At 37.4% G+C, this 72,089-nt stretch overlaps 2 protein-coding genes across 2 annotated transcripts; both read left to right on the forward strand.

The window, feature by feature from the left end:
* The first annotated feature begins 25,547 nt into the window (after positions 1-25,547).
* LOC141601078 (protein FAR1-RELATED SEQUENCE 5-like) lies at positions 25,548-27,520 on the forward strand. Its single transcript, XM_074421342.1, has 3 exons — positions 25,548-25,554; positions 26,156-26,173; positions 26,277-27,520. Exons 1-3 carry the CDS (start codon positions 25,548-25,550, stop codon positions 27,518-27,520), a joined length of 1,269 nt encoding a protein of 422 aa, XP_074277443.1.
* A 77-nt stretch (positions 27,521-27,597) lies between these two features.
* On the forward strand, positions 27,598-28,587 carry LOC141601079 (protein FAR1-RELATED SEQUENCE 9-like). Its single transcript, XM_074421343.1, has one exon. It carries the CDS (start codon positions 27,598-27,600, stop codon positions 28,585-28,587), a length of 990 nt encoding a protein of 329 aa, XP_074277444.1.
* The last annotated feature ends 43,502 nt before the right edge of the window (positions 28,588-72,089 follow it).

Genomic DNA, 72,089 nt, shown 5'->3' on the forward strand with positions numbered 1-72,089 from the left:
TAGAAAACCTCATTTTAAATATTTCAATATGTGGAGGTTGGATCCCAACTTTAAACAGGTGGTTAGTGAGGGTTGGCATAAAGAGTTTAGGGGGACCCATATGTTTCAACATGTCTGTAAGTTGAAACATTTGAAGCATGGTCTTAAGAGGCTGAACAAAGGTGCTCTGGGGATATTGAAAACAAGGTGAAAGTTGCTAAATTGGCTCTCCACAAAATGCAGGAAGATCTTATCTCTAACCCCATGGATTCTGGTATGGTGGGTGCTGCTAAAATTCTGGCTGATGAACTCTTGCACTTGAAAGCTGCATGGTATATGTTTCTGGAACAGAAGGCTAAAGTGGACTGGACTGCTATGGGGGATGATAATACTCATTATTTTCATTCCTAGTTGAAACATAGAAGGGCTCAGAATAAAGCTATTCAAATTAAAGAACAAGGTGGGAAGCTGTGCACTGAAAGTTCTGATATACAGCAAGCCTTCATTGAGTACTATAATGGCTTGTTAGTCAGCAATAATTCTGTGGATGCTGTGTGTGAATCTGTCATTGCTGCTAGCCCTATTTTGAATGCTGCACATCATGAAATTTTAAATGCTGAGGTTTCTACTGATGAGATCAGAAAGGCTATGTTTGACATTGGTGGTAACAAAGCTCCTGGTCCTGATGGATTTAATAGCCAATTCTACAAGGACACTTAGGAAATTACTGGGGAGAGTGTCATTAAGGCTGTGACGGATTTCTTTACCTCAGGTAAGCTACTCAAACAAGTCAATGCTACTCTTATTACCTTCATACCTAAGATTGAGCTTCCTCAAGATGTGACCCAGTTCAGACCCATTGCATGTTGCAATTCTATCTACAAATGTATTAGTAAGGTTCTTTGCAACAGACTGAGCATGATATTACCAGACATAATTAGCCCCTCTCAGAGTGCTTTTGTTAAGGGAAGAGAAATTGTAGAGAACATACTTATATGTCAACACCTGGTGAAATTATACAACAGGAGTGCTGTGTCTCCAAGGGTAATTATGAAAATAGACCTCCAAAAAGCTTATGACTCCATTGAATGGAGCTTTGTGAGTAATATGCTGAGCTCTCTAAACTTTCCTCCTATAATTACTAAGTTGATCCTTGAGTGTGTGACTACTCCCTCCTATACTTTGGCACTTAATGGGGAAACTTTTGGGTTTTTCCATGGGAAGAGGGGTTTGAGGCAAGGGGATCCCCTCTCTCCACTCATTTTTGTTATTTGCATGGAGTATTTGAGCAGGATTCTTGGCAAAATTCAAGAGTATACTAAGTTTAAGTACCATCCTCTTTGTGGCAGAATCAAGCTCAATCATTTGGCTTTTGCTGATGATTTGCTATTGTTTTGTAGAGAGGATAGAACCTCCATTATTGGGTTGCTAAGGGCCTTTCAATCTTTCTCTAGAGCCTCTGGGTTGCAAATGAACAAAGGCAAGTCTAGCATTTATAGTAATGGGGTTGACCATTTGGTACTGACTGATATTATCAAGTTTTCAGGCATGACACATGGGTCTCTTCCATTCAAGTATTTGGGTATACCAATTGCCTCTAAGAAATTGTCTGTGTTAGAGTGTAACTGTCTGGTTGAAAGGGTAGTCAGCAGAATTAGAAGTATTGGCAGCAGGAAGTTGAGCTATGCTGGTGTGACACCCCTCGATAGGGCATCAAAAATAAAGCGGAAAATACGAGGTTTTTAAAACCTTTTTAAAAGCTTAAAGTGCGAAATCCACCATAAGCGGTCAAACAAAAGTGAAAAGAAAGATAATTAAGTTTTACAATTTAAAGCAAGTGCGTTGGGGAAAAGATATCCCACGAATAAACACAAGTCTAACGATAGGTGAGTCTAAGCAACCTATAACTAAGGTCCAAGGGTCAACGTTCTCGCTAGCTCACACGTCTTCCCCATAATCTGCATCACGAACCTGTCATTCATGTAAACATGAACGCCACAATCAGTGGGGAGTAACTCAGGGTTCTCCCAGCCACAATATGTCAAAATGCACATAAGCAAGAACTTAATTAAACATATTAATCATGCATCATACTTGAATGATATGAACAAGGGAATATAATGATAATCATAACGATATAGGCATGTTGCATTCTTAATGAGATAGGCATCGAATCATATGAAGAAGGTAAACAACGGATCAATTTAATAGAAAATACATGGATGGAAACCAATAGCCATTCCTTTGAAAACCTCTTAACAACCATAGCACGGGACGTGGCTACTAATGTCACATTCATACTTATGGCTTACATCTCACCATAAGAACGGATGGGAACATCAATCCCGGCGATCATATCGCAACTAGGGGCTTGCATCTCACCACTAGTATCCGATAGGACCAAGACTCTCACAAATAGTTATAGAAGACGTGCACTCTCGTATATGAGAACACACCAATGACCGTAACAAGCAAGACATTTACAAAGGATTGACTCAAAACAAGACAAACCCCTAGACTCCAACCTCCTGGTAGGACGACGATCATAATACGGTCCTAGTCTAAATCTGGCCAGACTCTCGGGATGGACGACACCCGATTCGACATACAATCCCAAATCGTATCCAAGACTCGATCCATGACACCTAGCCGTGCCCCAAGGTCGAGTAACCCCAAATCGGAACAATGGTACCTAGCCGTACCCCAAGGTCCGAAGAGGCGGAAGGAAGATAGCCCAACTCGGAAACAATGGCACCTAATCGTGACCCAATGTCCGAGGGCAAATAAATGAGGAATGTCGAGTAGTCACACAATGTAAACCGTCACACTCCGGTCACAAATACGTAAGTAACAACGATTTGCATGATTATAACGTCAATAAGTCTTAAATTAACCAATTACCGATAAGGAAGAAGATACATGCATAAACCATTGATCATTAGAGGTTACAAGTGAAAAGGAACACACAGGGGACTCCCGGTAGGAGAGGGTACCGGCCGCCAGGGCCACCGGTGGGACAACATGCCAAGATCGAAATTTAATAAAACTTACAAGATGCGCTCCCAAATGGCCAAGAGATGCCACGCCGTCATCCTACTGGGACTACTGACCAAATTTCGAGAAACTCATAAAACCTTTAGTGCACTCCCAGTAGGTCACCCATTGCCTGTCATCACCCACCCTACTGGGAATACGACCAAACTTCCAAAAACTCATAAGACCTTTAGTGCACTCCCAGTAGGTCACCCATTGCCGGTCATCCACTGGGAATACTGACCAAACTCAAAATCACCTAAAATCCTCGGTGTACTCCCGGTCAGAGATGGGCCGCCGGTCACCCTAGTGGGACTACTGAGCTTTCTAAAAAGTGTTCAAAACTTACAGAAACTCCCACCGGTCCAAGAGACTGCCACGGAATCACCCTACTGGGACTACAAACACGCGGATTCAATGCAAAACACTTCCAAACCATTTGAAACCAACAAAAATCGTTTCCCATCAATTGTTTACGTATCCTAGCATGATTCTAACTCGCAAAAACACATATTTGAGCATGTGAAAGGGTAATTTCGGATTCAAGAGATGTAGCATGAGATTTTCATCCAAACATGTGAGAATTGCAAACAAACATGATATTCAACAACCAAATTAGCACCAATCATGAAAGATACAACTTTTAACATTCATATGAGATTATAACTACATAAAACCACACAATTTTAACATAAAAGTCGAGTAACCCATCACCGTTACCTTTTTGCTCTTAATCTCTAATGTAATCGTCTCACAAGCAAGAATCCACTTCCGGGCCAACTAACCTTTCTCCTAGAAAGAAGGAGGGCGATGAGAGGAAGAGATAGGCGCGAAAATCACTTAGTTTGGATAAGAATTGAGCAAGTTATGGTGATTTTAGGGTTGAGAGAAAAGGGTTAACAATGGTGGAGAGGTTGTTGGGGGAAATTTCAGAAATTAGAATGAGGGAGATGAAGTTGTGAGGTGTTAGGTGAGGGTTTTATGAAAAGAAAAGAGAAGGAGAAAAGGCCCATAAGTTGTAACAAGCCCAACAACTCAAATTGAGTCGGTTTCTACTAGAAATGACGTCTCAAGCCCACTACAACTCAAGACGGGAAATATTATTATTATTATTATTATTGTCCGACCAAAATATTTATTTTGTATAACTTAAGCTTTAAAAATATAATATTTATAAAAATCATGTTTAATAATGAAATTAATTAAATTAAATAATTAAAATATAAATAAGACAATAGAACGGTTAATTAAATTATATTTGCCAAAATGGAAAATTCGCGGGTGTTACAATCACCCCAACTTTTAAAAAGTTTCGTCCTCGAAACTTGAAAATAGAAAGGGAAAGTGATACAAAAATAAAACTGAAATTTTGAAATCGGTAAACAAAACATCAAAAAGGTTACTTATCGTAAGAATCGAAATCCTTTCAAAGATCCCAAATAAAATTTTCCGACATAACCAAATTCTCATCAAAGGAACGAAAATGCTCTCGTTGCGCATTCAAGAACATCACATTCCAAATCGAAGATATGGTCAAAAGCAAATCATTTGTATAAATCGAAAATCAAAATACTTTCAAAAACATTAACAAAGAATTTTCAAAAGTATAAGTCTCATTCATGGAACGAAATTGCTCTTGTCGTGCACACAAGAACGCTAACTTTCCAAGTCTAAGACAAATTTAAAGCAAAAATCATTCGCCGACGAGCGCAGAACAAGTTATTAAACGTTTCAAATAACGTGTTCTAACATCCGATCAACGTCAAAATCAAAAGAAAAGGCAATTCACTCAAATTTTCTTTCGCAAGGGTCAAAATAGAAATAAAGGTTTCATTTCTAAATTCAAAAGGAAGTCAAATTCCTGAAAATATATTATTAAACTCTTGACAACGAAATCATAAGTAGGTCAAAGCTAGTTAGAAATTGAGCACAGTTAAAAGTAGCTCGGGTTTAGCAATTAAAAATCAATAAAATGAAGTTATACTCGTAGGACAAAAGGATAACTAAATCAAATTTTCATTTTTGAACTCTTAAAATAGGTAGGGTTTAGTAAAAGTAACATAAACTTTTAACGACGAACCAAAAATGGTAGTTTGAAACGTTTAGAAATTTTATGAATTGAAAAGTAACTTAGATATCATGAAAACAAGATACGCTATGAGGGTTCAAACTTAACCAACAAAGAGATATGATGAACTTCCTAGGAGAAGAGTTGAAATCGAATCTACCAGGCTATCAAAGATTGAATTTCATAGGTTAACATCAAATTCTAAAGGAGGAGCAAGCATAAACGAGGAAGAGAGGTATGAACGGAAACACTTATGGTCAAGGAGGACGGGAAGTTAGGCAACAAGGAAACACTAGATACTTAAATCTCGAACAACCAAGTCACCCTGAACGGTTCCGAAAACTTCCTAACCACTAAACTCATAACCACATAACTCCCAAATATTTCCTCAAAATACTCACAATTTACTCCTATGCTACCCCGTGGGTCAAGTCACTCCATCATAATTGTGATTCCAAAACTCTCAAATATAAATCATCTATAAACGATTTCCATGAAATATCAAAACTACTAAAAGAGTTACACACATAACCAACTATCGACTACTAGGAGTTCTCACTATGGTAAAATCCTAAATCAAAGGTCAAAATCTCCAGGTCTTTATACCTTCTAACACTCCAAACCAAAATCTTATTCACACCCGAATTCACAAGCCTAAATGATCACATTCCCCAAATCTTAAAGACCACCAACCAAAAGTAAATAGATTGTCATACAATTTTTCCTACCCAACTCAACTCAAGTGCCACTAATCCAATTTTGACGAAATCAAGGTTTGCAAAGAATCCTCAAGGGCATCTCACTCACTCTACAACGTAGCCAACAATGCCATCACTCCACTAAAGAAACAAGGGCAATAACTAGGTCAAGAAATGATAGAAAATTTCAATGGGATACATGAACATGTCAAGGTGTGAGATTAAAAGAGTCGAATAATGACGGTAACTAGATAACAATAGTAAGAGGTATAAGAATCAGGGAGCTATTCAAGGCAAGGAAAAGACAAGTAACCTTTACACTTGAGGAATAAATCTAATCAAGGTATGAATGAAGGGAAGGAAGATGCTTAAAGGTACGAGGGGGATTTTAGGGCTTACACCATACGCTTTCTAAGACTTAATGTTCTCTCTAACAAGGTCACGCCTATTAGGGTATTGTACCATCATAACAAAACAACCAATTTCCAAAACATGGGTTAAGGCAATTCATCTCATTCCTTATATGAGAGTCTCTCTTAAAGGATTACACCTCTATGTCTGATCAAGGTAAAAATAAATGCTCGCTTAAGGGTTGATAAATTGGTTAGATTCATTGTTCACCTATCCTATCACATAATAGAATTTCCTAAGGTAAACCTACCACTCAAGTATAATAGCATCTCTTTATCTCAAGTACTTGACACAACCTCAAAGTATAAAACCATAGGGGTAACAAATACTTCTCAATGCTAAGTCTCTCTCAACTCAAGAACTCTCATGAGCCAACTACTATCGAATCACATTACCAATCCGTTACGGTCATCAGCATCCCAAAGTATTTTCTTTCAAATCCAGTATCATAGAACAAAACCTACCATCGAGTTCTCAAGAAACAAGGTCTTAGTTGTAACAACACTTTACCACCCTATGTTCCCACATTCTAACTCCATAAATTAAAACTATGTTCCTCAACTTAACATTTGGCATCAACCATACTATTATCCTTTCTAGCTACTAAAACAAGCGCTAAGACTCCCCAATAATGTAGCTTAGTCTCACTCTCATACCAACCTCAAGTAGTAATCAAGATCACTCACTTAGACAAACCAATAATCCCACAATTAGCATTTCTCATGGTCCCGTGTACATTATCAAACCCTCATATCCAAGTGATTACGAAAGCCTATCCTAACTCGACCTACTCATTCAATCTTACCTCTCCAATTCCACCACTCAATTTCAGCCATTCTAAGTCAAGTACTAGGCACTAGTATCCCAAGACATGTCTCACTACACTTCCCAAGCCTTTCAAATCTCAACCATAAACAACAAAGCCAAGTTCTATAACCTTAGTAACACATGTAACTCACACTTTACGACCCAAATAATTCAACTAATCGACCACACTCAGTTCATGACAAGCAACTAGGTCTAAGAAACCTCAAGGTATGTCTTACCACATTGGCAAAGCCTCTCTAACAAAACAAACTTCAAGGCGAGGGTTAGGAATCCATCACAAACTAACTCCACAAAGCCAAAATTCTCAACCAAGGTTAACATTCCATAAGACAAAGATGAAGGTGTCCATGAGGGGTATTATAAGAAGAAAAGGTACAAAGACAACTCTCAAGATATATGAGAAGAGTTACGATAGGTATATAGCACAAAGACAAGGGAATATGACAAGGCATTCTAAGGGAGGAAGGAATCTCAGAGAAGGTAGAGATACTCTTCAAGAGAAAGAGATCTATATGCGAGATGTTATGGAAGGAGAAACAAAAACGAAAGATAGGTCGGGTGAGTACTAACTAGCTTCCAAGGTAAAGCAAAAGAAAGAGTACTATCAAAAGGGCGTTAAGGGAGGATAAGCAAGGAACAAAGGACAAGTTAGGAGGGTACAAGAGTAGCTTCCAAGGAAAAGAGAAAAGAAAGTTTAGAAGAGGAAATAAGCATCAAGAAATGAAAGAACAAGGCAAGGTACACACGAATGAGGAATATCTTCAAGGAAGAAGAAGCATTCTTCAAAAGTCCAACAATTCTTCAATTCTCGGCAAAAAGGCGTCAAGTCTTGATCTCCACGTAGGTAAGCTCACGGTCATTGATCCAAGGGCACAAAAATTATTAAAGGACAATCAACAAACATGTTAGAACCTAACAAAGAGCAACCACACTACAGACTACCAACTTAGGTCCTTAAGTCTACCCATCTCTCATTCATTATTCAAGGTCAAGTTTAATTTAAATTCGGGGTACACGTGTGTGCGTCGGGAGCAACTTATGCTCTGATACCAACTGTGACACCCCTCGATAGGGCATCAAAAATAAAGCGGAAAATACGAGGTTTTTAAAACCTTTTTAAAAGCTTAAAGTGCGAAATCCACCATAAGCGGTCAAACAAAAGTGAAAAGAAAGATAATTAAGTTTTACAATTTAAAGCAAGTGCGTTGGGGAAAAGATATCCCACGAATAAACACAAGTCTAACGATAGGTGAGTCTAAGCAACCTATAACTAAGGTCCAAGGGTCAACGTTCTCGCTAGCTCACACGTCTTCCCCATAATCTGCATCACGAACCTGTCATTCATGTAAACATGAACGCCACAATCAGTGGGGAGTAACTCAGGGTTCTCCCAGCCACAATATGTCAAAATGCACATAAGCAAGAACTTAATTAAACATATTAATCATGCATCATACTTGAATGATATGAACAAGGGAATATAATGATAATCATAACGATATAGGCATGTTGCATTCTTAATGAGATAGGCATCGAATCATATGAAGAAGGTAAACAACGGATCAATTTAATAGAAAATACATGGATGGAAACCAATAGCCATTCCTTTGAAAACCTCTTAACAACCATAGCACGGGACGTGGCTACTAATGTCACATTCATACTTATGGCTTACATCTCACCATAAGAACGGATGGGAACATCAATCCCGGCGATCATATCGCAACTAGGGGCTTGCATCTCACCACTAGTATCCGATAGGACCAAGACTCTCACAAATAGTTATAGAAGACGTGCACTCTCGTATATGAGAACACACCAATGACCGTAACAAGCAAGACATTTACAAAGGATTGACTCAAAACAAGACAAACCCCTAGACTCCAACCTCCTGGTAGGACGACGATCATAATACGGTCCTAGTCTAAATCTGGCCAGACTCTCGGGATGGACGACACCCGAGTCGACATACAATCCCAAATCGTATCCAAGACTCGATCCATGACACCTAGCCGTGCCCCAAGGTCGAGTAACCCCAAATCGGAACAATGGTACCTAGCCGTACCCCAAGGTCCGAAGAGGCGGAAGGAAGATAGCCCAACTCGGAAACAATGGCACCTAATCGTGACCCAATGTCCGAGGGCAAATAAATGAGGAATGTCGAGTAGTCACACAATGTAAACCGTCACACTCCGGTCACAAATACGTAAGTAACAACGATTTGCATGATTATAACGTCAATAAGTCTTAAATTAACCAATTACCGATAAGGAAGAAGATACATGCATAAACCATTGATCATTAGAGGTTACAAGTGAAAAGGAACACACAGGGGACTCCCAGTAGGGGGTACTGGCCAGGCCACCGGGCTGGGACAACATGCCAAGATCGAAATTTAATAAAACTTACAAAGTGCGCTCCCAGCCGGTCAAGAGACCGGCCATGATCACCCTACTGGGACTACGACCAAATTTTAAACTCATAAAACCTTTAGTGCACTCCCAGTAGGTCACCCATTGCCGGTCACCCTACTGGGAATACGACCAAACTTCCAAAAACTCATAAGACCTTTAGTGCACTCCCAGTAGGTCACCCATTGGTCACCACCCTACTGGGAATACACCAAACTCAAAATCACCTAAAATCCTCGGTGTACTCCCAGGTCGGTCAAGAGACCGGCCGCCGATCACCCTGGGACTACTGAGCTTTCTAAAAAGTGTTCAAAACTTACAGAAACTCCCCGGTAGGTCCAAGACTGGCCACAATCACCCTACTGGGACTACAAACACGCGGATTCAATGCAAAACACTTCCAAACCATTTGAAACCAACAAAAATCGTTTCCCATCAATTGTTTACGTATCCTAGCATGATTCTAACTCGCAAAAACACATATTTGAGCATGTGAAAGGGTAATTTCGGATTCAAGAGATGTAGCATGAGATTTTCATCCAAACATGTGAGAATTGCAAACAAACATGATATTCAACAACCAAATTAGCACCAATCATGAAAGATACAACTTTTAACATTCATATGAGATTATAACTACATAAAACCACACAATTTTAACATAAAAGTCGAGTAACCCATCACCGTTACCTTTTTGCTCTTAATCTCTAATGTAATCGTCTCACAAGCAAGAATCCACTTCCGGGCCAACTAACCTTTCTCCTAGAAAGAAGGAGGGCGATGAGAGGAAGAGATAGGCGCGATAATCACTTAGTTTGGATAAGAATTGAGCAAGTTATGGTGATTTTAGGGTTGAGAGAAAAGGGTTAACAATGGTGGAGAGGTTGTTGGGGGAAATTTCAGAAATTAGAATGAGGGAGATGAAGTTGTGAGGTGTTAGGTGAGGGTTTTATGAAAAGAAAAGAGAAGGAGAAAAGGCCCATAAGTTGTAACAAGCCCAACAACTCAAATTGAGTCGGTTTCTACTAGAAATGACGTCTCAAGCCCACTACAACTCAAGACGGGAAATATTATTATTATTATTATTATTGTCCGACCAAAATATTTATTTTGTATAACTTAAGCTTTAAAAATATAATATTTATAAAAATCATGTTTAATAATGAAATTAATTAAATTAAATAATTAAAATATAAATAAGACAATAGAACGGTTAATTAAATTATATTTGCCAAAATGGAAAATTCGCGGGTGTTACAGCTGGGAGATTAGTACTCATCAAATCTGTACTGGCCACTTTGCACAATTACTGGGCACACATTTTTATCTTACCCAGCTCCATTCTGAAGAAAATAACTCAGATTTGCAGGAATTGTTTATGGACTGGGCTTGATAATGATAAGGGTAGCACTTTGGTTTCATGGGATCAAATTTGCCAGGCTAAGAAACATGGTGGCTTGGGGGTAACTGATATTATTCGTTGGAACAAGGCTGCCTTAGGTAAATACATCTGGTGGCTAGCTCAGAAAAAAGATCACCTTTGGGTAAAATGGGTTCATTCTATTTATATCAAGAGTGGTGACTGGCATAGCTATCAACCTAAAAACAATGGCAGCTGGGCTTAGAGGAAGCTTTGTAGGATCAGAGATCTTATTAAAGCAGGGTATGTGGGAGAGTGGTGGCTACAGAATCAGCAGGTTTCCACCATTCGAAGTGGCTATGACTGGCTTGGCTCCTCTTGTATGGATGTACCTTGGGCAAAATTTGTTTGGGATTCAGGTGCCCTTCCCAAGATCAGCTTTATCGGGTGGTTGGTGATGCAGGGCAGATTACTAACCAGAGAGCGGCTGAAAAGAATGGGAATTGTCTTGGATGATTCCTGCGTTTTATGTGCTAATGCTCCTGAGACACACGCTCATCTGTTTTTTGCGTGTTAATATAGTAAGAGATTCCTTCAAATCTTGTCCTCTAGACTGGGGTGCCATCTACCTAGTCAGGACTGGTTTGCTTGGTGGAACAGCTAGAGTTTCCCTTCACAGAAGATCCAACATCAAGCTGCAATGCTGCTGCTAGCTCTCATATATTCCATCTGGTGGAGCAGAAATCATTGCAGAACAGAGAATGTCCTCTTGCGTCCAGAGTTCCTTATTGCTAGATTTGATAAAAATAGCTTCTTTGTAATGTAATGTGTGTGATTCTCCTTATAGTGTGGGAGTTAACAAATGTTGAACAGTGAGATAGCTTTGTTAGCTAGTTGATCTAAGAACGCTTGTATCTTGGTTATCTTATTAATATAAGCTTACCTTTTTACCAAAAAAAACTCAAGAGATTTTTAATGATCAAGTAGACGAAGTTTGCGGTCTTTGGGACGATGAATTTGAAGGGATTTTCAATGCCTACATTGGCAATGCTATCGATCAAGACCATCATGAAGGACAACAAGTGCAAAGATCTATTGAGGATCTTTATCATGACAATGAACAAGCTTTCGACTACTTCTTCAAGGTGTTGAGTAACATCAACAACACCTTGAACATGCCCCCATGACATCTCACTAAGGATGAGAGTTTGGTGGAGTCCTCTCCAAACCACCATTTGTAAATATTCTAACTCCCTAACTTGCATTTTAAATTTTTACATTGTATTTTTGTCATTTTTGGATTTATATTCTTGTGCCTTGATCAAGATATTCATCATTTTTTAGAGAAGTGAGGGAGGGACTAATGATTTTATTGATGTGTAGAAACTTAGTGTGGGGATAACAATTGCTTAGGCTATTCATGCCTTTGTAGTGCCCCTACAATGAAGGACACGAGATTTGAAGAATGGAAATGAAACGGGTTATACAGTGCACGGATAGACCTGAATCCGTGTTGTCCAAGAAGAATCCGAGCGGCTTAATCCGCAATCCGCTCGTCTTGCAGGAATCCGAGCGTCTGAGGAGGAATCCGTCCGTCTTGTTGAGCTGCAAAAATAAAAAATTTGGTCTGTAACAGAATCCGAGCGTCCCACATGAGTAGACGCTCGTCTGATTCTGGACGTCCATCTTAAGGAGAATCCGCTCGTCTTTTTGTTGCAACACTTTAAGAAAAGTTCCTGTAACAGAATCCACTCGTCTTTAAGAAAAGACGCTCGTCCCACATGGAGAATCCGCTCGTCTTCCCCGAAAGACGCTCGTCTTGTGGCGAGTTTTCCTGAAGCTTATTTATGCAGAATCCGAGCATCACATGCCCCCAGCCGCTCGTCTTCCCCTGCTGCTTTGCAAATTACGGGTATTTTAAACCCCCTTCCCTCATTCATTTCATTCTTTCAACATTCAAACACTACCCATAAATCCCAAAACCCCAAAGCCCTCATCCTTTCCATCACTAAAAACAAGATTTCCTCAACCAAATTCAACAAAATCAAATCAAAACTTCCTCACAACAAAAATTAATCACTCCTTTTACAAAATCAATTGATTCAAACACCAAAATATTCAACTTTTGAATCGATTTTTGAGATACAAAGCAACATCCTTTCACCTTGAATCGATTTGGGCATAACTAGAAATTGGAGATTTCAATCTTTCTTTGGTATAATCAACAATGACAAGAACTAAAGGAGCAACAAAGGCACTCAAGGCAAAGACATTCTAAAAAAGGCAACAACTTCTTCAAGCAAAGAAAGCTTCAAAGGCTTTGGTGGTTTCTAATGCAAATTTGGAAATTCAACAACAAGATCCCCCTATGGAAGCAACAACATCAACAACTCCGGTCATTTAGCAATTATCTAATTATCCGGAGGTAATTTTCACTTCTGATTCTCATAGGGATAAATTTGTCCATTTTGCTAAGAAGACCATTATGCCTACAAAATTTATTTGTGAAAATGCCTTGACAAAGTTGGGTGTTCTTGAACAAACCAAAGTCTTCTTTGAGGCCATGGGATTGGGTAAATTGTTTACCATGAGAGAATTGACATATCCCTCCCTCACCTTGGAATTCATAAGTTCATTGAAAGTTACTAAGGTGGAGACTAGAGAATACATCGAGTTTCGTCTTGCAAATGTGAATAGACGCATCACCTTTGATGTTTTGGGTAAGATATTAGGCCTTAGTGATGCCCCGTACTATCATAAGATCCCCGAAAAGTATAACCCCGCTCCTCTTTGGGAGGCAATTTCCGGAAAGAAATTTGTGAGCTATCATGCTTGTCGTGCTCTATTAGTCCACCATCCGGGCATTAGAGTGTGGCACAAGGTCATTGGAAATACTTTGATAGCAAGGAATGGCACTAATCATGTTACCAAGCTTGATTTTGTTCTTCTTGAGTCGGCCTTGAACATAGGAAGGAAACATACTAAGTCATATAATGCTCTAAGGCTTTTGGTTGAAAGATGGCTTAATGTCGATTGTGGTAAAGAGGGCACCGCTTTTATTGTGAATGGAGGACTAGTTACCTTTTTGGCCAAGCACTTTGACCCAAATTTCAACAAAGACAAAACTTATGTGGCGCTCAAAGGAGGTCATCTCATTGATATGGACGCCATGATTAACAAGTTTAAGTAGGTCAAGCATGATTCTCTTGACACCAACTATGGGTGGCTAACCAATGAAGCTAGATCCTTCACCTTGCCTTCAAAGATTTGCTGATTGAGTGTTCACCGAACAAACTACCTTCTTCCACTCTCCAAGGAAGCCGAGTATATCATTCATCAACAAAGAAGCGAGATTGAAGAGCCATCCTCCTCCATTGTCACACCACCCTACCCATTCAAATATCAAGAGTTCAAACCCAAGGATGTTGAAGTAGGAAATGATTACTTGACCCTACTCATGAGAGAAATGCACCAAGAAGCCTATAATGATCGAGTAGATGCCTAAAAGGCCCAATATCCGCCCCTCTTTCATTTAGCTAGGCAAGGACTACTTGATCTATCATGTCCTTTGCCTAGTTGGGCGGATAGGGAGGTTTTCTTTCCAAGCACATCTAGTGGTGAAAGACCGGGTGGAGAGGACAATGTTAATGATGAAGTTGTCGATGATGAGGGTGGTGATGAAGAGGTAGGTGAAGATCAAGAGGTTCAAGAGAATGTTGAAGAAGAAGCTCAAGATGAGGAAGGAGAAGAAAGTGAGGAAGATCAAGGAAGTGAAAGCGGAAGTGGAGATGATTCCACTTCTATGGAGGAAAATGATGATAATGATGATATGATGGAGGATTAGCAAACCTTGGAGGTTCCTACACTCTTATGGTTTGTCTACTTCTTTTATTTTCTTTATTTTATCTTGATCATAGTCTTGAGAGTCCTAGTAACATGGAGGACTAACACCTTGGCTCCATTAAGGTGTTCTTTTTATTGTTCCCACATGAAAAATCCAAAATGACAATTTGTAGTTTCATGCATTACATTCTGTGTGCATGAACTACCCGAAATTTAAGACATTAGAAATAATGTCTATTTTGGTTTGAGGAGTACATGCATATGCATCGGGAAGTAATCTAAATTACGCTCTCCGCCATAACAAAAACTAATGCATCATGTAGTGTAGCTTAGTATAGCTTGCATTTAGTTTAGAAATCATGCATCATGGTTGCATAATTTCCTATCGTATTGGCCATTGAGGACAATGACCATACTAGTGTGGGGATGGGAAATTCTAACGACTTTTATTCAAAAATCCAAAAAAAATCAAAAAAATTCGAAAAATCAAATAAAATTGAAAAATTGAAAAATCCAAAAACATGTTCATTTCCTTTGTAGTGTAGTCTAGTATATATTGTTTGTATATATTATGTTTGTCTATCCTTGTTCATATTTATCGACTAGGCCATATCCGAGACATGGGGATATTGAAGACCGCATGGTATGATCTTGCCGATCTCCTTTTTCTTCTTTATGTTAATGACTATGTGGCTTTATTTTGATGGATGCGGTATAAACAATGTGAATTTAGGACTTGCATTTAGATTATTTGGCATATTAGTTGGTAGAATCATATGCATTAGGTTGTATATATGTTAGTTGCATCATGGCATGTAGTTTGCATGTTAGAAAAATTTTGTGAAACCGTCTACTTGGGAAGCTTGACAAGTGTATATAGACCCTAGTAGATGCTTTTTCTTCTTAAGACTTTGCTTGTTAGAATACTTGTAAAACACCCTAGGATGTGTCATCCTAGTATCCTTTGACCCATGGATTAATGCCTAGTCAAGAGTACCTTGTGTTGTGATAACTCCTTGGCTACCGTTTTTTCCAAGGTGACCCTTGAAACCATGCAACCATCATTCATCATGTTATATCATGTTATATCATACATTTTTGTGCATAGTAGAGAGGGGACGACCCTTCTTCTTGTCTAGGCAAGAAGGGGAATTCCGAGATCCTCCAGTGTTTCTAACACCATAGGGAGTCTATTCTTGACAAAATCATTTAACGATTGAGGACAAAGGTACCCTAGCTTGACACAACTTGGAGGTGATTTATTGGTATCCTTCTAGGCTTAGTAGTTTGAAGAAATTGCATCTATGAAGGAGAGTGTACCCTTGAATTGCTTCCCTTGTAGATAATTTCCGCCACTTAGATGAGGAAAGTGGCTATTCTTTTGTAGATGCATCCATTACTTGATTTTGTGTGCTTAATGTTTGGATGTGTCGCCATTTTGGCAAGACCCACCTTGCCTTGCAAGAAGGCATCCAACCTCATGGTTGTCTTGTTGTGAGTTGAAGGGGTGGAGTGAGACCCGCTAATTGTCTCATATCGGCTATGCTATTAGGTTAGTTTAAATAACGGTCCTAGTTTTTGTCACCTCTTTACTCGGGACGAGCAAAGGTTCGGTTTGGGGATATTTGATGTGACCATTATTTGAGCGTATTTAGTCCCCGAATTAGCCTTGTTCCCATGCTTTTTAGTGCATATTTAGGTCATTTATTATCTTTAGTCCTTTGTTTTGCATATTCTTTGAGGTTTTGTTCCCTTGGTAGGAAAGGAGTGCAAACCTTGCATTTTCATGGCAAAATAGAGCTAAATTGATTGAATTCAATGACCAAGCATCAAATAGAAGACAAGACTAGAAGGCCTTTGTACATATTATAGTAGATGGGCAATAATGAGGAAAGATCCTTGCATCCCTGACAAGATACCCGAGGATTGTTGGAAGAAGGAGGAAGAAAAGAAGAAAACTGACCCAGAATCCGAGCGGCTTGACCCTCGGGACGCTCGTCCAAGACGGCCAGAATCCGAGCGTCCGGCCAAGGAATCCGTTCGTCCAGCAGCCAGGCAATCCGCTCGTCCCGTTGCCTTAGATGCTCGGATTGTGTTACAGCAACTTTCGTTTTCTTCTTGTTCCATGAAGGATGCGCATATTTCGGAAAGACCGGCAAAAAGGAGACTGCATCTCTTTTGAGAGGAGCGATTCCTCAAGGACTTCATCGTCATTTAAGCCCTTAGTAAACCCTAATTTGTGTACCTAATCCCCACTATAAATACCCCATTAGTCTAATTAGATAATCATGTTCTTCTTATCAATCTCTAGTGTAGTTTATATCATTCTAATCTCTTCTTAATCTTGTAATCAACTTTTAATCAAGTCTTAATACAAATATCATTTTCTTAATCTCTCTTTTATTCATCTTTTATTTTGGGTAATTGAAGATTATTTGGGTTATTATTGGGAGATTGACAACCTTCCAATCATTCAAGTACTTCTATTATTCTTTGCTTTTTTATTGGAATCATTAGTAGGTATAATTCTCTTAATCCCTTTTTAATTATTGTTAATCATCTTCATTTGTTCATCATGTTTTGCTTTGTTGGTATGATTGACAACCTTGCTAGCATGTTTACCATGATGATGAGTGAGTAGTTTCTTTAACTAGGGTTAATGGGTAATTAGAGAAAACCAACATGGGGGATGATTCATGCTTAATTTAATATGTTTTCATAATTTATTTGCTTGCTTGTTGTGATCTCAACTTATGCACATGTTATGTTTGATGAAATGCGAGCCTATGAATCCTTGCATTTTTTATCCATCACTTACCTTTTCAATGAGACTTGTCAGATATAAACCAACTCGAGTCTCATTAGACCATGCATATAGTTAAGTAGTGAGGATTAAGTCGACTTGTAGGTGTTGTACAATCTAATCGATTCGGCCCCGGGACCCAAACCTTCCTAGGATTGTAAGATATAAACTAACTTTGATCCATCACAACAATAATTGCTTGCTTATAATATGAGAATATGTTTGTATGATCAATTCCCATGAATCCCCTATGAACCCATGACACCCTAGTGCCTTTTATCAATTGTTTACATCCCTTTTTAATCATCTTGCTTGTTTACTTTTATTGCTATTTAGTTTAGTGATCTTCTACTTCAAACCCCAAATTGTGACACCCCTAGACACCGCTACTTGCAATCGAAAATCTTACTTCAATACCCGTCCCTTGGGATCCGACCTTTACTTACCTCTTTACTAATAGTAGATTTGTTTGTGGAGATATAAATATTGTTTTGGTCTAGGTGCTCCTAACGACAAGTAACCGAAAATTAAGCTCCAAGTGAGTCCGACCAAATACGGAACACCATGCTAATAAACAGAATAAAGGTATGTATATACAGTAATAAATGTTTTAGCTGAAATTAAGTTACTACTTGATATATGTATTATTCGAAACACTTGTATCAACTATGCTCATAATATATGCAGTTAGCTTACGTTGTCTCCGAAAAGTATGATAAGTACCTAAAAAAAAAGACAGGGGAAGCTCTCAGTTCTTGGAAGTTAAAGATTGTTGAGAAGCACTTGTTCAAAAAGGAAATCGGGGAGATGAACAAAAAACCACCAACAAAGAAGTATCCGTATGTTAGTCAAGACCATTGGGATAGCTATATCGCTTATAGGAAGTCTGACAAGTTTAAGGTAACTTAATAATAATAAGTAAAGAAGTATACTTAGTTTAGTGTTTGGTCATGCTTACGTTTCTTGATACAATTTATTTGATGAAGGCAATGAGTGAGAGGAACAAGGCGAACATTTCAAAGAAAAGGACCGTCTTTTATGGCTCCCGAGGTGGTTATAGATTGATTAAGAAGAAACTTGTAAGTACATAATTCTTATAGTATTAGACTATTAGGTGTTTTAGTCGGATGTTATATATGTTCATAGTAATCATACATATTTTGAGAGAATATCAATGTGATGAATGAATTGTAGGCAAAGCTTGGAAAATTCAGTCGTCACGACGCTTGGGTGGAAGGTCACACTCCTAAGAATGGAAAGACGGAAACTGAATATGATAAGGACATCAAAGAAAAAATTGTAAGATTGAATAAATATGTCACTCTTACCACTAGTGGTCGGAGTTATATAATTGTGAGTTGCTTAATGGTTTTATGTGTATGTAGAGGAACTGTGAGAAGGAGGTACAGGAAGGAAAATGGAAGCCTGAAGGACGTGATGACATTCTTGCTAGAGCAATCGGCAAAGCAGAGCATCCAGGTCGTATGCGAGGGGTATCGACGCATGGTGGTATCACTAAGTATTTTGGGAAAACTACTCGAAGTGGTGATGATTCCAAGAAGGTAATCCATTAATACTGTATTTGAACCAACGTAATTTATAACTATATATGTTGACATTAATTTCTACTACACAGCTACAGAAAAAATTGCCAGGTTGATGGTGAGAATGTTGGAAACTGGGGAAAAGCCATCAGAAAAAGAGTTGGATATAGTTCAAGAAGTTATAAAGAAAGCATAGGAGGAGGAGTAGGAGTAGGAGGAAAAAGAGGTAATAATATTTAAGTCTTATATATATATATATATATATATATATATATATATATATATATATATATATATATATATATATATATATATATATATATATATATATACAAACTGTTATATGATTTTGAAATTCAGTACGTGTTATATGGACAAGTGTTAATGTACAGAAGGAAGCCGAGGAGGACATGGTAAGGGAGAAGGAAATGGCAAAGGAGACTGAGGTGGAAGCCGAGGATCGATATCAGGTAGTTGAAGAGGAAGAGGAAGCCAGGATGGTCGTGACACAGGATGAGATTGAGGTAGTTGATGATCAGACGTTCTTCTCTACACCGAAAAAGGTAATAGCTGCTAGTTTATAATTATTCATCTCAGTACACGTTTTTTACTTATGAAATTTATTAAAGGTAGTGAATTTATGTGTACTAATTGATTAAAGCTGTCGTGAACGGCGATTTCAAGGTGGCTTGCTGTCTGTTCTATTTACAAGGGAAACAGAAAGTTTCTGTTGCCAGGGGATACGTGTTCGCTTACGACCGGCTTCAACAAGTTAAGGTTCATGATGGTATACCCCTTCGTCACAATTGTAGGAAAGTGGAAGTATCCCAATTATATAAAGATGAGTATGGGGAAGTAAAAGTACCATTTCCTAATGAGGAGATCACTTATTTGAAAGAAGCCCTAAGCTCTTATGTGCAACGGCCTAACAACCTCATTAATGTTGTCATCCCCGAGGTACCTATACGCAGACGTTAATTATTACTTATTCTTTAAATATATTAGGGTACGAATATTAACACATCGTAACTACTTTAATATTTACATTTGTAGAAGTTAATAAGCAAAGCCATGGCGGCAGCTAAAGCAATTACTACTACGTCAACGGAAGTTGTTGCAGTCAAGCCTGCTTATGATTCTTATTATGAATCCATTGAATATAAGAAAAAAAAAACTGCTTCGCTGAAGGCTTTGCACAACCTGGTTGTAAAGAAGTCACCTAGAGGGGATGTAGTCATGACTAACATTGAAGAGGAAATTATGGGCGCAGCTGATATAGTCGTACTGGACCCGAAGCAACTGATGGAATTTGTTGACCTTGACAATTTAGATGTTGTTCAAATTTTGATTTGGATGAAGTAAGTTTTATTAATTTAACTATTTAGCCATTTCCATTTACGAATAATGATGTTTGTTTAAATTATCAATTACAATAACATTTTTTGTTCCATGTGGCGTAATAGGTACCTGAATAATCAGTTCGCTGAGTGGAAGGTCCCAATTCACGCCTACGGATTCTTGAGTCCTAAGGCGTTCTCTGTGCACAAATCTCTATTAAGTTTACCCTCTCAATGACTAATGTTACACTCTTTGCCTAAAGTTAGACAGACTAATTTGGACTATTTGAACAATTTGAACTAACTAATTTGGACAAACTAATTTGGACAATTTGGACTAACTAATTTGGACAATTTGGACTATTTGGACTAAATTTGGACAAAAAATACAATATTTACAACTAAATTTGAGTTAAATTATACAATTTTGGACTGAAAATACAAAATTTGGACTAAAAATACACTATTTACGACTAAATTTGGACTAGTAATACAATTTTGGACTGAAAATACACTATTTATGAATAAATTTGAACTAATATAACACTATTTACGACTAAATTTAGAGTAAAAATACACAATTTGGACTAAAGTTACACAATTCATTTATTTTGATTCATTGAGATTGTGCAATTTCAATCAATGTCCACTAAAGTTAACTTTAATACATTGATTATGTATATCTTTTATCGTTTTATAAATGTAATTTTAGTCCATAAAAGTGTAATTTCAGTCCACAAATGTGTAACTTTAATCCACAAATGTATAATTTTAGTCTACGGAAGTGTAATTTTAGTCCATAAAATTGTAATTTTAATCCGGCCAAATTGTATAACTATAGTCTAACTTTATGTATCTTTAGTCCAAATTGTGTAAGTTACAAACAACTCCATTAGTTAGTCCAAATTGTGTAATTTTAGTCCATATTTATGTAACTTCAGTCCAAATTGGTCTAACTTTTTTCCAAAAGCGTAACTTTAGTCATTGAGAGGGTAACCTTAGTAGAGATAAGTGTAACTTTAATAATAGAGATAAATGTATCTTTAATGAAGACAAGTTTAATTTGAAAGGAAAAATGTGTAATTTTAACAGAAAAAAGTGTAATTTGAAAGGAAAAAAGTGTAATGTTAACAGAAAAAAGTGTAATATTAACGAAAAAAAGTGTAATTTTAACAGGAAAAAGTGTAATTTTTACAGAAAAAGTGTAATTTTAACGGGAAAAAAATGTAACTTTAACGTTAAAAGGTGTAATTTTAACAGGAAAAAAACTGTAATTTTAACCGAAAAAAGTGTAATTTTAGCGGAAAAAGGTGTAATTTTAACGGCAAAAAGTGTAATTTTAACTGAAAAAGTGTAATTTTAACCGAAAAAGTAAGTTTAATTGATCCTAAATCACACAATACCAAGACAAAATTTTAAATACGAAAATTGGCAAATATTTATAACAAGACGGATATTAACAAAGCGATATCAACAAGAAAAAAGTAAAAAGGAAAAAATGGTAAAACAAATCAAACATCTAGTGAAAAAAAAGTAAACAATGAGATTTCATAATTAATATATTTAGTACTAAAATCAAACTATAATTTGTAAGAATGCCAATAACCGTAAAAAAAAAAAAGACCATAACATCCAAATTTTTTTAAAAAAAACGGGTCAATGAAAATTGATCTATTTTAGTAAATCTAAGATTAAAATAAAAAAACTCACAAATTTGAAACAATATTATATAGGAAGACGATATTTAAAAAAAAAAACAAAAAAATAAAAACAACACCAAGATTAAAATGAAAACATCAAGTTTATTTGTTGGTAGGTGGATGGTGAATGAGGAATAGATGAGTAAATGATTTATTTGAATTTTTTGGGTTTTTTATTTGTTTGGTTTTTTGGGTTTTTTTTCTTGGTTTTTTTTGATAGAATATGGAGAAGTGAAATATAGAGAGAGAATGAAGAGATGTGATAATGAGATGATGAATGGAAGATGAGGGGGATTAATTTAGTTAATGAGAAAATTAGAGGAAGATAGCAAATAAAATTAGAGTATTAACCTTATTTTTTGGGTTCTCATCTTAGCCCTCCATTTTCAAGATCCAAAGGCCCATAATAGGACTTATGGACTCACATGTAAGAGAAGGACTCATTTGATCTTATTACTATATATATATATATATATATATATATATATAGAGTAAAGTACAAATAAGTCCCTCATATTTTTTGAGTCCATAAGTCCCTCCCACAAACCTTAGATCATGCTTGGTGGGTGCTTGAGATTGAAAGTAAGAAACACACTTAACACTAATTAATTTCTTTCTCTCTCTAGTTTTAATAATACATTTACTAATTCATTATCATACACAATTAACATCACCTTTTGTCTTATACTTCAAAGTTTATGAAAATTTTGTTACCACTTTTCCTGTTTCGATTTTTTTCGTTTTTTTAGACAAGTTTTCGACATTTTAGGATTTTACGAGTGTAATTCTAACAGCAAAAAGTGTAATTTTAAGGAATGTTTACGACAATTTTGCGTTTTACCAGTTTAACTACCGTCTTTTTCGAATGATTTTGACGAATAATATTTTGAATTTTTGTAATTTTATCACAAGTTATTGTAATTTTAGCATTTTACGAGTGTTATTTTAACGACAAAAAGTGTTATTTTAGTCCAGGTAAGTGTAATTTCAGTCCAATGAGATTGTTATTGTAGTCGAGAAGAATTTATTTTAGTCCAGGAAAGTGTAATTTTAGTCCAGGAAAGTATAATTTCAGTCCACTGAGAATGTAATTTTAGTCCATTGAGAGTGTAACATTAGTCCAGGTAAGTGTAATTTCAGTCCAATGAGATTATTATTTTAGTCCAAGAGAATGTAATTTTAGTCCAGGAAAGTATAATTTCAGTCCAGGAAAGTATAATTTCAGTCCACTGAGAATAAAAAAGTGTAATTTTAACAGAAAGAAATGTAACTTTAACAAGAAAAAGTGTAATTTTAACGGAAAAAAGTGTAATTTTAACGGAAAAAGTCTAATTTTACCGGAAAAAAGTGTAATTTTAACAAAAAAAAAGTGTAATTTTAACGGAAAAATGTGTAATTTTAATGGAAAAAAGTGTAATTTTTACAGAAAAAAAGTGTAATTTTAATAATAGAGAAAAATATAACTTTAACAGGAAGAAGGGTAATTTTAATGGAAAAAAGTGTAATTTTAACCGAAAAAAATGTAATTTTAATAGAAAAAATGTAAATTTAATAGAACAAAATGTAAATTTAAAAGTAAAAATTGTAATTTTAATAAGTAACTTTAATATAGAAAAGTGTAACACACATGCATAAGCTATCACAACCAACCCCGTCGCCTTCTCCACAGCTCTTCCGTCCCCACTATTTTTTCGACAACCACCATAGAAACAATTTAGAAAAGAAATTTGAAATTAAAAAAAAAAAACCTCAAAATCTGAAAAAACGAGATCTGAAATTGAAAATACCACCAACAATATAAAAAAGAACACCACCATTAAGAAAAAATGGCATCCAACACCACAACACCCACAACACCAACACCAACACCAACATCACCGACAAAAAAAAAAAAGAGCAAAAACTGAAAAAAAAAAAAACAATAATAAAAAAAAAAACAGTATGTAGATCTGACAGAGAACTAAAAAAATAATAATAATAATAAAAAAAAAACGCCATTTGACGGGATTAGAGGAAGTGGTGGCCGTGGTTGTAGGGCCGCAGCGAAGAGGAAGGAGCGTGGTTGTGGTGGGGAGGGCTGGTGTGCCGCGGAGGAGAGAAGGTAGGTGGTTGTGGGGGTGAGTGGCGGCGGAGAGGAGAGGGAGGGTGGTGGTGGGTGGTGATTTATTTGGGGTTTTTATGGGTAATTTATTTGGGTTTTTTTGGGGTGATTTAATAGAGAGTTTTGATTTAGTTGGATTTTAGAGAGAGGTAGTGAATGAAATTATGTGAGATGAAAGAGAAATAAATGAGTGAAAATGTATATGTATTAAATTAGTGGTTAATTAAGATGTTGTTGTTAATTAGTGTGGGTAGAGAGATAAAGGGGTTAAATTAACTCATTAATTCACTTTTTTTGCTTTTGATCTCAACCACTCATCTTCCTCATCTAAGGGTTTGGATGAGGACTTATGGACTCAAGGTTTAGGGGTGGACTTAGATGATCCCATTACTATATATATATATATATATATATATATATATATATATATATATATATATATATATATATATATATATATATATATATATATATATATATATATGGTCGGGATCCGGTGAGAACCACTAACATAATGAGAACCGTGAGAACCCTTACTAAATCATCATCAAATCTTATTCTGAAAGTTTTGATGGATCATTTACGTTTTTTTTAGTTTATTCAAACACATTTTTAGTATAGGTAAACAAATTTTTTTTTATTAACAAAATATAAACTTAGTGTACGAAAGTACAACTACGTATACTAAAATAGCTATAGATGCATGAAAACGAATACTAGGTGTATGAAAATTGTTACATGCATGAAAATGATTACAAAGTGCATGAAAATATCAGGCTCTAGGTGCACGAAAACGAGTTCTAGGTGCATGAAAATTGTTAGATACATGAAAATGAGTAGTAGGTGCATGAAAATTAATAAAATGTTTCTCGTCTCAATTTCCGTCAATAATTTATACTTTTTGGACCAAGATATATGTTATCTAGCCATAAAATTCTATGCCGAATCCAAATATGTCATTATTTTTTAGAAAAAATATCCGTAAGGTGGAGTTCTCACGGTTCTCATTATGTAGGTGGTTCTCACTGGATCCCAAATCTATATATATATATATATATATATATATAGAATTAGGATCACATGAGTCCACCTTCAATTTTTGAGTCCGTGAGTCTCACTTTCAGCCGTCAGATTATAGCCACGGATGGCTGAGATCTGCGCGCTATAGGAAGGGTAGGATTGTCTTTTCACAGCTTATTATATATACTCCCTCCTCCTGCCTTTTTCTCATTCAATTTCTTTTTCCCCTCTTTTTCTCTCTCTCTCTAAAAATCAGCCGCCTCGATTTGTTCTTGACTCTTCTTCGTCGTCGATTTTACAATCAATTGCTTCAATTTTACAATCAATCGCTTGAATTCTTCAGCTCTTCAACATCGTTTGGATTTTGCAATCAATCTAATCGGTTTTATTTTCTCCGTCTACCGTACTACAATGTCAGGTATTTCTTCATGTATGATTAGTTTAATTTTTGTATTTTTTTGAGTTTTAATTAACTGTTGTTTAATTGTAATCTGTTCTCCGTTTTAATTTATGTTTCAATCATCTCGTCTTACCTGATTTAGTGTTTTTTTTGTTTGAATATGTGAATTTCAGTCATGTTTCCTTACTTTTATCAGCTTGATCATCTCATGTATATATTGCTCATCACTATTACAATTATCGCTTTATTTCGTCTTCTCTTTTTGCGTACTGTTTTGCATTCAATTGTCAATGATTGTTTTGTTTTTTGCATGCTTTTATTCAGATTTACATGTTAACAATTCTCTGCCTAACCTTATTGTTGTCGTTTGACCTAATTTTGTTTACCTACTTCATTTAGTTTAGTATCACAACATACCTTCATTAGTATCACTCGTACTGTTCACAGTATCCTAGTTTAAATTATAGTGATGTTATACTATATGTTTACCTATTTAGCGTATCACAATTTCTTTTTGACAATATCACATATCCTTCACAATAGTATCATACACTAGAATATCTAACAATATATGCTTGTGTACATTTATATCTAACAATACATGTTTTATGTACATCAGTATCATCAGTATCATCCGGTATGCTTAATAGTATCACATGTTATCCTTAATAATATCACAGGCTGATTTATTCTAATTAACTTTTTCCTACTCGAATTTGTTCCATCACCCTGTTTTGAAGAGACTTCTTCTGCTTCTATTGTCCCTGCTTGTACTCCACAATGCAAACAAGCTGATGATGTGCATGGTGGAAATCACCTTTCTTTGATTGTCACCCCTGGAGGTTCTGAGGAGTGGATACGGAATGTTGCCACTCAATTTACACCTAGAATAGGACAAAGTTTTGCTACCTTAGATGAGTGTATCGAATTTTATGAAACTTATGCGGACGCTTGCGGATTTGAACCAAGAAAGTCTTCAACTAAAAGATTTCGTGGTAGTGGTGATATAAAGACAAAACTGATTGTCTATAATAGAGAAGGGTTTAGGGGTACTCAGCCGAAAGTGTTACCATCTAATGATGAAGAGGAGAAAAGGATCAAACCATATGATCCTAAGAAGACCAAGATTACTAGGATTGGTTGTAAGGCCAAGATTTTATTCAGATTTGTCCTCAAAGAAATTGACCAAGTTAAAGTCCCACTTTTTGTTGTTGATCAGTTTCATGCTGCCCATAATCACCTTCTTTGTCCACTAAAGTATAAAGAATTTCAGAACAAATCTAGACATCTTAATTTGCATCAGAAACAAACAATCATTGACAATTGCAAGGTGAATATCGGCCCTACGACTACTTTCAGGTCTTATAAGGAGTATGTTGATGGTTATCAAAATGTGGGAGCTTGTTTGACTGACTTTAAAAATTTTGGTAGGGAAGTCAAATGTTTTATCGGGCAGCGGGATGCTCAAATGTTCATAAATCAGCTTGAAGTGCTTTCTGAAACTAGGCCAGGGTTTTATTTTGCATATGAGGTTGATGCGAATAAGTGTTTGGTTCGTGTTATTTGGGCTGACGCAGAGGCACGTCGAAACTACTCACTATATGGTGAGGTGATGACATTTGACCCAACCTATTCAACCAATAGGTATGACATGAAATTCTGTCCTTTTATTGGTGTTGATCACCACAAGAAGTCGGTCACCACCTTTTCTTGCTTCACTTTTGGGTGGGAGAACGACCAAAGCATTTCATTGGGGTTTTCAGAAATTCTTAGAATGTATGGGTGGAAAGGAACCCAATTGTTTATTTACCGACCAATGCCCGGCAATGAAAATTGCAAAGGCTGCTTTGTTTTTAAGACTCGCCGCCCACCGTTATTGCATGTGGCACATCATGCGAAATTACACGAAAAGGTAGGCACGACGGTGACCAAAGAGACAGATTTTGTAAGCCGTATGAATTCTATTGTGCGGGATTCGACCTAGAGCCTTTTGATTTTGAAGAGAAATGGTCTGCATTGATCGAGGAGTTTCATCTGGAAGATAATGGATGGTTGACATATATGTTTAACAAGAGGCAACGCTGGATTCCGGCTTATTATCGTGACATTCCTCTTGGTTGTCTTCTCAGAACAACCCAACATTCTGAGAGCATGAACAGCTTCTTCAAGCGGTTCGAGAATCCTCGCGGCACACTTGTGGAATTTTGGTTGCGCTTCCAAAGTGCTATGGATCAGCAAAGATACACCCAAAAGTCCCTTAATAGAGACAGTGATCTCTCTCTACCTGTAACCAAAACCATGCTTCATCTTGAGATTCATGCATCCACTGTGTACACACACGCACTCTTTTATGAATTCCAAAAGCAGTGTGTCTCTTCTTTGAATTCATGTAGCGCTGGAGATTCTTCAAGGGATTCCACTACAAGGTTTCTTGATGTTGAAGATGCAATATTGCGTACTACGTATACTGTAGCATTTAATCCCACAACTTTTGATGCAAAATGTTCATGTAAGATGTTTGAGAGGAAGGGATACATCTGCAAACACATTATTTGGATTTTATCAGGTAAAGGGGTTAGGAAGATACCTGAACAGTACCTTTTGAGTAGGTGGAGAAAGAACACCAAGAAGATGCCTCTTTATGATGTGCACGGGCAGTTGATCGATGATTTTGATTCCTCAGATGTGAGTAAGCTGCAGATTTCAAATGTTTGGTCAGAGTTCTACTCAACACTGTCTCTGATAAAATCTCTGCCTGAAAATCACGTAATCGAATCGACTGATTTATCAAGGCATTTAGACAGAAATTCAAGCCCCGGCCCTGAAACAATGACCAAACAACAAGAGTTAGAGATGCTTCTTGGGGTTAAGTGTTCAGATGAGGTTCAGATATTACCACCAGTTAAATGCAAAAACAAGGGTAGTGGCAAGAGGTTGACCTCTAAGAAACAAATGTCCATTGAAAAGGCACAAAAGCCGAAAAGGTTTTGCAATAATTGTAAACAAATGGCACATCATGATAAACGCAACTGCCCTAATCCATTTCTTTGAGACATCGAGCACTCGGGTGATGATAATGAATCGATGTAAGTGATTTTGCTAATTAAATTCATTATTTCATTATGATTGATTTTTAATTTGTGTGTTTTTTGAGAAACAATATCACATGCACCTCTAAATAATATCATCTTTGTATATGAAATAGTTTCACAAATATAAACTATTTATTATCATCCAATTTTGTCTTGTTGTGAAAGAATATCACCTGTACCTCTAAATAATATCATTACTCATTGTATACAATATCACAATTACTTACATGTACAACATACTGCTGATCTATTTCTTGTGTTCTTTGTTTTGCTTTTTTGAGACTTCTTCACTTGCGGATGTTGATTGAGAGCTTGAGTACGTGCTGCTGAAGTCTATATTACTCGCGTAGACAATTTTTTCTTGTTACCCAATACATTATCAAAGTAGGAACATTATCAGAGATACAAGCAATTGATTGTAAACAATATCACGGTTACTAAACAACAATATCACTATTTCTTATAAATAATATCAGAGATACAGTACTTTTATGAAAGAAAATCCAATTGATTGTGTTTGACCACCAATAGCGCAGCAATTTAAAAAAATAAGTATCACCTAATTAATATCAACCTGTCTCTATAACAATATCAAATCTCATAAAAAAAAATATGACACATTTTTGTTATATTGGGATTTAATTTCACTCTCGAATTTTTAAAATTTGCATTTACACAATATCACCTTACTCACACGACAATATCAGACTCTAAACCAAAAAATATCAACGAAAAAAGGATACTTAAATCCCTATTAACTTGTATAGTATGTTGAGAAACAATATCACACCAACTGAAGAAAAATATCACATCACACTTGAGACAATATCACATATTTTTTGCGATATTGGGATTTAATTTCTCTCTAGAATTTTAAAAATTCTGTTACCCAATATCACCTTACTTACACAACAATATCAGACTCCAAACCAAAAAATATCACCGAAAAAAAGAATACTTAAATCCCTATTAATTTGTATAGTATGTTGAGAAACAATATCACACCAACTGAATAAAAATATCACATAACACTTGAGACAATATCACACATTTTTGCGATATTGGGATTTAATTTCTCTCTAGAATTTTAAAAATTCTGTTACCCAATATCACCTTACTTACACAACAATATCAGAGTCCAAACCAAAAAATATCACCGAAAAAAAGAATACTTAAATCCTTATTAATTTGTATAGTATGTTGAAAAACAATATCACACCAACTAAATAAAAATATCACATCACACTTGAGACAATATCACACATTTTTGTGATATTGGGATTTAATTTCTCTCTAGAATTTTAAAAAAATTTTTACCCAATATCACCTTACTTACACAACAATATCGGACTCCAAACCAAAAAATATCACCGAAAAAAAGAATACTTAAATCCCTATTAATTTGTATAGTATGTTGAGAAACAATATCACACCAATGAATAAAAATATCACATACCACTTGAGACAATATCACACATTGCCAATACTTATATCAGATTCAAAAGAGAAGTGTCATAACTACTTTTGCAAACTTTAGCATCAATATTCTCACATTTGTTCAATTGTCCTACCAGCTTTATGACTTGAATTAATATTCAAAATGAATCTACCATTAGTTTCATTGTCCTACCAGCTTTACATCCATTTTTTTTAATTACATCTTTGTGCCAAAAATCTAATTCTAATACATCTTGAATCAGTCTCAGTTGCCTCTTCTACCAACACCTCTTCCCCTGCCTCGATTCTTAGGATTTGCAACAGTCTTGAATCTTTTGTATGTCTTTATAAGTGGTTCTCCGTCATCTTCACCATCTTTTTGGCAATCATTGACCCTATAAACCAAATATGTTATAATTTATATAAGTTTTTTGTGTTCATCACCATTTTCTTTCTTTTTCAATTTTCCACATAAAACCAAATAAAAGCCAAGTAATGTAAAAGTCAGGTTATCGATTTTTGTACCTTTTCCGAAGAATGGGTATTTCTGTGTCAATGTTCTGTCTCCCACTACCATCGACCTTTCCTTTTGCAGTAACTTTTTCCTTTGTTATTACCTCCTCGACAGTTGTTTCTTCTTCTCAGACTTTCTCCTTGTCCTTTCTGTTACCACACTTCTCTTTTGAAACATCAGCGTTTTTCCTCGTTCGTTTTAATGTCTTCAAGAGTTCCTCCTTGCCTTCTACAAACTCTTTAACCTTTTCCATCAATTCTGTCCTCTTCGATTTATATCGCTAAAAGCAATGCTGCTGCCATTTCTGCCCAATAGTAGCGCCTATACACTTTCGCGTTCAAGTCGGCTTCAAACAGCTGGCCCTCATACCGAATCATGTGCAACATTAAGAAGTTCCCAGATTCAGTATTGTTTATCTCCTTCTTCTGCCAATCAAAGGTGACGTTGGCAACATCAAACCCTATTATCTCTTGACTCTTTCCACCTTTTTTGCTTCTAGGTAGTCACTCATGTCATTAGCCTACAATTTTAAACAAAACCATTTCGACACTTGCACAAACAAAGTTATTTTTTCCAATGTTAATTTGGACCTCTCAACAAAACATACCACCAAATCTGCAATTTTGTGTGTTTGACTTCCTCCAGTCATCGTACTCTGTATTGTCCAAGACTTCAATGGTCTCTGTTTTGAAATTTATACTGAGACACAAAAATAGTGTTCTTTCCATAACATAGGAATAAAAATGAGATCTGCTGCCAGGTTACATGGAACCGTGTTTCTTGTAATAAATTCATCCCATCGCATAAATCTTGTCTTTATTCCTTTCTTTGTATTCAGTTCCTTCCACTATTGCGTCCTGTTGTGTGTGTAAATGTTAAAAAGCCGTATTCGTTTTAAGAGTCAATACATTTTATTGAAAGTGTGAATATAAATAAATCAAACTAAAACACAAGCTTACCATGTGTTGAATTCCAAAAAACATTAAACTTGTATCACATTTTTTTCGTGTGCTCAATGTGATTGAATTAACGCCCAACAATCAATCACTTTGCTATTGACATGCACATTTGGAAGCAATGACAAAATATCCTCTCTGACAAGGTTTTGATTGTCACTGAAGCTGGCAACAACCTCGCCGTACCAATCATTAAGACAAATGGTTCATATTAAAAATAGAGAATATTACAGACAATATCACTCCATACAAAATATAGTATCACATGATCTAAGAAAAAGTATCACAAAAACATAGTAGCACTTAAGCTGGCAAAAACCTAACTGCTTGTTTAAAAAAAAATGTATCACATTCAAATAACACCCTACTCTAAATATACTATCATAGCACAAATGAAAATGTCTTAAAGATTAAAAAATATACTCTAAGGGGAAACTGTGGTCATCCAATAAGCAGTAATCAATCACTTCTTTCCTCTTGGTCAACATCTTTGAAAATTGTGATTTGTTAGCCCTCATAAACTTTAAGACGACCTCCAATTTAGGATCTGCCAATCCACAATTGTACGTGCTTCCTAGTCCATCTGATTTCCCTTTCCTTCTGCTGCCCACGACACTGGCAGAATCATCTTCTACCATATCTACATAAATATAGTCTATGTTATTCATTGCATACTGACTATTAAAAATAAAAAAAATTAATAATGTACAAGATAGTGATAACAAATGTAACCTTTTTTTTTTTTTTTTGGTTCAAGCGTCCGAACATTATTTTTAGAACCTTTTCTTTGTCTTGCTTTTTTTGTTTCCTTTTTGCCTTTCTTTCAACAATTTAGGAAAGAGTGTACGTTTGATGGCATTAAGGTTTTCCACCTTCCTCAGGACCGCACTCCTTTTTTTATTTATATCACTCAAGACGAGTGTAGCCGCAATCCGCCCTATATAACTCCCTCTTCTTCTCATTGTCCAGTTCACAACTAAAACACTCACCAACGAAAAACATCATGTGAAACATCATGAATACACCACAGTCCAGGGTCAAGTCCTTCGTTTGCCAAGCAAAGGTCACATTTACCAAATCGTAGTCCTTTACTTTTAGCCCTCTTTCATAACCTTTACTGTTGATGTATTCACCATAGATACTACCCTGTACATGTTCATAGTAAACAACTATTCAATCTCGAATTGATGTAACAAAATCATTATATCATTAGTTTTTATTTTAAATATAGTACTTACAAAGACAATATGAGCCGGTGTACATGCTTTTCGTCTTCGAAATTATCATATTTTCTGTTGTCCAAGTAGAACATGATCTCCCTCTTGAAATCAATATAAACACAAACATAGTGCTCTTCATAAAGCAAAGGTAAGAATACCTATGTTTTTTAGAAACAATATCAGAAACAATATCACAATTTACAAGTAACAATATCATAAAATATTTTAAATAATATCACATCTAAAATATGTAATTTAACTTCAACAATATCAGCACTAACTACTAACAATATCACATAATATACAAAACAGGGTCACAAACTAAAAGTAGTTTAAATTAAATGTCTTACCATATCTGAAGTTAAATTCAAAGGTTCGTCATAAACAGTTGACCACGTATCCCATGAGACATACACATCTGCCTTAATTCTTGACACTTCATCAACATCATCTTCATTTGCTTTCAAGAGTTTTTCTAGATCACCCTGTTGTTCAAAAGGACATTTTAATTAGTCTCAATGAGACATTTTTAAAGTACCTTATTTTAATAATGATAAACAAACAGTTTTTTTTTCCATGCGATTGGGCAAGGTTGTAAAAATCCTTGTCGGCATGTTGTTGTCCTTTTGCGTCTTTTGAAACTTATTGAGCAATATTGCCCAAAGACTCAATGACCATCGCTTCTATCATAGTTTCAGGCAACAAAGACTCAATATCGCTCTTTTGTATACAATGGAAAGTTCCAAAGTCACAGACCACTTCTCTGTAAAATTTTGCCAAAAAATTAACATATTAGATTGCCATATATAATATCACTATTATAATGTAATAATATCACACTGTTTGTAAAAGAATATCACAACTAAAATATTTTTAAAATTTTAAGGAACAATATCAAACACTCAGTTCCAAGAATATCATGTAGTATAGACAACAGTATCACAGCTAGTATGGATCAGATTAAGTCATGTCTGAAATATTAAAAAAATTGATGAAGAGGGACTTACGACTTGTTAATTTTATGATCGTTAAGAAAGCAATAATCCATGACCTCCTTTCGATGCTTCAACACATTCTCAAATAAATGGCTGTTTTTAAACATGAATTCAAACAAGTGAGCATCCTTTTAAGCAAACCACAATCAAAAGTACAGCCCAAATTATGAGGTATCATATTTCTTTGTGAAGGTACTTCTTTGCTCGTATGCAAAGAAATACTCATTGATGCTTATCATTCTTCTTTCTTGCAATTGAACATTTGTTACAACCTCCTTCAATTGAGTCACGACATCGTTATCCTCATTCCTTTTCGTGTCTCTGTTCCACCGCCCTCCGGATGAGCTTTTTCACTATTCAACTCCACTTCTCTTTCATCCTCAACAGTTTTTTCCGCCTCTGTTCCACTTCCCTCCATATGAGCTTTGTCACTATACAACTGCACTTCAATTTCATCCTCAGCAGCGCCCATTTCTCCCAAACCAACATTTGAAACACCCTCTTTTGTTGCCACATTGTTATTCTCATTAGTTTTATCGGCCTCTTCATCAATGCCTTTCTTGTTTGTTGTATCAAGATTACTAATTATCCCCTCACCAACAGCCCCCCTGTTACTCCTAAACCAACTTTTGAAATTAATTCATCCAAATTTGAATCCATATAATTACCCAAATTGACTCATCATGTTGGACTCCTTCATCATCACTTTGTTCAATTTTGTAACATCATTAATTTCCTCCTCTTGTTGGTTATTATTGCACTCCAAATCATCATCACTGAGTAGTTCTTTATCCGTACATCCGCCATATACCATGTTCAACTCTTTGTCTTGCATCTTCAACACTCAGTCCATACATCAAACGTCGGTGACCCTTGTTTTGCCTTCGCTTTTCATATGACCTGGCTATGGCATAGTCCATGAACTTGTGAAAGCTTTGATCTTTAAGGAAAGGCTGTGGTGGGGATATGGGAGGAATTGCAGCTTGATTTGTTGTTGTAAATTTATCATTATTACAAGCGTCTTCTCCAGCAAACATCTTCTTCAGAACATCTTCAAAGCGACTTCTTCTTCAAAGAACGGCTTCATTATCACCGTCTTTCCTCGCAACAGGTTGTCTAGATGTACTTGGTTCATGCATTGGATTCCTCGGTTTCATATTGATGAGCTCTCTCATGTTATTTACATATCTTGAATAGAACAACTCATTGTCCCTCTTCATGCGGAGATAAATTTCATGAGCACTCTGCCAAATGACATAGTCAACAAAATATCAGAAGCCATTTACAAAAGATAGGTGGACTCAAAAAATATATCACTCCAAGTAAACAACAATATCACACTAAGTAAACAACAATATCACACTGTTGTTAAAATAAAATAAAATATCAGAAGCCATTTTAAAATTAGGCTGTTTGCTATTGGTAAATGATATCACTCCAAGTAAACAACAATATCACACTAACTAAACAACAATATCACACTGTTGTTAAAACAAAATAAATGATATCACTCCAAGTAAACAACAATATCACTCCAAGTAAACAACAATATCACTCTAAGTAAACAACAATATCAGCCTTAGTAAACAACAATATCACACTTTTATAGAAAACAATATAAAAGTAAGTGGTTTTAAAAAACCTTATCCAGGTTTGTTCTTTTGCCAAGGAATATCACAACAGTTGAAGAACAATATCATACTATAAGCAACATAATATCACAGTTTTGCAGTAACATAATATTAAAAATTCCAAGAAACCAGGAAGGCATTAATCCTTACATCCATTGCTCTTGCTCTAATCGATTGTCGGTCTCAACACCGCAGTAATTTAACCATCATGTACCCCTGTTTTGTTTCCGTTCCAGCATCAGGTTCATGATCGGAGCTCTGCGTTAGTCTCAACTCTGGTTCTTCTGGAAAATACATATGTTAGTTTTTCAAACCATTTTTCAAAGTAATTTACATTGAAAATAAATCAAAGAGGATTGTTTTATACCTTGTTGTTGTTGGCAGATTGGGTACTCAATCTTGATCTTGGTGCATTTCCCAACGATTTTGTACTCTTCTCATCATCAACCCTCTTCGATGGTGATGCATCATCCCAATGTTTGATAAGTGGTAGAGTGTGTGGCAAAATATCTCCCTTAAAATTAAATCTATGGAAATATGCTATCATAAGAACTACTATACACCCAGTTATAGTAGACCTTGAACGTTCTTTGCACACTCTAATCATGTCAACCATCTCTTCAAAGAGATAAGCACACCAATCGTACTTTCTAATGCTATCGACATTCACAATCGCCTTAACCAGTTTCAGATCAAGAGTTTTATTAGAAGATGGTACAAGGAAACCAGACATCTTTGTACATTACGAACAACCTCTTAAAGTCATCATCGCATTATTACAAGCCATCAACCAGTCGTGCACTTGTTTCACCATAATTGGAGCAGAAGTACTCTCCAACCCAAACTTTATCCTCCATGCATTTTTCAACTTGTTGTTCTCCACAGTAGTTTTAGTTCCTGGGATTACGAGCTCTACAGGTTCACCACCTCTAGGAAGTTGAAAGATGTCGTGGACGTCATGTTTTGTCAATATAAAATCCCACTTCTTGGTTTTAAACATGTTGCACGTACAGTCAAACGCCTTTAAAAGTAAGTTCATAATTCCATGTGGTATTTGTGTTAACTTCAGCTCTAACAAACCACCAAACCCTATCTCCCTCACAGCCTGTTTTTGTTCTACATTTAGGTTGTTAATCAGCTCAACCAATTGTTTTGGCCTACACTTCGTCTGCAATGCATTTGACTTCTTCTTTTTGACCTCAGGTTGCTCCACAAGTTCATTTTGTATCACCGGTTCTATTTCCTGGTTCCCTTCCTTTGACTTCTTCGTTGATCTTTGTTCAACTCCATCGTTTGTTGCTAGAGGCCTTTTTTTTGCAGTGTTCTTATTATACTTCTGTGAAACAACCAAGTCCATTTTGCCTGAAGATGAGTTTCTGCATTTAAACATAGCACAATATTTAGAATTACTAACAATCAAATATCACAACTATTTTGTAAAAGTATCAACACACATTTACATAATCAATAGTTAACAAAAATTTATCATAATCCAGTATGACAAATCTAAAAATAAAAAAATTATACTAAAAACCGCAGAAATTGAAGAAAATGAGTAACGATTGTACCTGAACTATGTTTGTGAGAATTATATTAAAAATTGCAGAAATTATGATGTGCAAGTGCAAGTGCAAGTATATTTCATCAACCGCATCACTGTATCATCAAACAACTTCAATTCTATATTATGAGACTGTAATTTGTAAGTCTTAAGCATTATGAATCCCTAATTTTCATAATTAAACAATGTCAAACCCTAAAATCGCGATCAAACAACATTTTACACTAATTTTCCCGCTTACAAACAAGTAAAACAACTACATTGATAATTAATCGTTTAAAATCGTCAACTACATCATAGTACTCTACATTCAAGTGCTGTATACGCTATTAAATTCGTGTAATTCAATGTACATACTATAATTTTGGACAATATCAACATGTATACACAATTCAATACCATATAAGTTGAATTAAAACCGCAGAAATTGAAGAAAATGAGTAACGATTGTACCTCAACTATGCTTGTAAGAATTATACTAAAAATTGCAGAAATCTATTGACCGAACAATGCTAGATTATTGATTTTCAGTTGGAATCGTCTTCAATTTTGGATGTTCTTCCGCTTTTCAGTGAGATTTTTAGAGAGATTTGGGGATTTTTACTTAAATTTGAAATTTTAGAGAGAGAGTGAAAAGTGTAAAATTAACCGTTGGGAACGTTTTTGGATGGGAATAATAGGCGTGATATTGTGTTGTATAGTCTCTGATACAATTTTGGCCTCACGGGACTCAAAAATATAGGTGGACTCACCGGATCCCGCCTCTATATATATATATATATATATATAGGGTCGGGATCCGGTGAGAACCACTAACATAATGAGAACCGTGAGAACCCTTACCAAATCATCATCAAATCTTGTTTTGAAAGTTTTGATGGATCATTTACCCTTAGTTTAGTTATTCAAACACATTTTTAGTATAGCTAAACAAACTTTATTGATTTTTTTTAACAAAATATAAACTTAATGTACAAAAATACAATTATGTATACTAAAATGGCTATAGATGCACGAAAACGAATATTAGGTTCATGAAAATTGTTACATGCATGAAAATGATTACTAGGTGCATGAAAATATCAGGCTCTAGATGCACGAAAACGAGTTCTAGGTGCATGAAAATTGTTAGATACAATAAAATGAGTAGTAGGTGCATGAAAATTATTAAAATGTTTCTCGTCTCGATTTCTGTCAATAATTTACACTTTTTGGACCAAGATATAGGTTATCTAGCCATAAAATTCTATGCCGAATCCAAATATGTCGTTATTTTTCAGAAAAAAAAATATGTAAAGTGGAGTTCTCAAGGTTCTCATTATGTTGGTGGTTCTCACTAGATCCAAAAATATATATATATATATATATATATATATATATATATATATATATATACATACATACATACATACATACATACATACATACATACATACATACATACATACATACATACATACATACATACATACATACATACATACATACATACATACATACATACATACATACATACATACATACATACATACATACAAATACATACATACATACATACATACATATAAGGTCGGGATCCTGTGAGAACCATTGACATAATGAGAACCGTGAGAACCATTTACAAGTGTTAGATCTCAAATAAGTGAATGGCTAAGATTAACTCAGCTAATTCCCCACATCCACCTTCCAAAGTCCAACCCCGTCATTATTCATTATTCATTCTTATCCTTCTTTTTTTTTCTCTCTCTGCACTACATTTTTTTCCTCTGTTTGAACATCAATTTCGAGAGTCTGCGTTGCTATGAATATTTCCCTTTCTCTCACTTCGATCACATTCAAGATTTTGTGAATTCAACTTCGTCATGGTTTCTTCATCAATGGACGCTGTAGATTTCACGAGGTAAAGACTTGAAATTAATTTTGTTTTTGTGAAATTAGGGTATATATTTTTTATATCTTTTTAATTTTATGATTCATCAATTAAATTAGTCGAAATTAGTGTTTATATTTATCAATTTAATTTGTATTTATTCGTTGATGATAAATAGCTTTTATATTCATCAATTTAGATGATGATAATTCATTGTCATCACTTGCCGTTGTTGAATTCTGGTGTTATGACTGAATCATTTTAGTGTTCAATGAAAAACACTCATTTGGTGAGCATATACACATAGTGAAGAGATCAGTACTTATTGTTTTTGTGTTTTACAGTTTTTAATTGTCAAAAAGTGTGAGACTGATATCGAGAGTTTTTATTTCCACAGTCTCGACTTGTGTGAGATTTGTGTATTTGGAGACCTAACTTCTATATGTGGAGTACTAAAGTGTGTATCTATGTGGTTCATAAAGGTCCGTACTGTAACTCAATGTGATTTTTACTTAGAGTTTTAGCAAGGTTATTTAATTTTTCATTGTGTAGAATATCTGACTTGAAGAAACGGCACAATCTTAATTTCCTTTGTTAATGTTTAATTTTTTAAATATTTCATGCATGTACAAGGGTATTTAATGCACATATATTGCTTTTTCATGCATCTACAAGGCTACTTCATACACTGATAAGGCTATTGTACCCAAAACTCTTGCCATTCTTTTAGGATGGGAAAGGGTTTAAATTAAAGTTAGTTTCCTTAACTAGGCCAAAAAGGATTTAGGGTAGGATGAGTCAAACCCGCTGGAAAAGTCATTCGAATGACTTCAAGACCAAAAGACACCCGACACCCGACACGGTCAGAGTGAACCCTTTTCAAGGGGGACGGGTTTAAAATTAGGGGAATAGTGTTCTAAAGTAGGACGGGAAAGGGTTTAGGGTTGGTTTAGGCGGGACCGTGCCCTTTCCCTTATTACAAGTACGAGGATAAAAAAGACAACCCTAAACCCTAAAATGGGAGGGTTTAAGGTGTAACATTGTTGTCACTACGCTTCTTTTAATGTAACAATGAGATTTTACATATTTCATGAACTTACAAGGTTGTTTAATGCAAATATATTTCTTTTTCATGCACTAATAAGGCTATTGTAGCCAAAACTCTTGCCATTCTTTTTGGACGGGAAAGGGTTTAAATTTAAATTAGTGTCCTTAAAAAAAATAGTTTCGCGTCGCGGGGTTGGCTAATCCTACCCTAAACCCTTTTCCGGAAAAGTGATTCGAAAGACACCCTAGCCGAGAAAAGTAAACCCTTTCTGAGGGGCACGAGTTTAAAATTAGGGAATAGCGTCCTAAAGTAGGACGGAAAAAGGTTTACGGTTGGATTATGTGGGACCGCTATGCGGACCTCCCCATACTCCAACCCTAAACCCTTTCCTTTATTACAAGGACACGGGTAAAAAAGACAACCCTAAACCCTAAAATGGGAGGGTTTAAGTTTAAGGTTTGGTTAGGCAGTAACATTGTTGTCACTTAGCTTATTTTAATGTAACGAGATTTTACATATTTCATGCATGTACAAGGTTGTTTAATGCACATATGCTACTTTTTCATGCATCTACAAGGCTACTCTATGAACTGATAAGGCTATTGCACCAAAAACTCTTGCCATTCTTGTAGGGTGGGAAAGGGTTTAGGGTATGATTAGGAGGAGCTGCCTAATCCAACCCTAAACCCGTTCCCTAATTATCGAAATGGGTTTAAATTAAAATAAGTGTCCTTAACTAGGTCGAAAAATGTTTAGGGTAGGATTTACACAAATAATAGTTCAACTCATTTAGTTTCTGTATGTAGTGATTATTTACATGTATCAAATGAATATTTTTACGCATCCAGGCATATTTCTACGTGCATAATACACGTTTAGTGTGAAGGGGAGGGTATTGGCAGTCCTCGACGACCCCGTCCCCCCTCATCGCGGCTAGGACATGGTGGTTTTATTGAAGGGAGGGCGTGTCAATTTTAGTGGTTGTGGGTTTGTTTATGTTTTGTGGATGGTGGAGAGAGGGGGTGATGTCGTCTGGATTGTGTTGTGGATGGGGAATGGGCGAGGGTATTTGTGTTCATGTGATTAATTGAGTGATAATGGCTATTAAGGAAAATGAAAGATGTATTTTAATCTTATTACTACCACATGGAAATAGGGAACAAAAGTGTGGACAGCGGGGGTCACGGGGGCGCTTGGGAAACAAGCGTTTGCATTTTGTATGGAGTCGCCACCAATTTTTATGGGAAATTGGAACCGTTCGAATACCTCGTGTCATGTCAAGACACAAAGTAGTGACATGAACACTAAGCAATCGTTACCCTTAGCATTCTATGTCTAGAATGACTCTCGTGGATGCCAATGAACACGGGTGCTCACGGAGATCTGGAGTAAGGGGTGAGGGTACGTATTAGGAAGCTCTTTTGATCGAACACCTAATCCCGCCCGCCTCGATAGCGGCATCTACTAATGATTAGGGAAGTTATTCGTACTCGATATATCATCGGCTATATGCATGCAATGCAACATCCATTGTTTTGATCCTAGCATGTGAGAATTAGGCTAAGTCGGTGAAACACGTAATTAGCATACAATTAATGTCGAAGTTGGATTTAAGGTTCAATTACATGTGAAACATACAAGCAATAAAATAAATACAATAATTATAAATTACAATAATGAAAATTACATTAATTACAATGGATTAGGCGATTTATGTCGACAATACCTTTAAAACGGATAATTTGAGAAAAAGAATAAAAGAATTAACGAACAGGAATTAGCGCGATATTACGGTTAATAGTTAGTTAATATGTAAACTAATTACACGACGTCAAGGCAGAAACGGAGTTCAGGGACAGAACTCAGCCAGGAACAGGCGCAGCAGAGCTGCGTCTTTTGGAAGAGGCGCAGCAAACGCTACGTCTGTTCCTTGGCTCAGTTCTGGCTGTGAAGCTGTAATTGCAAGCCGTTAATGTTAATTGGTGATTTAATGATCAATTGGTATTATTTACTCGGATGGAAGTGATTAGCATGTTTATTTAACATACGAATGGGTCATAAAAGCAATAAACATGGATGAGACGGAATTAGGATGGATTAACATAAGATGGATTAATTACAGGAGTGAAAAATATTAACAAACTAAACAAATTAAATTAATTAATTAAGTTAAATACGATGGATTAATGACGAGTTTGCGATGAATACGACAAAAGACAGATGAAAACTATATCAAAGACGAATTCCAGAAACCCAATATTGATGAATTGAATCTCTACAACCCGGAATTGAATTTAATGACGAAAACCCGCAAATATCGGATCATAAGGTATTTAAGTCGGATTTGTGATGATTAAAACATATTAACGATGATGAATAATAAATATACATGTGAATTATATACTATCATGATGAAGAATTAACAAACAAACGAAACAAAAGAAAAGAACTTGACGAATAACAGAGGACGAACGAAGAAGAAAGGAAGCGAGCTGAATCGGCGGCCTCACGAAGAGGCGCAGCAGAAGGCTGCGCTCCTTCAAGAGGCGCAGCAGCGATTCTTTGCGTCCTTTCTCGACGGCTATCTACTGGAAATCCGTAAAAAGAGGTTTTAAAGCATGGTTTTAGAAATCGGTTTTAATGGTATTTTCGACATAAACCTTACAATTGATGATGATACAATAAATAAATACAATAAATAAAAGAGATTATACACCCTCAGACTTACATGTTGACGAAACGAGAAGGACTAAGATATCGATTAGTGATGCTCGACGCGAATGCAAAGAAAGTGCCCTCGTAAGAGGAAAACGATTAGATTTGATTAAGTTGATTGATGTGTAGTTGGTCAAATTGGTCGGTCATGCAAACGGGGAGGCTGGTACTTAGAAGGATCCGAGCTTACGTGGTCGAAAGTTTAAGCACGTAGACGCCAAAAAGTAAGAACAGAGTCTAGAATGCAAAAGGGAGAAGAGAAGGGCGGACACTCGCGTGAGAAATATGAGGAGCGAAGGCTCCTATTTATACTAATCACACGACGGAATTAGGGTTTCGGAGACTCTTTGGAAGTGAATCTCGGAAAGATATGAAAAAGATACGAGAAACATGCAGAAAAAGGGATTGGGAAGAGGCGCAGCAGCCACTGCGTCTCTTGGAAGAGGCGCAGCACCTGCTGCGTCTATTCCCAAGTGGTTTCCTCCTGCAGAAGAAAGATTTCCGTGTTTGAGTTATGGTAGGACGGAAATAATTCGATTTCCTTAATATCTTATATGAATATTACGGGAATTTACTTACTAAAAGATAAAATTTGTGAAATATGGAATAGAAATATCCGGAACATTCCAGAACATTCTGACTCGGGTTTTAACGGTTATCAGAAAATGGAGACGGTTTTAGGCCCGGACTCCGAATGTACTCTAATTACTGTCAAAACGACCGTATCGGGACGAAGATGACAACTAAGAGGTAGACATTAATATTTGAGCAATCACTTGACGATAATCTTACGAACTGTCACAAATCATTCCGCGTACCAAACATGCGACCCAATCATCACCAGGTGGTTTGCGGGAGGTGCAGAAATGAAGTATCTACAAAAAGTCAACTCAATCCAAAAAAAGGAACAAGGGAAAAAAATCCCAACTCAGATAGACTATTTGATTTTAAAATATAGTAAGTTTATATTATAGGTTTATATTATCTTTGATATAGTCATTAACGTTTCTACATTACGAATATTTACATTTTACTTATTTTGAAAGTCAGTTAGCTCAAATGGCAGGGCATTGTGTAATACACAAGATGTGGGTTCAACTCCCATATTGGCTATGAAATACTAGTGTTTCTTTTACATTTAGATTGCCTAAGACCGAAATGTATGGTCATAGTTTCTTTTACAACCGTTTTTATACTAGTCTATGAACTTCTGATCACTATACAAGTACAAAAATATTACATCTCCTCCTTGGCGGTTTTGCTGCACGCTCGAGTTTAATTATGGTCAGCTCATCTTTGCCCAAGTATGATAATGGCATGCTTAATCTTAGGTGTACTGTACCTGATGCGTGTCTTTTATATGATGTTTTACATCCTGTTTTACACGAATTTCAGAGCTCATTTTAGTAGTTTATGCTACTATTCTCCTTATTTACGTCTACTTTCGTGTTTTTGTACATTATTGCAGAAATGTGAAGAATCCAGCGGAAATCGAGCTAAATTCGTCCCCGAGTATCTTGCATAGCATTTGACGTGAAGTACTTACTCAAGGAACGAGCTTGGTGCGCATTCCAAGGCCCAAAAGATAAATCCACGAGAAGTTAAAAGCGGATTACCAGCTAAAGCAGTCGATCGACTGGCCCTCTTAGTCGATCGACCAACCCACGACTACAGAAGCTACTGTTCAGCTCAGGGCAGTCGATCGACCACCACGCGAGCTGATGCGCAAATTAAAAGATCGAGAATTAGAAAGCCCATTGTACATTATATTTTGGAATAAGGACTACGTTGTATTCCTATATAACGTAGCTTTAGGTTTGAGAATAATCAGTAAGTTTTTATTAGTTTTAGATCACAAAATTTATTAGGGTTATTTAGTTTATAATTACTTCCTTCAATAAAAGTTACTTTGGCAATCGGTTTTTGGATCTTTATTCTCTGCAATTCCGTTCGGTATTCTCCTGCTCTTATTTCAGTTTGATCGCTTTATTTCATTCGTAGTATAGAATTGCTAGACTAGTCTCCCAAAGCCGAATTATTGTTTTTATGTTAATCGTTTATTTAGTTGTTTTAATCATGAATCCTACTGTTTTATTAGTCAATTTTATTGTTGTTGTTATTCCTAGTATGAGTAGCTAAATTCATTGTGCTAGGATGTAGGGGAATTGTAGTGTAGGCGGCATTAGAATTAGGAAGATCTGAAATCGCATGTTGGTCGATCGACCGCCCTACCTGGTCGATCGACTGGCCTCGTGAGATTACCTTCGACTTAATTAATTAAATTGCTATGTTTGACGAATCGAATGCATGCGACTAGTTAAATGCTTAGTATTTGACCGACCCAATAAGATCGAAAGATAGGGAAGGGAAATAGACTACCTAATTAAGACGACTAGATTAATGAGATCGAAAGATTACTTAATTTAGACTTTTAAATCACTTTTCAGGACAAAAGTTAGCATTAGTGATATTAGGGACCTGTAGCGAGATCGAAAGATGCTACCTGTGAGAGTGGACCGAGAGGACCTCTTATTTTCCCGTCTCACGTGATTGATTTAGACTTACTTAGTATGCTGCCGCCGAAACTATAGTGAACCGACCATCCTAGTACCCCTTTTATATTTGATTTCATCCGTTTGCTTAGTTTACTTTATTTTATTGCTCATTAGCTATAGACCAATTCAATCAAACCCCCACACACTGTTACTTTTGGACTTAAATAGAACAACTATTAATTGCATCGCCTCCTTGTGGTTCGACCCTGACTGCCACTAGCTAGTAGTAGTTAGGAATTATAAATTTAACTTTGGTGCACACAACCACGGGCATCAAATTTTGGCGCCATTGCCGGGGAGGCAATTGTTCTAATTTTTAGTTGTTTTATTTTTAGTCTGTTTTTCGCCTCAAGGGAAGACTGAGTACCTTGAGGCAGTTCTTATCTTCTTCTTTAGTGTTGTTTATTTGCAGTACTTCAGGAGAGTCCACTCATGTTCTATTCTTGGGAGCAGCAGGTGGAGATTTATGGGAGATGTGGCGCTGAGGGGCATGATTCTGCTATATGCCGAGGAGATATGGACCAAGTCTATGCTTACTGGCAATATAAACAAGGTCATTATATGCCACCACATCCGTACTATCAACAAGGCTTTCAAGAGCCTTCATATTCCTTTGCACCGCTTCAGCAAGACCCTCTTCCTTCTGAAGAAAGTGGGGAATTGAAGTCTATGGTGGAGATCCTTAAACTCCAAATGCAAGAAGAGGCTGAACAGAGAGAAGCTTCTTTCAAAAGACTTGAGCTTCTCTTGGCTCAAGTAGCTGCCGAGCAAAATGATGATATGTATGACTCGGAGGATGATGATTTGGAGGAAGATGAAGTGTAAATTGAAGACTTCAATGCTGTGCCGCCTGAAGAATTCGATCAAGCAGATTTGTGTGGTCGAACGATTGACATTGCAGAAGGGAGAGCGGTCGATCGACTGGAACCAGTGGTCGATCGACCAGTTATGTTGGAGGAGGAAATTACTCGATCGAGTAGTGACGCTGTTCGATCGACCCCTGCAGCCTTGGGAATTGTTAAATCGTCACCAACGCCTATTCCGGATGACGATGAGAAGGTGAGTGAAGACCATTCCTACCCGATTAGAGGTAATTCTACTCCTTTAGTCGATTATGTACACCTTCTTACTCCTTCTGTTGAACCATTTGCTGCTGTAGAATTGACGCCTCCGCCCCAGTTTGGGAACAACTTGGAGGAACATCGCTTTGTTTCTCTTTCTACAGGTCTTGACAAGTTCAAAGACCCCGGAGGTGAGTTGGGTATTCCTAGCTCGAAGTCTGGAACTGCTCGGATATATGATCCAGGAGGAGGTCTTGATGAGGATATGCCGTCTAAGAAAAAGCTGTGCGCTGAGGTGAAATATTGGGATCCGGATGCTGCGAGACGTTGTTGTTCTTCTGTTGCCTTGTTGTGGAGGCCGGGAGTAGATTTGACAGTTGCTGAAGCCACTGCGTTCAGTCAGAAGCCTACTAGTGGGCCAGTGATTTGTGCTTTTTGATGATCGAAAAGTGGGTCGAGCTGGGACCGTCTAATCTAGCGCTACCGGGAGGCAACCCGGAGTTTGAAACATTTCGTTTAATTTGGTTTTGGAACATTTAGCTTTATTTGTTTTTGTGTGCTCTAATAATTAGCTAGACTTTAGGCTTTACATTTGGGTTTTGCGCAATTTTGGGCGTGTCATTATGTGCTTTTACAGGTTTATAGACCATATTAGCTCGAGCTATTGAGCTAATTCGAAGAAAATCAGAACTTTCAAGAGTATTTCGATCGATCGATCGGCTGAGTGGTCGATCGACCGAGATGCGATTCCAGCAGACTCATCGTTCTGTTCATCTTGGTCGATCGACTGGGTGATGTGGTCGATCGACCACTTTCGCTGTTGTACCTGTTCACGACCTTTCCCCTGTTGTGTTGGGTTGTTTTGCGGAATTGAGGGAGTCTTTTCTCCACTTTATTCTCTGATTTATTTCTGATTTCTTCAATTTTCTTAATTTTGCACATAATTACCGCTTCATTTTTGCTTTCTAGGAATTATGCGTGGTTTTGTTTGTCTTTTCAGGTACTTATTGGTAGCACTGCTGGCTACTGAAACCTCCTAGCTCACGCTGGTTTGGGGAGGTTTCCTTTTGCTGCGCTTAAAGTCTTGTGACTTCCAAGTCCTTACTTCATGTCTTGTTTAGTTTATTTTCTCGCAAATTCCCGTTTCCCTTTTATTTCATTACATGATTTTGCACAATGGGGACATTGTGTGATTTGGTTTGGGGAAGGGTTTTGCATTGCATTCATATGTTTTATTGCATTTCTGTTTCGCGTTTACTTATTTGCCTTGCATTGTTATTTCATTTTCTATATATATATATATACAAATTTTAAAAAAAAAAATTGAAAAATGTCGAAAAAAATCAAAAATTGCACGTTTATTTTAGCATATAGGTCGAGTCGGAACGATAGTATTTCAATGATGACATTGCATTTGCATCTGTTTTTTGCCTAAGCCTTGCTAATTGACATGTTATTAGTAGAATCATATGCATAGTCTACGAGTTTTCGTTAAATTTCTTGCTGAACTTGAGACTTGACTTAGATTTTTGGCAAGCTACATCATATTTTCTAAGGTTTAGAGCCTATAACTGGTGACATCTATGACCGGTTTATCTAGGATTGTGAGTAGTACTCCTTAGGAGACATGTTACATAAACGTGCATAAATATGAACTTAATCTGCTTAATACATGTATGCATTCAGTTTGTGGTTAGTTGACACATGTGGTAGAGGTCCCCTTTTCTCATTTTACCCATAAGCTCCACACTGCCAAAAATAGCCTTTTTGTCCCATTACTACATCCTACATTTTGCCTGCCCTTGTCAAGCTAGTAGTTTAGTTTTGGGATTGTTACTACGTTTTTGGTGGCAAATGCTCTTTTGAGATGATGATTGGAAAATGAAAAAAAAAAGGAAAGAAAGAAAAAAGAAAAAAAGAAAAGAAAAATGATTCGAAAAAGAAGAAAAAGAGTGTTGTACTGTACATGCAGTCGATCGACTGCTCTACTTGGTCGATCGACCCATGCCCGAGAAAGAAAAAAAAATCAATTCTCATGATTCAAGTCTTTATTTTATGGCGATTTTTGCTCCCATGTTGCATTTATATCATATGGGGAGTTGATTTATTACGGAGATTGTGAGTTTTGTGCTTGCTACACACTACTACAGATACAGCCTATAACAACGGGTAAAAACCGTTGTAAAAACAAAAAGCGGACGTTGTTAAAGCGGCCGTTGTAGAAGGTACTTACAACGGTTTGGTTATTTAATGAAACCGTTGTCTAAAGTATTCACCACGGTTAAAAGCCGTTGTTGTTGGGTGTTCTCCGTTGTGGAAAGTGTTTCAAAAATTTGGAGGGAATAATATAACAACGGTTGTCGTATGTATAACCGTTGTTGTAACTTTCCCTCCAAAATTGTGAAGTCTTTTGACAACGGGTTTATGCTACATACCCGTTGTTGAAATTTTTAGTAACAACGGTTCTTAGTTGAAGCAACCGTTGTTGTAACTTTACCTTCAAAATTGTGAAGACTTTTAACAACGGTTCTTCGTTTAAAACCTGTTGTTGAATATTATGCGCGGGTATTTGTGAAAGTCATTCACAACGGTGTTTTTTTTTATTAACCGTTGTGAAAAGTCTTCACAACGGTTTTTTTTAAGTAACCGTTTTTATTACGAACTCCTAATGTTTTGAAAAATTAAATTTGTTTCATGCCATTCAAAAACCTGCATATATCAAAGACCATATACCAAAGACCAAAGATAAATCACATTTGGGTTCATCGAACTCAATAGATTCAATTCAACCACAACAACAACATCATATATATATATATATATATATATATATATATATATATATATATATATATATATATATATATATATATATATATGCTTAAGGAGCTGAATTTACATGAACTAATCATTCCCTAACTTCAACAAAAAATTTACTAATAAGTTGATCTAAACTCGGAGTATCATGCATTTCTATATTCTAAGACGTAGTTGCCCCACATGTCTCTTACCTCGTCTATATCTATACTTGAGTACCGCTTAATCACAGACGGGTTGATTGCATCTGCGGAAAAAACAAAGAGAAGACATTATGGTATATATAGCAGCAAGCAAGACAACATTAGCAACATCATAGTATATATAGCAGCAAGCAAGACAACATTAGCTCTAATTTAAAAAAAGTAATAAACACATTATTAAATTACTAACCTTTTCTGGAATAATGATATATCTTCGCCTAATAATCTCCAACATGAACCGACAAGCGTAGTATCCACATTGTATGCTATCTGGCTGGCGAGGGGCCTATTATTACATAAAAACAAACAGACGAGAGAAGGCTCACATCAGAATCTTGAACTTTAGGTATTGTATTAGTATTAAATACAGATTTTGCACTTAATGTTATTGTATTTGAGCACGTACCCCTGTTATCGTAATAAAATCAGGGCCAACATCAGAATCTTTCGTGGGTTGATCCTGCTCGTTTGCTCTTTTCTTCTCAAAGGCCCTTTTTTTAAAAAATAAAAAAGGAGGCAGAAACTCGTTTTTTTAGGGGCAAAAATGAGCTTTTTTCTATAAATAAAAATTGAAACTTAATGTTATTATAAATAAATCAGTATTATAAACTTACATATTAATCAAGCGCTTAAAAGTCTCGCTTGCTTGATGATGTAAAGAGTCCAACCAGAAAACTTTATTCCTTGTCGGCATGATGGCTGCTAGCACCCAATGAGTCCTACATCATCAAGAGACATCATCATTATTAACAAGTACATATATTAGTTATGAAAATGCAATTGTAGGGGGAAACGTAATATTAATTTGTTTATTACCCTTTTTCATTATAAGCGCCAAAAATCAGCTTCTTGGTTGTCGCCAATTGCTGAGCAATATAATCTACCCGTTGTTGGAACGAGAAATCCGCAATAAATAAAGATAAAATAAAGGGGCACAGGAATCCGTATTGATCAGATGGAACATTCTTCTCGGGGATCACTCTCAATTTCAATATCCTACATTATTACGGTATTAATTCCGGTATTTAAAACACTATCAAGTAGTCAGAATATTAGAATATGAAATTATTTATTAAGAAACTTACTTCATCCAAACAAATACGTGTTGGATATCAATCTGGTCTAGGCCAGCCCATACGGCTAGCATATCCCATGATAGAAGTGCTTGGCGCTCAATCCCTAGAATATCCTCCTCGAGCGGAATAACTATCAATTGCTCGTTGGCTATGCGATGGCCAGCCTCCTCATGCAGTTTCCTTATCGTCACCGTTCTTACATATCCCATGTAATCCTTCCCTTTATATTGTGTGTCGTTTAAACTCCTAACTTTCAATGATGAGGTAGTAGTAGCAGGTAAGACTGGGGACTTAGGCTTATCAGTCTTTTTTGTCCCCTACAAAAATTACCATTCTTTTTATAAATACAGACAAAATATAAATAAAGGGAGCGAGGTTTTTAAAAAAATGGAGAAGTTAATTAAATACCTCATCAAGTTGTTGTCTCGACGAGGTCGTTGGCATGTCTGTGGACTTGGGCTTATCCGCCAAAGCCGGCTTTTTTGTTCCCTACAAAAAAAAAAAAATAACATATAAATTTAACATATAAAAACATTCAACAATTAAAAATTTAACATATATATAAAGGTATTTCTTCTAACCCCAATCGCTTTCCGCTTCGAGCGAGGAGACGTCCGAGCCAAGTAGATGTGAGTTTCGGGCCATTGGATGAAACTTCCAAGCGCATCTCCCAAAATGGTAATGTCGTCACGAATCGGGACAGACAGCGGTTGCAAGTTTTCATGGCCTGGTAAGGCTGTAGTTATCTCTACTTTGGTATGATTCGGCAAAAGTTTTTCGCCATGAACTACGATTTCGCCGCTGCAGATTTGGTGTGCATTTCTACGAGACCCCGGCCAACACGCACATGTGGCTTTTCGGTTTTAGGGTCAGCAAGAATAACTGGCCTCTTGTTTACGGCCTGAAGAATATACACATACATTATTATATCTTTGCAAAAACGCTTCAGCATTCAAAAGATTTTGCAAAAACGCTATCTGTCTCAGGCCGATTTTTGCACAAACTTCAGCATTCATATAAATTTAACTAATTAAACACTTCATGCATACCTTATCAAAACAGGAACCGACTTGAAGGGGATGTATCTTTGTTTTCCATCACCGTCTTCTCAAGTTGCATCTCCTTTTCAGACCCATTATTTACCTAATAAAATTAACCAATGGCACCATGTCAGAAGTTATAGCATTAGAGCTAGCAGGGAACACACCCCCTGATCTTACCCAAAAAAAAAAAGAACAGAAAAATAAGGAAGTATTAGGTACCTGATCGGCTTTAGTTGTTACAACTTCAGAAGCATTATTAGGTACCTGATCGGCTTCGTTGACCGATACTTCCTTCTCATGTATTGCCAAGGTAGTATCGGCCTCTTGACCAATCTGTTGTACCTTATTATTACCCCCTTTAGAAATGACATCCTCCATCATCTTCACTTCTTCTTCGGAAAGCTTACCTCCAGCATTCAGCTTTAGTAGTACGGATGCCATTAATCAAGTCGCTTGCCAAGAATGTAATGTGTCGTCGCAATTTTTATCCCAACAATAACATGTGAATTGAACTTAAATGAAAATAATAGAATAAATGTTACCATGTCAGCCTTCTCAGACTTAGTCTTCCTTTTCTTCTTTATCTGGGCAGTTTTCCCATAATATTTCGTTACTCCAACCTGTAACGGGACGCCCCTCAAACGACCTGGATGTTCGGGTCGGCCGATCGCTCTAGCAAGAACGTCATTACGACCACTGGGAGTGAATTTCCCTTCTTCTACCTCTTTCAATACGTTGTCCTATAATATATTAAATAAACTTCAAATTATATTTGTGACTAAAATAATAAAGTTAGTAATGAACTCGTCTTAATAAAATAATGCATACTATGTTGGCCAACACTTCCTCATCATATTTGTCACGCGACCGGGATCCTTTAGGCATGTGCCCTTCTTTATAAGTTACATGCCGATCCACCTGTTTCACTCCCTTTGCCACCTACACATTAACATGGTAACATTTATACACGTAAATGTGTATCAATGCAAGTCCAAGTGTGATTAAAAAAATAAAGTCTCACAGGGGAATAATGCATGCTACTTACGAGGTTCTCTTCTATCTTTCTGTAACCGCCTCGAGAACCATACCATTTCATGCACATTTCCCCTTCTTGCATGAAATGTTAGCACGATTTCTTCTGCTAACGGCCTTCAAATAATTACATAAAAGCGCAAGTAGATGAGATAATAAAAATATTATATAAAGGACTCATTAATTAAAAAAATGATAGATAAATCGTTAAAAGGCGAGGATATTTAACTTGAAACTTCTCAGTAGTTCTCATCTTTTTGAAAAGATCCCATTGTTCCTGCTTGATGGTGGGACACTTGTTTTCTGGTGGGCTATTACGCATCTCCCCCGTTGCCTTGTCCACATACAACCAATCCCTAGCAACGTCACACCTCCACTGCCTGTGGACATCCGCTGCCTTATGCATTAAATACGGATCATGGCTTTTATCGGGTATAATAAAGCCTTCCTTTACACGAGCCAAGTATAACTCCGCCAATTTTGGATTCAAATTTCTAAAATCATCTAAATGGATAGGCACAAACTGTCTTGTGCAAGTACCAATCCAACTGGAGAAAAGACCCGCATTTGGACCAGTAGGGAAACCCATCTCACTCCATGTTATTTTGAACGGCTGTTTAGCGGCTATAGCTGCAAGAACTTTCTGGCACTTCGTAGCACCCCTCTCACCAGGCTTATTATCACCAGGCTTATTATTCTTTTGACTTATTTTACGTTTTTCACCCATGATAATCCTAAAACCCAAATATGAATGATATAGGAAATGCAACTTAACAACGTACATGCAGAGTATTATCTAAAACCCTAAACCCTAATAGGAATGAAAATTTAAAACAACAGATTGAGCTTCTAAAATCCTAAACCCTAATAAGAGGAGTGAAGTAGATGATGCGGGATGATAAAGATAACAAAGAAGACGAAAAACAAACAGATGCATGAAAAAAAAACAAGATGATCGTCTTAAAACCCTAATGACGAAACACAAAATTAAAGTGAACATACCTGATGATGATGATGATAAAGAGAACGAGCAGGATGATAAGGGAAGGCAACGGAATCTGGGCGTCGGAAATTGGGCGACGACCGGCAACGAGAATGTAGAAAGCGAGGAAGAGAGAAGAATTAACTCAGGATACCAACGGTTGAACTAATAATGTTGTGTGTGTTTGTGTATGGCATGCTGTATGGGTTTCTAAATTAGTTTTTTTTATTAAGACAAACTATTGACAACGGGTGCTCAAAGAAGAACCGTTGTTATATGTTAATAACAACGGGTCAATAAAAGTCAACCGTTGTCAAAAGTTTATTACAACGGTTAAAATATACCCGTTGTAATATATTTTCACCAAATTTGCGCCAAAATGAAATATGTCAAAAAAATCATTGACAACGGGTAGAGGTACTACACCCGTTGTTGAACGTATTAACAACGGGTAATTTAAATATAACCGTTGTTATTGTTGAACCTTTTTTTTTTAAAAAAATTACTGTAATTCCATTACAGTCCAAACCTGTAACAATACATACTGTAACAATGAGAAGCACCATATCTTTGCAACATTATTCAAAGCAATTTCAACACCAAAGATCCACATCTAATAATAAGATCAAGAAAATAAGACAAACACCATGCATGCATATCGCATATCTAAGCTACAGGATTTACCATGCCATGCAAATTTGGGAATTTTTATTTAACAATATAATGACCATTATTGATTTACCAATAAATTAAACCATCAAATTATTGGTCTGAAAATGACTCAAAATGTTGGTCGTCCATATCACTGTGTCCTGATGAACTATCTCAGGATCGACGTTTCTTGGATGTCATAGTTTCTTCGTTAACCCAAATACCTTCACCATGGTCATCACGCATATAGATGCTTTTAGTGTCCTCATGATCAGTGTCAACATCGTCGAAATAAGATACAGTGGTAGACTGATCCATTCCCTCAAAAACGACATCCTGATCATCATCACCATTATCGGATGGACTACTCCTTCTACTCCTTATAGACAGTACAACAAACCACTTCTTATCCATAGGATCGGTGACATAGAACACTTGTTTAGCTTGGGATGCCATTATGAAAGGATCATCCTTATTATTGCCAACCTTACCCAGATTGACCAACGTAAATCCCATCTTATCCTTTCGGACACAATGGATGTTGTTATCAACCCAGTTACATCAAAACAAAGGCATTGTGAAATCAATGTAATCTAGTACCAATATTTCTTGAATAACACCATAATAAAGGCATTTTTCCCAAATAGGCTTTTTATCTTCTGAAGTAGCAAAGTGCATTGCCTCAAATTCAGAACTCACACCACTATTTTGCATTGTGCTCAACTCATCTTGCTCGCGGGTGTAAAAAGTATATACATTAATGGCAAAACTGTTGTAAAAGGTGACCCTGGCATTTGGACCTAAACCAAGACGTAGTAACCTAGGAGAGATGTCATCACCGGTTTGATCATTACATCGTAAGACAATATTCCTAAACCACTCGGAAACGTCTTCGTATGCTCGTTCGCAATCCACTTCTCGGTCTTGTTTTGGTGATCGTATTTGAGCTCATCTTTGTGTTGTTGAATATAAGGTTGCACCTCATCTTCGTTGTTTAGCACATACATGTGTGCTAAATGCAACATTTCACGTGTCACAATTTTTTCAACCCGGCCCCTAATACTTTTTCCGGTCATCCAGTCACTATGACGATTCTTAGGAACGCCAATCAACTCCTCAGGGGAGAGATGAGCGTAACAATATGAAAGAGCTTCGTCTAAAATAGCGCGTTCAGCAATACAACCTTCCGGACGATACCGATTAGATGTATAGTCCTTGTAGACTTTCATCAATCTTTCGAAAGGATACTGGTATCTCATGTACACGGGCCCAAGGTACAAAATCTCCCTAACTAAGTGAATGGTCAGATGAATCATGATAGTGAAGAAAGAGGGTGGAAAATACATTTCCAACTGACAAAGAGAGGTTACAACGAGGTCCTGCAATGAATCCGCGTCATCGGGATCGATGACTTTCTCGCATATGGACTGGAAGAAGAGACAGAACCTAGTTATAGCATATCTTATATTTTCAGGTAAAATGGAACGAATAGCCACAGGTAGTAATTGTTGCATCAAAGTGTGACAATCATGTGACTTTAACCCGGTGAGTTTTAGGTCTTGCATCGACACTAGGCTTTTGATGTTCGACGAATAACCAAGTGGCACTTTAATTCCATTCAAGCATGCACATAACTCTTTTCTCTCATTCCGTTAAAGGGTAAAAGCTGCTGGCGGTAAAAATGTACGATTACCTCTCTTTTGTGGTGCCAACTCTAGCCTAATACCCATCATTTTCATATCTTCCCTAGCTGCGTTGTTATCCTTTGTTTTACCAGGAACATTCAGAAGGGTATTGATAAAACTATCACAGACATTTTTCTCAATGTGCATGAAATCGAGGCAATGCCTGACCTCCAGGTCAGGCCAATATGGAAGTTTATCAAAAAATATGGATCTTTTCTTATACCCACGAGTAGATAATTTAGAGCCGCTCTTCTTCCCATAATCTATCTCAATATGCTTTACTTTCTGATAAACTTCATGCCTACTCAAAATTCTAGGAGGTTGACGAAGTTCTTGTCTTCCATTGAATGCTTTCTGCATCTTGCGATAACAATGGTCATGATACAAGAACCTCCTATTTCCCATATACACATACTTACGAGAAGACTTCAAGTATTCAGACTCGATATCCTCCCCACACAATGGACAAGCCTCTTTCCCATGAAATGTGTGCCCAGAAAGGTCGCCATAAGCCAGATAGTCAGTTATTGTACACAATAACATCGCTCTCAAATTGAAAGTTTCGTTCTTATATGCATCAAATACTTCTATCCCACTATCCCACAACAATCGCAAATCATCTAGAAGAGGTTCCAAATATACATCTATATCATTTCCAGGTTGTTTAGGGCCGGAAATTAACAACGACAACATCAAATACTTTCTTTTCATGCACACATATGGAGGTAAGTTATAAATAGCCAACACTACGGCCAAGTACTATGTTGGCTACTCATGTTTCCGTGTGGGTTCATTCCATCGGTGGACAGCGCTAGACGTAAGTTTCTAGGTTCATTGCCGAACTCGGGATACTTAGCGTCGAACGATTTCCATTGCTTACCATCTCAGGGTGTCTTAGCATTCCATCATTTATTCTTCTGTTTTCATGCCAAGTTAACATTTTTGCATCATCGGGATTCGCATAAATCCTTATGACTCTTGGTATCAATGGAAAATACCACAACACCTTAGCCGGGATCCCTTCCTTATCCTTATAACGCCACTCCAAACATTTAGGGCAATTGGTTAAGTTTTGATATAATTTCCGATACAATATGCAATCATTTGGACATGCATGTATTTTCTCATATTTCATACCCACTCCTCTTATTAGTTTTTTCGCCTCATATGTTTTAACAGGTAGAACATTACCATCAGGAAGCAACTCCTTTATCAAGGCCAAAAAACTAGTGAAACGCGTGTCACTCACCCCATTTGCCCCCTTGATATTATACAACTTCACCACAGCCGACATTTTTGTGAACTTACAACCAGGATACGAGAGGTGCTTGGACTCACACAACTTCTCATACATGTTGTTAAGGTCATCCCAATTACTAGTGTCATCACCTACATCTTCAAAAGCAATGGACTCATCATCATTCTCTTCATTATCTATAGACCCAACATTCAACTTCTCTACTTCCAACTCTTCCAACTCAAAAAACTCGGCAAACTCAGGATCATCAGTTAGCCTTTCGTGTACCTCAACATCATCTTCTTCAGAGTTATTCTCTTCCTCTAATGATTCCCCATGAAAAATCCAAAGTGTATAGGATCGACTAAATCTCCACTTTTCTAGGTGTATTTTAACGTCTGGAAAAGCCATATAGCTAATATTACCACATCTTTCACAAGGACATGCAATACTAGAAGAACCTTTCAAATTGTTCGAAACGAATTCATAAAATTCAACTAAACCATCCTTGTAGGTGCGGTCACTCATATTTGCATCAATCATCCAAGTTCGAGTCATTATTCTACATTCGTAATAATAGGCAACTAATTCAGAAAATACAATAATAGGCAAACAAATAAACGAAATTCAGGAAAGCAATTAAGCTAAATTATCAACAAATTAGATAATAACCCAAAAAATCCTATATCTATAAGCGTTGCTAAGAAACATATATATACCTGATTGATAAACACGATGAGGGAGAGAAGACGTGACAACAGTGACGGAGATGAAGACAGAGAGACAATCAGGGAGGAATGGAGGATGATATAGTAGCAGTATTAGCTTGTGTTTGTGTTTGTAGCGTATAACAGAATAAAGCAATATGTTGTTCTTAAGATTTTCATTATATTAATAACAACGGTTATTGAGTCTACAACCGTTGTTAAAAAGTATTAAAAACGGGTTCTAATATAACCGTTGTGATTACTTTTCACTAATTTGGCGCCAAACCATTAACAACGGTTAAAATTTAACCGTTGTTATTAGTTTTTTCATTAACAACGGTTGTTTAAGTATGACCCGTTGTTAATACCAATAACAACGGTTAACAACACATAACCGTTGTAATTAAGTTTGGTAAAATTCGCGGAATCAATTCTACAACGTGTTTTGATGATTTTCGTGAATAAGCGTTGTTAAAGGGCCGTTGTGGTTGCCTGTATTTGTAGTAGTGACAGCACCGTATCGATTTAATTTTGAGCAAGAAGAAGGATGTTGTCATATGGTTTTGTTAGGTACTAGCTTGATCACCTGTACCCCCACATTCCCATAAATATTCTGCCTTTTCTTACCCATACCTCACATATCCATATTTACCTCGGCATGTGTCATGGTCGTCTGTTTGGTTGGAATGCATATGCACGGTTGTAGAGATTACTTTCATATTATATTGCAGGCATGTTCTTATAGGTCGTAGTTAGGTGAGTGTCACTAACAAAATGAATTCTTTCTATCTTTCACATATACTCACCTGTATTTATTGAGTGATTTGAGCGACCCGTGAGAGTCCGATTTGATAAGTCTCTGTAGTTGACGGTTCAGCATTTCTTAACGACTTTATAACTCGTTTGCAAGATTCACATTGCTAATTGATTGTTAGTTATTGCATTAAAATGGTTTAGGTTTTACATGTTGTAATTCGCTCTGAGATTGAACCAGTTCCATTAGGTCATTAGGTCGAGTCTAGTTCTTGCTTGGGGACAAGCAAGGGTTTGGTTTGGGGAAGTTTGATACGTGTCTTTTATATGATGTTTTACATCCTGTTTTACACGCATTTCAGAGCTCATTTTAGTAGTTTATGCTACTATTCTCCCTATTTCCGTCTACTTTCGTGTTTTTGTACATTATTGCAGAAATGTGAAGAATCCAGCGGAAATCGAGCTAAATCCGTCCCCGAGTATCTTGCATAGCATTTGACGTGAAGTACTTACTCAAGGAACGAGCTTGGTCAGCATTCCAAGGCCCAAAAGACAAATCCACGAGAAGTTAAAAGCGGATTACCAGCTAAAGCAGTCGATCGACTGGCCCTCTTAGTCGATCGACCAACCCACGACTACAGAAGCTACTGTTCAGCTCAGGGTAGTCGATCGACCACCACGTGAGCTGATGCGCAAATTAAAAGATCGAGAATTAGAAAGCCCATTGTACATTAGGTTTTGGAATAAGGACTACGTTGTATTCCTATATAACGTAGCTTTAGGTTTGAGAATAATCAGTCAGTTTTTATCAGTTTTAGATCACAAAATTTATTAGGGTTCTTTAGTTTATAATTACTTCCTTCAATAAAAGTTACTTTGGCAATCGGTTTTTGGATCTTTATTCTCTGCAATTCCGTTCGGTATTCTCCTGCTCTTATTTCAGTTTGATCGCTTTATTTCATTCGTAGTATAGAATTGCTAGACTAGTCTCCCAAAGCCGAATTATTGTTTTTATGTTAATCGTTTATTTAGTTGTTTTAATCATGAATCCTACTGTTTTATTAGTCAATTTTATTGTTGTTGTCATTCCTAGTATGAGTAGCTAAATTCATTGTGCTAGGATGTAGGGGAATTGTAGTGTAGACGGCATTAGAATTAGCAAGACCTGAAATCGCATGCTGGTCGATCGACCGCCCTACCTGGTCAATCGACTGGCCTCGTGAGATTACCTTCGACTTAATTAATTAAATTGCTATGTTTGACAAATCGAATGCATGCGACTAGTTAAATGCTTAGTATTTGACCGACCCAATAAGATCGAAAGATAGGGAAGGGAAATAGACTACCTAATTAAGACGACTAGATTAATGAGATCGAAAGATGACTTAATTTAGACTTTTAAATCACTTTTCAGGACGAAAGTTAGCATTAGTGATATTAGGGACCTGTAGCGAGATCGAAAGATGATACCTGTGAGAGTAGACCGAGAGGACCTCTTATTTTCCCGTCTCACGTGATTGATTTAGACTTAGTATGCTACCGCCAAAACTATAGTGAACCGACCATCCTAGTACCCCTTTTTATATTTGATTTCATCCGTTTACTTAGTTTACTTTATTTTATTGCTCATTAGCTATAGACCAATTCAATCAAACCCCCACACAATGTTACTTTTGGACTTAAATAGAACAACTATTAATTGCATCGCCTCCTTGTGGTTCGACCCTGACTGCCACTAGCTAGTAGTAGTTAGGAATTATAAATTTAACTTTGGTGCACACAACGACGGACATCAGTACCGCTTGAATCTCGACAATAAGTTGCAAACATGTGATTTGTTATCGATAGGCTATATGGGATTCGAACCCATATCTTTGTGCAAAATTAGCACTTCGCTCTACCATTGAGCTAATAGCCTTTAGTATACGCTAAACAAATATTAAATGAGGGTTATACATAACACAATTACTCCAAAGAGATAAATAAAAACATATTACAGAATTTAGAAGAGGGTCAAATACCAACACACGATATATATCCAAAACACAAATCTCAACATCTAACAGCTAAAATTGATAGAAAGATCGATTATTCAAATGTTTGATTCCTAAATAATATTAGCTACACTTATCAAAACTCCAAGTTGACAACAGTTGTCTCATATTTAGGAAGATCTTGAAACAAATAGCACAACAATCACTTACTACAATAAAACAAACACAGAAAATTCTATGCATATCAGCCCTCAAAACCCTCACCTGCGTCACAACTCAAGCCCTTCCCCATCACAACTCAGGCACCTTGTCAACATCATAATTCCAGAAGTCAAAATCTAAAAGCCTGAAAAATTATGTCAAGATCTAAGGGAGGGTTTTCTAAAAGTATCATGATTTTGTGTTTCATTTGTTACATTAAAACAAGCACACAAATAAAATGATAATAATACACCAATTTGTCGTAGGCACACTAAAATGTTTACAACATACATTAATATAGGTAGTAGATATACTAATAAAGTTACCAGCTACATACATTAAAAGAGATATCATCACACCAACTGCATAATAGAATGCATAATTTTAAAAAGTCTCACACAGAGAGGAAACTGCTCCACTACTCTAGCACATATATAAGATCTTAATTAATCAACCTGAAAACCTAGCACCGAAGACAAAGACTGGCTTAAAGAAAAATTAAGTAATGCAGAATTCACGACAATTATTACCTTCTAAACTGCTTTTTAACAATCATGTTACAAATGTAAGGGCAGTTGTTAGGATGGGTTGGAGTAGGAGGAGAGGCATTATCACCCTTTCGATTAAAAGACACCTCCACCGTCCCAGCTAATTAAGTCTCCAATATCTCCGTCGCTTGCATCCTCCATAAAAAGCCTGATTAAAGTAACAGCGTGAGGCATCAATCTTCTCCCCTCAATAAAATAATGCTTCACCAAAAACCCAAAAACAATCAAATACATATTAGGCAAAACCATGGACTCAACAAATGATTCATCCAACAATCCAACAATCATATAAGCTTGAAAGTTATTCATCGCTCTAATACTGTAATACCCCGTAATTTAATAATAATTAATGAGAATAGTTTATGTAATTTAAATAAATAATTAATGAGGTTTCTAATAATAGTTGCGAGAAAGACGTTAATTAAATAATAAATAAATAAGCAAGCCGGGAATTGGGTTAAGCTAGTAATAAGTCTTGGGCCGTGTGTTGTGAATAAATGGGCTGATTATATTAGGCCAAGTATGAGAGTAGTCGGGATTTAAAGCGGGATTTAATAATAAAATAATAAGTATAATAATATGGTAATTCCTAATAATAATTAGAAAAGACAATAGTTTCCTAATTGACATCATATAATCTCTAAACTTAGACTATAAATACTTAATAAATCTGAAAAGTAATTAATAAAAGAAGAGGAAGGAGATTTTTAAGACGGAAGGAACAATTAGCGATAAAAGGTAAGACCGTCTCACAATTTAATTTATTGATTTTCTAACTAATATAACTCGTTAACTAGACCACTGTATGACTTGAATAGACCGTCACCTTGACCGTGGGACACCAGGGAGTGTCTATGACCTATCGTTGACCACCGTTGACCGGCGGGAAGGGGGATATTATTAGGGTTTTTCGTTGGTGGTTGGATGTGTTTGTGTCGTGGGTTATATGGGTTTTGACCCTTATTTCGAGTGACCCAGACCTGACCAGGGTTAGGGTTGGTACCGGGGTGGTGAGTCGAGTCTAGTGGTGGCTATAGGGTGGCTGGAGGTTGCTCTTGGCGTGGGTGGTTGCCGGAGTTGCGCAAAAACAGGGGATGATTTCGTGCGTGCGTGGCTACTTTAAGACGCGTTTTGTGCCCGTGATAGTGACTTTACCGGGGAAGGGAGGCCACCCCTGGAGTCACCGTGGGACAGAGGTGTCAACGGTGGTGGCCAGAGGTGGTATTGGTGGCTGTGGTGTTGTAGGTGAGGTGTTTTATACGCGGTGTATGTTGATGACTGGTTTTCGGTAATTGGTTTGTTCGTGATTGTTATTGCTAGGGCGTGAGATTGTGAGTGGTAGGGGATGGCTAGGCAGGTAGTTGGTGGTTGTCGGGATACTTTGTGGTGCGGGCTAGGAGGTGACAGGCTGTGTGGTGGTGCTAGGTGGTCGGTGGTGCCGTGTATGATGAGTGTAAGGGGATGGGGTAGACGGGTTAAAACCGTGTATGGGGTTGTGTTTGGGGTGGTTTGCTGTGTGTTGCATTCGTGTGGGTCGTTGGAGATGGTGATGATGAGGAGGCGTTGCGTGAGGTTTAGCTAAGGCTGGTAGTTAGCATGGGGGTAGGGTGCATATCGTGGTACTGTACGTAGTGTAAGTAGCAGTAGTTGTTACTTGTATAATGTAATCAACCAACCAGTAGTTAGCATGTAGTGGTAGTAGTTAGAACATAATAGTATTTAGTACGTAAAATATATCGTAGTTAGTTAGAGCAGATTAAGATTAATTATTCTTGTTTAATAATTGGAATCCATCGTAATTGTTATGTAATTATGTTATGTAGGAGGTGGATTTGTAGAAGAGCGATTTTAATCATTATTGGCTTTTGATTGGAGTATTGCTAAAAGGTAGGAATTTCCTACTCAACTCGGATTTTATTGTTCAATGAATGAATGTTTAATTGTGACGATTTATGAGGTTAAGGTTAACATTGTGATTCATCAATGGAAATAGAGTAATTGTGTATAATAAGATATTGATTGAGCATTAAGACGGGATTGTCATTGAGTATTTGATTGTTGGAGAGTTGATTATTCAGTTGAGCATAACACGGAGGGTGTTACTGCCAGTTGTGCATAGCGAGCAATCGTTACTGCCAGATGAGCATAGTAAGTAAGTACTACTGCCAGAGTTAGTTGTGCATGGTAAGTAATTACTACTGCCAGGTGAGCATGGTACGCAAGTACTACTGCCAGTTGAGCATAGCACGGTGTTAAGGGAGTTGTGCTACTGCCAGTGACGTAAGTGAATTGTACGGATGAAGTGATGAGAATTTGAAGAATGTTTATTTTGGTTGGATTATTATTATTGTTGTTTAGTTTATTCCTACTCAACCTCGCGGTTGACTGTGTATTCGTGAACACCTGCGGTGAACCATAATGGGGAGCAGATTTGACAGGTACTAAAGATTAGCTGACTTGGGAGCATTGGGACGTGAGCACGACTTGGACCATAGTTGTTATCTAGAACACTTAGTTGACTTATACAACTTTATTTATGTAATTTTTGCTGCGTAGTAAATTGTAATGTTAAGGTTTAAATTTAATCGGTTGGCAATGTAATAAAATCGTTACTTCAGTTAAAGTTATTAAAGTACTTTGGGTTGTTTTAATTTGTATCATTTACCTCGGGCAACCAATATGGTAAGAGTCCTATTTATTGGGAATGTCTTGCTAAAGGCTCCTAAATAAATGAGGGTGTTACAAAGTGGTATCAGAGCAAAACGATCCTCAGGCCTAACCAATGAACATAATAATGAACATTGGATGTGTCTAATAAAATGAACCCGGATAGAAACTGTTAGGAGCCCACTTAAGGCTTGGGATGAGTTAGGGGCCCCCTTACACCAAACTTCTGGCCCTTTCAGTTTTGAACCGGTTTCCTTGAGAGATATTACAGAGTGGGGTAATTTAAAATGAATATTGTTTATTTTGTCGTAGGAGTTTTGGTTGCTTTGTTTGAATATTGTCTTCATTGATGACTGAGTTTACGGGACTTAACCTTGATTTTAAGGGGTGTGGACTGGATGAAATGAGGAGTTGATGTTGAATTGTTTTTGTTTTAGCAGGATTTTCCCTGAATGGGTCCGGCTTCATTAAAGAATAATTTGGGTATCTAGCTCTATAAGTTTGGAATATTGTAAATGAATAACAGGGAAAAATTAAGTATAAAGAATAATATTTATATTATTTAGATAAGCTGGATACAAATTTGTTTAAGTAATTGTGTGCTCGAAAAGTACTGAAAAATAAGTAGTGAAGTGGTTTTACACTGATGAATAATGAATGACATTACAAAAATCAGATTACAATATTTATAGTCATAAAAATACGAACGTTGTGTTGATCTCCAACGTCTTCCTCTTTTATCGGAGCTGTTACTGGATTAATAGGGCACATTCCCTATTAGTTCGGTTGATTCGTTCTCCTTTGATTATTCTTCAACTCATTCTCCTCTAGGACGTCCAGGTTCATGGGTGATATAGCTTCATAGTTAGACTTGGTCTTCCTTGAGAATAGGACACGGTTATTGCCTTATACAACTGCATTTCTTGTTCATCTTATTAATCCAGCCTGCTTTAATACTTTGCCAGGCTATTCTATACTGATCATCAGGCTTCTCCTCCAGGATTTAGTAGCCTGCTTGCTATAATATTCTTCAACAGCTTAATAGTAGTTAGATTTGTCCGGTCTCTGGATGCCTTAGTCAGCCTAGTTGGGTCAGGCCAGGTAAGAGTCAGGCCAGGCTAAACTGGGCCTAACAATTGCCCCTTGACATTTTACCCGTGCTGGATCAGGCCAGGGGTGAGATGTCAATTTTACCGGGTTAATTAATGAAAAGAATCATATTTACTCAATAACTCTTAGACTCCTAGTTACCGTTAAACACTGCAACGGCTAGGTGATGTCATGCTGACAGTTTTGCAATTTCTAGGGTTTTTGCACCGTTACTCCTTTCCTATAAATATGGTACTTGCGATGGATTTGTTTTTCACAAAATTTCTTCCACTTTTCTTGCTCAACTTTCTCTAAAATTCTCCCCTATTTCCCAGGAATCTTACTCTGCTAATTCATAATTTCCGTCATAATAAACTATATAATAAAGGATATGGGAGCCAAAAAGCGTCCTGCACCCCAGAAAGCTGCTGCATCCCAGAAGGTTGCTGCTGAGTCTGAACCCTCAGACGTCCAGGAGTAAGAAGTGATGGAAATTGACCCTCCTGCTCGTGCTGTGGCTTTTAAATATCAGGATTCTATTTTCACTGCCCTTCAATCTTTGGATCCTTACTTTCTTGAGGAAAACGTATTGAAAACAAACTATGATAGGGTATTAAGGGAGAAGAAAATAATTTCTGAATCGACTGAGGTATGGATTCCTGAGTCTTATCCAGTCAGAGCTAACTGGGTGTCACCTGGTTGGTTCTGTATTTTTGAATGGGCGTTTAAAGCAGGCTGTAAGTTACCTTTTACTCCCTTAATGATTGACACTATTCGTGCTATGGAAGTATCACCTTTCCAGATTATGCCAATGGTTTGGAAACTTGTTCATTCCATTGAAAATTTATGTGCTAAACACAATATGGTAATTACTATTAATGATATCAAGGCAATATATCATATGAAAAATCTTGTTAATGGTCGTTTTAATTTGAGAATCAAGTCGAAAATGTCTCCATTAATTACTAACCTGGACTCTGGAGATGATAAAAGCTGGGCAAAGACTTTCATGTTTGTCCGGACAGAGAGCCTGGGTTCAGGCTTTGATTACCTGAGATATCCCCCTCTGGAAAGTGGTAGGTTTCCTGTACCGTTAATTTCCAATATATATTATACGAAATTAGGATGTTATGAGTTTTCACCTTTGTATTTGACAATTTTCGCAGCCCCTGATTGGAACTCTGATCCCCTCGATGAGGAAGCTATTTCCAGGATAGAGGCTTTCCTCGCTATTCCTGAGGAAGAGAGGGCCTGGCCTGCTAGTCTGGGCAGGGAATTATTGCCCCGGTATATGAAGACTAAGCTGAGTCTTTGTCGGGTGCCCAAAGGCAAGCCTAGTTCCACTTCTTTCATTGTTTCTGTATGTTTTTCGCATGTTTCTGTGTTTGATTATTGTCTTGTTATGACTTCTCTTCTCATATTCATGTGCATTCTTTATATATTCAGTGTTCAGGTCTTCTGCTAGGCTGGCCAGCTTTACTACAAAAGATTTAAAGGCTGGGGTGGCTAGGATTGCTGAACAGTCCAAGAGCCAGGAGGCTAGTGGGAGTGACAAGACGCTTGACATTCTGGTTTCTGATGTCCAGCCTCCTCAAGATCCACCAGGCTAGTATCACCGGAGGTAGTCCAGGCTCCCAAAAGGAGGAGGGAAGATGTCATCCCTGAAGAGGAGGAGGAGGAGGAGAAGGAGAAAGAGAAGGAGCCTATTCAGGCTCAACCGATCAGGAGTATCAGGCAGGTGTCTACTAGGATTGATGATATGGATGCTGCCCGGGCACGGATAGATGAATTTTCTGCCAAGATAGGCAGCCAGCTTTTATCTGCTAATACCCTTGAGTCTTCTACTAAGGTGGTCTCTATCTTGACTTCTCTTATGACAAAGGCTGCTGAACTTGGTTCTCAAGCTAAGGAGGTTAGCTATAAAGAGATATTTTATTTGTTGTATGTTCTTTGTGTCACTTTTATATTTGGCTGATTGATTTTATTTTTTGTAGGGATTGGATGTTGGGTTGGCTACTGCTTGTCAACTCAGGGATACCCAGGCCAGGGTTTCTAGCTTGGAAGAGAAAGTGGATAAAGTTAACCGTGAGCTGCATACATCCAGGAGTAATGAGGTAGTGCTTCTGTAACACCCCCATACTCCAAGTGCCTTACCAGGACCACTCAGGTATGAAGACATCACCATCTCGGTCGCCCGAGGTATGATAATCAAATAGACAAAACAGAAACAACATTTATTATAAGTAGTTTAATGAATAAATACAATCCTCGAAACCAAACTGAAAGTACAATACATTATTCCAAACTATCTGTTCTCAACTGAAATGTAAATAAATGCTAAACTACAGCGGAAGACTCTATCGTCATGTCGTGGCCATCCCAGCTATCCCAGTACTCATCTCTATACCTGTTCAATATCTGCTCACCATCCCCGAATGGATCACCGCAGTTTACAAAACAACACCGGGTCGTGACTAATCACACAATCAATATAGATAAGAATAACAAGATACACAGCAGGCAATTTGAATTGTCACACACACACACACACACACACCAACTCCCATCATCTCAATCGACCGTCCCTTTGGACCCAGCCCGCCAGTGGGGGACCGCGGCCGTTCCCACCTAAGCCCCGCTCATCGTACGAGCGATAACCCTGTCCATTAATGTGCACATCCCCTTTCGTGGCGGGTTCCACGAAGGGTGAAACTAGGGCGTGAAGTCACTCCCGCAAGTGACCCCACTCAGCCGAGAACGCATCTCGAGAGCCATAGACAACCAATCACAAACACAATCACAATCACAATCATCATATCAAACAACTAACTACAAAGACATCACCAATACCCCATTATAGGACTAATGCGAGTAGGAAATCCTACCCGGAAAGCACAACATGCAGACGGTATCTACAATTTGTATCAAAACGGCTCCTCTACGAATTCTCCTCCTATCATACAGCACATAAAGACTACACATCACAAACTACACACCAAAACCCCCAATTCCTAAATTAGGGTTTCACCAAACTTAACAAAACATTATAAAAACTATGTTAAAAGCTTACCCTCGACGCAAGGAATCCAACGACAAAAAAAAAAGAAGAACCGACCGTCGAACTCCGGAATTGTTAAGGATGCGATTAGGAAGATGATCGATCGCTTTCTCTCTTAAACGGGTTTTAGGTTTTGGTAAAAGTGTTTTAAAACAATGACGATTATGTTTAAATACCCTAATCGCATAATTAACAAAACCCGCGAAAAACACCCCATAAACCGGACACTCGATCGAGTACCCAAGGTACTCGATCGAGTACCCCTTACTCGATCGAGTACCCTGACTACTCGATCGAGTACCCAACAGGTCGAAACTATTTTATTTTGCAACTTGCCCTTACTCGACAGAGTAAGGGCTACTCGATAGAGTACCCCAAGACATATAAATACGGAGTATTACAGTCTTCCCTCCTTAAAAGGAACTTCGTCCCCGAAGTTCAAACCACCACTAAACAAAGGTACTCCCATAAGCCTCCCGACTCGAAGGTCAAACAAAACACACCGTAAGGCATGATACTAACCCAACCTATCCCGACAAACATACCGACACAACATATAAAAGGTGTATAAAACTCTTAAAAACTCTCGCGATCATCTCCTACCCCCCTAAAAGAAACAAGGTTACGTCCCCGTAACCATACATACCTGATCAAAAATGAAAGGGTAACGCTCTTTCATGATATCCTCTGCCTCCCATGTAGCTTCCTCAGTCTCGTGGTTAGACCAAAGGATCTTAAGCAAAACTGTCTCACCACTCCTGGTCTTTCTAACCTTTCGGTCTAGGATCTGCTTAGGCACCTCAAGATATGATAAAGACTCATCCAGCTCTAAGCTCTCTGCCTCCAACACATGTGACGGGTCACTCACATACTTCCGCAGCTGCGATACATGAAACACATTATGCACTCTCTCTAACGCGTTTGGTAATGCCGGACGATAAGCAACTTCCCCAACTCGCTCTAAGATCTCATAAGGCCCTATAAACTTCTGACTTAACTTGCCTTTCTTCCCAAATCTCATAACTCCACGCATCGGAGACACTTTCAGAAGAACCTTGTCCCCAACCTGAAACTCTATGTCCCGACGATGTAGATCTGCATAACTCTTTTGTCGATCCTGGGCTGCTCTCATCCGTTCCCTGATCATCTTAATCTGTTCCACCATCTCATGTACCATCTCCGGTCCTAAAACCACTGCCTCGGCACTATCGTCCCAACAGATTGAACTCCTGCATCTCCTCCCATACAAAGCCTCAAACGGTGCCATACCAATACTGGTGTGATAGCTGTTGTTGTAAGAAAACTCTATCAAGTCCAACCTCTGCTCCCAGCTACCACCAAAATCCATCACACAAGCTCGCAACATATCCTCAAGAGTCTTGATTGTTCTCTCAGTCTGCCCATCTGTCGCAGGATGAAATGATGTACTCATCTTCAAAGCTGTTCCCAACGATTCCTGCAACTCCTTCCAAAACCTCGATATAAACCTCGCATCTTTGTCAGACACTATGTCCTTAGGGACTCCATGTAACTTAAGCACGTTCTTTCGATAGGCCATAGCCAATTGTGCCTTAGTCCATGTATCTTTCATTGGAACAAAGTGAGCTGACTTGGTCAGACGATCCACTATCACCTAAATCATGTTGTTACCTTGTTGACTCTTAGGCAAACCCACAATGAAATCCATGGAAATGGATTCCCACTTCCACTCAGGCACCTCTAAAGACTGAATCTTACCTTGTGGTCTTCTCTGTTCCCCTTTAACTCTTTGGCATGTCAAACAACGGGACACAAACTCAGCTGTCTCTTTCTTCATCCCAGGCCACCAAAACGTTTTCTTCAAATATTTGTATAGCTTGTCTCCACCTGGATTAACTGAATATGGTGTGCAATGCGCTTCTGTCATGATCGTCTTTTTCAACTCCTCATCGTTAGGAACACACCACCTACCATCAAACCTCAAGCTACCATCTGTATGAATGGAAAACCAGGGACACTGTCCTTTCTCTACTCCGACTCTCCACTCCACTATCTTAGGGTCCAAAGCCTCGCTTATCCCGAATGTCATCATAAAACTCCATATGTCTTTTGTCATATCACCCATGGCATCTCCTTTCGCATCATATGTATCCCAAAGCTCGCTACCTCATCCCTCAGCCTCATCAAAGATAGAGAGCTGTACACGAGAGAATGTACACTCTTTCTACTCAAAGCATCAGCAACAACATTGGCCTTCCCTTCATGGTAGATGATTTCCATGTCATAGTCGCCAATCAACTCCATCCACCTCCTCTGTCTCATGTTCAACTCCTTCTGCGTGAAGATGTACTTGAGACTCTTGTGATCAGAAAATACCTTAAAGATTGCTCCATAAAGGTAATGTCTCCAAATCTTGAGAGCAAACACCACTGCACCCAACTCCAGATCATGAGTAGGGTAGTTCTCCTCATAAGGCTTCAACTGCCTAGAAGCATAGGCAATCACTTTACCATTCTGCATCAACACACATCCCAACCCATTCTTCGAGGCATCTGTATAAACCTCGAAATTCTCGCTCCCTTCAGTAATGCGAGGGACAGAGCTGTGGTCAAACGCTCCTTTAATGTTTGGAACGCCGTCTCACAACTCTCATCCCAACGAAACCTGTTCTCTTTCCTCATCAATGTTGTCATCGGTCTAGCTATCTTGGAGAAATCTTTCACGAAGCGTCTGTAGTATCCAGCTAAACCCAAGAAACTTCTCACCTCAAAGAACATTCTTGGTGCTTCCCACTTTGTCGCCTCAATCTTCGCCGGATCCACAGCTACCCCATCTTTAGAGATTACATGCCCCTTAAAGGCAACTTTCTCTAACAGAACTCACACTTGGACAAACTTAGCATACAACTCATGATCCCTCAAAGTCCGCAACACGATTCTCGATGCTCCTCATGCTCCTCCTTAGTCTTAGAGTAGACTAAGATGTCATCGATAAACACTACTACAAACCGATCCAAGAACGTCAAGATTCTATTCATCAAATCCATAAACACGCGGCGCATTAGACAACCCAAACGGCATCACCACATACTCATAATGGCCATACCTCGACGTGAAAGCTGTCTTCGGTATGTCCACATCTCTAATCTTCACCTGATGGTACCCCGACCTCAAATCAATCTTAGAAAAGACCGTTGCACCGCTCAACTGATCAAACAGGTCATCTATCCTTGGCAAAGGATACTTGTTCTTTATCGTCACACGGTTCAGCTCCCGGTAATCGATGCACAGCCTCAAACTCCCATCTTTCTTCTTCACGAAAAGAACTGGTGCTCCCCAAGGCGATACACTTGGTCTAATGTATCCCTTTTCTATCAAATCATCCAACTGCTTCCTAAGTTCCTCCATCTCCTTAGGACCCATACGGTACGGTGCCTTAGAGATTGGCCCCGTCCCTGGCTTCAACTCAACGGTGAAATCTATCTCCCTCTTCGGTGGCAACCCCGGAATCTCCTCCGGGAAGACATCTGCAAACTCTCCCACCACTGGTATCTCATCAACTGTCGGACTCTCTATCCGGTCATCTCTCACATGGCACAAGATCAGAGGACATCCCTTCCTCAGATAAGACTTCAAGGTAACAGCTGCAATCAACTTAACCTTGGGTTTGACTAGAAACCCACGATAAGACACACTAACACCCTTAGGACCTCTTAGGGACACTTTTTTTGATGATGATCTATCTTAGCTTTATACTTTCCTAACCAATCCATCCCAACTATCATCTCAAAACCATTAAAAGGAAACTCTAGCAAGTCTACAGGGAAATTGACTTGCCCAACTATCAAAGATACATCTCTAAACAACCTCCCACACGATACAGACTCACCCGAAGGTATGAAAAATTGCTCCCTAACAGACTCATATACTCTCAAACCCAACTGTTTTACATGACTCGAAGACACAAACGACTGAGAAGCCCCCGAATCAAACAAAACAAACGTAGGAACACCATTAACAAGGAATGTACCGGTGATAACGTGCGCATCTTCCTCAGCTGTCTTCTTGTCCATCATGAACAACTTGCCATCTTTGGTCTTCGCCCACCTCCTGGACAAGATCTTGGCTGATGCGGTCGGCTTAGCACCCGACCCTTGATTGTTGTTGTTGTTGTTCA

Source organism: Silene latifolia, chromosome 9 (genome assembly GCF_048544455.1).
Source record: "Silene latifolia isolate original U9 population chromosome 9, ASM4854445v1, whole genome shotgun sequence".
In the NCBI taxonomy this organism is placed as follows: Eukaryota; Viridiplantae; Streptophyta; class Magnoliopsida; order Caryophyllales; family Caryophyllaceae; genus Silene; species Silene latifolia.

Excerpts from the sequence above, each read along its gene's own strand:
- LOC141601079 (XM_074421343.1), top strand. The coding sequence starts at position 27,598 with ATGTTTAACAAGAGGCAACGCTGGATTCCGGCTTATTATCGTGACATT.